The 72089-nt window shown below is 36.9% G+C and overlaps 2 protein-coding genes and 1 non-coding gene across 3 annotated transcripts; all 3 read right to left on the reverse strand.

Moving 5' to 3' along the window:
* Positions 1-13490: 13490 nt before the first annotated feature.
* Positions 13491-15599, reverse strand: LOC129903709 (basic leucine zipper 61-like). Its single transcript, XM_055979254.1, has 4 exons — positions 15433-15599; positions 15089-15179; positions 14135-14261; positions 13491-13696 (listed from the first exon to the last, which is right to left on the reverse strand). The coding sequence occupies exons 1-4, from the start codon at positions 15597-15599 to the stop codon at positions 13491-13493; spliced, it is 591 nt and encodes a 196-aa protein (XP_055835229.1).
* Positions 15600-33388: 17789 nt separating this feature from the next.
* LOC129903710 (uncharacterized) lies at positions 33389-35149 on the reverse strand. Its single transcript, XM_055979255.1, has 3 exons — positions 34910-35149; positions 34360-34834; positions 33389-34266 (listed from the first exon to the last, which is right to left on the reverse strand). Exons 1-3 carry the CDS (start codon positions 35147-35149, stop codon positions 33389-33391), a joined length of 1593 nt encoding a protein of 530 aa, XP_055835230.1.
* An 8380-nt stretch (positions 35150-43529) lies between these two features.
* Positions 43530-43636, reverse strand: LOC129904831 (small nucleolar RNA R71). Its single transcript, XR_008770502.1, has one exon. It is a non-coding gene; the product is annotated as a small nucleolar RNA R71 (small nucleolar RNA).
* Positions 43637-72089: the final 28453 nt, after the last annotated feature.

Below are 72089 nucleotides of genomic sequence, written 5' to 3' on the forward strand. Positions count from 1 at the left end.
TATTCCCAACATAGCGTATAGCCATTATGAGTTCTTAGTTATGTTGTTTGATTTGACCAATGTCCTCGCGGTATTTATGGAATTGATGAATATGGTGTTCAAATAATATTTTGACACGTTTTTAATTGTGTTTATTGATGATATTTTAGTTTACTCTCAAAATAAGGAGGTACATGCTAATTACTTGATATCTGTGTTGCAAACTCTAAGGGACAAGCAATTATTTGCCAAGTTTGATAAATGTGAGTTTTGGCTAAGGGAAGTGGCTTTTCTTGGTCACATTGTTTCTAGTGAAGGGATTATGGTTGATCCAAAGAAATTCAAAGCGATTAATAATTGCCCTACACCATTGTCCCCTTAGGATATTAGAAGTTTTTTGGGCCTACCCAAATACGATAGGAGATTTGTGAAAGGGTTTTCATCAATTCATCACCTTTGACTAACTTGACTCAAAAGAAGGTAAAGTTTTAATGGTTGCAAGTTTGTGAGAAGAGTTTCCAAGAGTTCAAATATCATCTCACTACCGCTTCTATTCTGACATTACTGGAAAGGTCCAATGGTTTGGTTGTATATTGTGATGCTTCAAGTGTTCGTCTTGGTTGCGTATTGATACAACATGGTAAAATGATATCCAATACCTCTAGGAAACTTAAGGTGCATAAACAAAATTATCCAACCTATGATTTGATTTAGAGATACTATCTTTACGGTGTCCATGTGGATGTATTCACTGACCGTAAGAGTTTACAATATGTGTTTAAGCAAAAATACTTGGACCTTCGTCAAAGGAGATGGCTTGAATTATTAAAGGACTATGATATGAGTGTGTTGTACCATCCGGGTAAAGCTTATATAGTTATCGATGCACTAAGTAGATTTTACATGAGTAGCATTGTACATGTCGAGGAAGGTAAGAAAGAATTGATTAAAGATATTTATAGATTAGCACATTTAGGTGTGCAGTTGGTCGACTCCAATAATGGATCTATTCATGTTCATAATGGTTCGTCATCGTCTCTTGTGGCAGATGTTAAGGCCAAAGAAGACTATGACCCTATTTTTGCTGAGTTAAAGAAGTCGGTTGCCGAAAAATCCATTGAATATTTCTCCCAAGATGTAGATGATGTGCTTCGTTATCAAGGTTGGTTCTGTGTTCCCAATGTTGATGGTTTAAGATAGTTGATATTTAATGAGGCCCATAGTTTCCAATATTCGATTTATCTGGGTTCCTCCCAGATGTGTCATGATTTGAGAGAAGCGTATTGGTGGAATGGTATGAATAAGCACATAGCGGAGTTTGTAGATACATGTCCAAATTGCCAACAAGTTAAAATTGAGCATCAAAGACCGGGAGGTCTAGCCCAAGACATTGAAATTCCTACTTGGAAGTGGGAAAATGTGAATATGGACTTTGTAATGGGTTTTTCTCATACTAAGAAACATTATGATTCCATTTGGGGTGTTGTAGATCGGATGACTAAGTCGGCTCATTTTCTGTCAGTTAAGACTTCTTATGGTGCCAAAGATTATGCTAAGTTGTATGGTCGTGAGTTTGTAAGACTTCATGGTGTGCCCTTGTCCATTATATCGGCTCGAGGTACTCAATTCACTTCACACATTTGGAAGTCGTTTCAAAATAGTCTTGGTAAAGAGGTAAAGATAAGCAAACTTTCCATCCTCAAACCAATAGTCAAGCTGAAAGAATGATCCAAACTTTAGAGGATATGTTGAGGGCGTGTGTCATTGATTTTAAAAGGAGTTGGGATGAATATTTTCCATTGATCGAGTTTGCCTATAATAATAGTTATCACTCTAGCATCCAAATGGCTCATTTCAAATCATTGTATGAAAAAAGATTTAGGTCCCTGGTGGGATGGTTTGAAGTAGGTGAGATGGCCTTGATTAGTCCAGATTTGATAATAGATACCACGAAAAAGGTGTGACTTATAAGAGAGAGATTGAAGATGTCTCAAAGTTGTAAAAAATCATATTCGGATGTTAGATAGAGAGACCTTGAATTTAAGGTGGATGATTGAGTCTATTTGAAAGTTTCACCTAATACGTTTTGGCAGGAAAGGGAAATTGAGTCCTAGATACGCTGGACCTTATAAGATATTGAGATGTGTTGGTAAAGTAGCTTATGAGTTAGATTTACCATTTGAATTAGATATGGTTCATCTAGTGTTTCATGTATCTATGTTGAGAAAGTTCGTGGGTGATACAAATCCCATTGTAACCTTAGAAGATGTGAGTGTTGAAGAGAATTTGTCTTATGAGGTGGTTCTGGTGAAATTCTTAGACTGGAAAGTTAAGAAGCTAAGAAATAAAGAAGTTGAATCCGTCAAAGTGTTATGGAGAAACCTCTTTCTCTCTACACAAGCCTAATGTAGTAAGTTGTTCTCATTCAAGCTAATTGAACTCTTACGTATTTAATTCCTCCTATGTCATTCATATGCATAAATGTTCATGAAGTTGATTTTTAAATCATGATTTATGATAAGTTTGAAGTCTTCATGTTCTATGTATTTTAAAGGTGTTATTATTATCATGTTGGGTTTCTAGTCCTCTTCCCGTGTCATTCTTATGATAATTTAATCTCATTCGAGGAAGAATATTTCCAAGGGGGAGATATCGTAAGACCTCAAAAGTTGGAGAGTGGGAACCCAAAAGAAATCTACAAAAGTTTAAATTAACTTCAGATTTACAAGTCACTCTAAGAATCATAGACAATCATACGACTCATAGGGATGAGTGGTGGATTAAACCCTGGTAGTTGATCATGACCAACCTCAAAGAAAGGTCCTATGAATTTAGTTTATGACTGGTAATCCTCTAGATCAATTGTAGACACGACTCGTAGGTAGAGTTTAGAGACCCTCAAATAGTGTTTCCTCATCGTGAAGATGAGTCGTAGAAACGATTCATATGCAAACTTCATAGACCTGATTTTAGGGTCTTTTCCAAAGCCTGCAGACGAGTCATCTTGACGACTCATCATCCAACCTACATTCGTAGGAACCAATACGTAGGACCAAATCTGAGTTTTAAATGAAGGTTAGTTATGTCATTTCCCAAGTTTGGTTAAATGAACCTAAACACAATTATGGCTAAGTTCAATCCTATATTTACCCAATCTTTTGAAATTCCCTCATTCTAAAATCATTCTTCTAAATTTCCTAAGGCAAGAACTAAAAACTCTCTCAAGGATTCTTCTCCAAGTCTCAAGTTAGGGTTTATACTTCAATAATGTTTCTTCTTCAATTTTGATTAATCTCAATCATGGTATGTAGGGATTGATCCATGGGTTCCTTTCACCCATGGAGTCCCAAAGTTTTCTCAAAATTTTCTTTAATTTTCAATTAATTATGATCCCTAGTTTTTGATTAATTTTATTTAGCTGTTTCAATTTTATTTTGAATTGTTATCAATGATTATTCTAATAATGTTTCTACATGAATTTTATGATTTTAAGTTGAATTATGGATGTCCATGCATAAATATATCTCAATTATGATTTTAAGGTTCAAAGATGATTTTTATGAGTTGATTATGAGATCAGTGATTTCAAGGAAAGTTTTCATGGTTTAAAGTTGAGATTATGATTTTCATGATGAAGTTATGATGATGATCAAATTATGATCAAGTAAAGTTACTATGATGTGATAAGGCCAATTCTCACACAATCATGTCAAAGATGGTGATAAGTACGATTCTCACCGAAGTTATGAATTCCTATAAATCACTAAAGTTAATGAGCTACTTTTAATGTGTTTTATAAAGATGGATTGATAGGTAGTTACTATCTTTATCTAGTATGTTATGAACATATTTTTATGAGTTTTAATTGGGATACTGACTAAGCACAGAGAAAATGTCTAGGTTGGGTTCGGTCCAGTAATGCAGTTAGTTACCCAAGGAAATCCTAGTAGCAACCTAAAGTCCTAAACTATGTTAACTAAGTAATATTGCCTTCATGTCCTAGCTAATGGATCCACATATACCACAATTGAGTTGAGATGACTACCATGACAGAGTATACCCTGGAAACATAGCCTCCTCTTTCTCGATGAGGATTCATCTTTATGGCATGCATGGTCTATGATGTCGGTTAAAGGTCTTATCCCACACAAGTTGAAAGTTAAACTATGAATTTTTATGATTAAGTTTTATGATATGCATTGACCATGCCTTACTCATGTTGATTAGGATTGGTCATGCATCTTATGGAATATTGTTCACGTTTCATTACTTATTCATGTATATCTCAAATACTTAGTACCTTCTATTTACTAACTCTTATTTTGCCTACATTATCTCATAATGTAGGGGCGGACGTCAATAATCCTATTCGTGGCTAGAGTGCTTAGTTTTCTCTAAGAAGTTGGTAAGTCCTCATATCATCGAGGACTTGACTTTGTTTTCACATTATTTCAATGACTTTCTTCTATTGTTTCAGGTGAGATAGGAGCTTTTCCTAACCCCTATCAAAGACTAAATTAGAGGCATGTTTAGACACGATATAATGTAGTCTGGTTGGATATCTATTGAGATTCCCTTTGACCCATTCCCTTGAACTATTACTTTCGCTTATATTATTATCTTTCTTTACCGTATGTATGTGATGTATGCTAAGATGGCTTGGTTGGGGTCCCTCACATTCTGATCGCTATGTTGCAGTTAGGCCCTAGTTCGGGTCATGACATGACTTGACTTCCCTTTTAGAAGTCTCTTATGATTTTTACTTTTTAGGCTTACACATCAGGTTGGGTTCAGGGATGTGTGTCATCATAACCTCAATTTTTGGGTCGGGATATATTAGAATCAAAGTGCTAGGTTACCGATCTCATAAGTTAAAGAGCAGGGTATCTTAAGAGTCTTGTAAATAGGTACATAGAAGTCCACACTTATCTTTGGATAGCGGCTATAAGATAATTAATTGAAGAAATTCCTTTTATTGATTCCTATCATGCGAGTTGTTCATATCAAGTATTGTAAACCTCAAGTCTATTCTTTCTGCATTATAGGTAATGGTCAGGTTGGAGAGGGCAGCTCCTATTTGAGAATGATCTAGTAAGGCCCTACCCGAGACCAATTATAAGTATGGCGATGTGGAGCATCAGACTAAAGAAGTGGTAAAGCAATTATTTAGACCTTGAATATCAGGATTTTAGATTTTGGGTAACCATTTAGCCCTGCTTGTCATTCCTTCAAGATTTGTGGCTTCACCTATTCCTTGCTAGTATTTCTATGTACGCATTAGAACAGAAAGGTTTTGAAAGTTTTTTCAGATGATTGACGGTTGAGTTTGATGATATGAATAGTAAGGAGACTTTTGACTATTTAATCAAGTGCCAAGACAGGTGGTTCAACCTAGATATTTTGGTGGCAAAGAAGTGTCTTACACCTCTTATTAGTTCATAGAAGTTTCCAAGCAGTGCTGGAGATCAATTCATGCTCATAGGCCTGTTGGTTCTCCTATGATGAGTTGGTAGTAGCTTGGTAAGTGTATTCGAGAGGTTTTTCCATATAGTCTTCATGATCAATGCAGAGATGAGTTCAATAGGTTAGAGCAAGGTTCCTAATCAATGTCTGAGTACGAGACTCATTTTCATGAGTTGTCTTGATATACTATGTTGAGTATTTCCATAAAGTTTGAGTGGATTCACAAGTTGGTAAAGAGATTCGCTGGATATCTTTAGGAGGCCATAACCTCTCTTGTGTTATCGGGGGGATCATTTCAGACTAACATTGACCATGCCAGGATGATCAAGATTATCTGACATACTAGATAGGGCAGAGCCAAGAGGTTCTGTCACTAGGCTTAGTTCGATAGTCATTCATCTAGAGGTAGAGATTATTTGGGCTAGGGCACCCAAGGATGTTAAGCTAGGCCAGTGCATGCAGCGATTTGGGATACAGATAATGTTAGTGGACCTTCTAATTATCCATAAAGAGATTTTTATCCTCAAGTTTGTTTTGTTGTGATAGGTTTGAGCATGAGGGAAAGAATTTCCCCTGGTGTGAATCTTTTTTTATTCAGCTAGAGCCACAGGTATCCATGATACACCCTAATATTTGAGGTACTTCATAAGGTACCAAAGGTGGAGATCAAGGTGATTGAGGTAGTTTCATATTGGTTCTCAGACTAGTGGTGGTTGGAGGCTATGCTATCTTATACTGGGTAGATCTAGGCAGAGGCCTTCGATTCAGTGATTGCAAATATCGACCCAGTTTTCCATCCTTCTGATTGAGTGTTGTTAGATATTGGGTCTACCTATTCTTAAATGTCGACTTATTTTGCAATAAATATTAATTATGTGTGTTAACTCATTGCAGTACCTATTGTATCTTTACAATGGTAGGTGAGTCTTTAGTGGTAGATCGGGTATAATAGAGATGTATAGTGATATTTACGGATAGAGAAACTTGGGCAGACGTGATCTTATTAGATATGCTTGATTTTGATGTGATATTGAGTATGGATTGGTTATGTACCTATCATGCGATTTTAGATTTTTATGTCAAGACCATGACCTTAGCCTGTCCTAATTTTCCTTGCATATTATGGATGGGATCTGAGTTTTTATCCAAAAGGAGTGATGTCTTACTTTTGTGCTCGTCGTATGCTGGAGAATGGTTGCTTGTAATATTTAGCCCATGTTCGTTATACTACTAAGAGGTATCTCCTTTAGAGACTACGCGAGTGGTGAGAGAGTTCATGGATGTATTTTACAAACTTTTCGGGTATTCCTTTAGACCGTGATATTGACTTTGAGATTGATTTGGAGCTAGGCACCAAGCCCATCTCCATTTCTCGTTATCGAATGGCTCTTGCGGAATTGAAGGAGTTGAAAGGACAATTAAAAGATTTGTTGAAGAATGGGTTTGTTCAACCTAGTATATACTTGTGGGGTATGCTAGTCTTATTTGTGATGGAAAAGGATGATACTTTGAGGATGTGTATTGACCATCGACAGTTGAACAAAGTCACCATCAAGAACAAAGACACTTTTTCTCGCATTAATTATTTATTTGGTCAGCTTCAGGATGCTTAGGTGTTCTCTAAGATTGATTTGAGGTCAGGTTACCATCAGTTGAGAGTTCAGGAATCTGATATCTTAAAGACTATATTTAGGACTCGTTATGGGCATTATGAGTTTGTGGTTATGTCTTTTGGGTTGACTAATGCCCTAGCTACTTTTATGGGGTTGATGAACCAGGTATTTCGACCTCATTTGGAGTAATTTATGATTATATTTATTAATGATATCTTGGTTTATTCCAAGAATGATTCCAATCATATTAGTCTTCGAAGGGTTGTACATCAGAAATTGAGAAAGGAGAAGCTGTATGCAAAAATCTCCAAAGGTGAGTTTTGGCTCGAGTTCGTGATATTCTTCGATCATATGGTGACCAATGATGGTATTATGGTCAATCCTTCCAAGGTTGCAGCAGTTAGTGGTTGGGTTAGGCCTACTTCAGTTATTCAGATTTTGAGTTTTATTAGGTTGGCAGGCTATTATCGTTGGTTTGTTCAGAGTTTCTCTTCTATTGAAGCCCAATTTACTAGGCTAACTCAAAAGATTGTGTCTTTTTAATGGATTGATGAGTGTGAAGCGAGCTTTCAAAAGCTTAAGTAGTTATTGACTTCAGCACCTATTCTATCCTTATTGGAGGAGGGTGTGGCCTTTGTTATATTTTGTGATGCTTCGGGAGTCAGTTTGGATTGTGTATTAATGCAAAAAGGTAGAATTATAGCTTATACTTCTCAACAGTAAGATACATGAGAAGAACTACCTTACTCAATATTTGGATTTGGCGGCGGTGGTGTTTGTTCTGAAGTTATGGAGGCACTATCTCTATGGTCTGCATTGTGAGTTCTTTACCGATCACTATATCCTTAAGTATATCTTTTCTCAGCCAAATCTGGATATGAGGCAATGTAGGTGGTTAGAATTATTGAAAGACTATGATATCACCATTATTTATCATCCGGACAAAGATAATATGATAGCTGATGCCTTGAGTTGCAAAGCACCTAGCATGGGTAGGTTAGCCTTCCTTAAGGCAGATGAGTGGCCTTTGGCTTTAGAGGTTCAGTTATTGGCTAGAAAGTGGGTCTGACTTGATATTTCTACATATCATAGCATTTTGGCCTTTGTGGAGGGTAGGTCTACTTTGATGGATCATATTCATGCATACCAGTTTGATGATGACAATTTGGGGACCATTTGAGACAAAGTGTTGGGAGGTGAATTTAAATCAACTCTCTTAATTTGGAGGAGGGTTTTGAGGTTTAATGGTCGCATTTGTGTGCCCAAAGTAGTGATTCAGTACGTATAATAATAGAGGAAGATCAATGTTCTAAGTATTCTATTCATCCAGGAGATACAAAGATGTTTCATTACTTGAAGCAACACATTATTGGCGGTGCTTCTTTTGTGGCTAAGTGTCTAAACTACCAATAAGTGAAGTATGAGCATCAGAAACCGGATGATCCTATGCAAAGGAAGCCCATTCCCTAGTGGAAGTGGGAGCATATTTCCATGGATTGGGTAAGTATGGCTCTGTTTGGGTGATTGTGGACCGATTAACCAAATCAGCCCATTTTGTTCTGGTGAATACTAGCTATAATGTGGAGCAATTAGCAAGGATCTACATTTGTGAGATTGTCAAGTTGTATGGAATGCCATCTCTATTGTGTAAGATTGGGGTTCAGAGCTCACCTCTCATTTTTGGGAGGCATTATAGCGTGGTTTGGATACTTGGTTAGACATGAGTTCAGCGTTTCATCCCCAAATTGATGGCCAGCCCGAGCGGACTATTCAAGTATTGGAGGATATGCTTAGGGCCTGTGTGATTGATTTTGGTGTCGTATAGGACCAAAAATTGCCTTGGCAGAGTATGCGTATAATAACAATTATCATTCCAGCATTTAGATGGCACCGTTTGAGGAATTGTATGGTTTTACATGTCAATCGCCCATTGGGTGGTTTGGTTCAGTTGTTATGAATGTATTAGATACTAATTTACTCAGAGATGCCATGGAGCAGGTACTCTTGATTCAGAGTAGACTATTGATAGGCTCAAGTTATTAGAAGAGCTATGCTGACAAGAGAGTCTTTCCCTTAGAGTTCAGGGTAGGCAGCAATGTATGGCTGAACATATCGCCTATGAAAGGTGTGATAAGATTTGGGAAGAAGGGAAATCTTAGCCTAAGGTTTTTTGGCTTGTTTGAGATTGTGAGGAGACTGGATAGGGTGGTTATGAGTTAGCCTTTCCCCCTAGATTGTCAGCTACCCATTTGGTGTTTCATGTCACCATACTTCACAAGTATATATCGGATGAGTCCCATGTGATTTCTAATGATGCGGTGGATTTGGGTCCAGATTTGTCTTATGAAGAGGAGCCGATAGCTATTCTAGATAGGCGAATTTGTAGGCTCAAGACCAAAGAGATCGCTTCAGTTATGGTGCAATGGAGATATCGACTTGTTGAAGAGGCAACTTGGAAGTTATAGTCTGACATATGGGCTTGGTACCCTTAGCTTTTTGAGACTCCAGGTACTTTTCTTTATCTTATGTTCAAGAACGAACATCATTTTTAGTAATAGATGTTGTAATAACCTTGAGGGTCATTTTTGAAACTTCTTGAGAAATTACCATTTTACCTCTCTTGTTAGTATCCCTAGGTGTTATTTGACTAGTTTGAGTAGTTGGTTTTGATAAATTCTTAATAGGTTGTGAATTGTGCAAGTTTGAGTTTTGAAGGTTTAATCTGTTCAAAAATGGATTTCGGTATCAACCAGAGCTAAAGGTTGCGTAACGAAATTTTATCAGTTCCATCAGCTCCGAAATGTGGAAATTACCCTAAGATTTCCTTCGTTTTTGAATTCGGAGTTGTTTCATGAATTTGAGGTCTTAAGTTGAAATGTTTGATTTTAAATAAGTTATATTTAAAAGAGTTAAGTTTGACTTTGGTCAACAATTTGAGTTTGAAAACTCGGATTGGATTTATACTGATTCCATTGGTTTCAGTGAGTGATTTTAGGCGTAGGAGCGACTTCATTATATTGTTTGGAGGTACGGAGCTCATTTTGGTCATTTTGAAGTTTAAAGTTAGTTTAGTTGTGACTTATTGAGTTTTGGGTAAAGGAGACCTCAAATTCAACTTCTGATTATTTCATTGAGTCAGATCATTGAATTTAGTAGGAATGCATATATGGTTGTGTGTATGGGACTCTGAACGAATCCTGAGGGGCATTTCAAAGACTTTGAGACCTGGTGAAAAAATGTTGTGTGCTGTGTTCTGGTGCACTAGTGATCGCAAGTAGCCATCGCTTTCACGAACCTTTGCTTTAGTGAAGGACTTCGCTCTTATAAAGGGGAGGAATTATGTAGGGGTCGCTTTTGCAATCATCGCAATAGCGACTTGGGGTTCGCGATCACGACACCTGAGAGTCCAAAATCGGGATTCTGGGTCATTTCTTCAATTTTTGACTTGTGAGAGCTCAGGTAAGACGATTAGAATGAGATTTTTTTTGGAAAATGTTGGATAAGTGATTTTCTAACTAAAATTCTCATTTCCATTTAATATATCATGATTTTAACTTCCAAGTTCTCGATTTTGAACCTCCAATCCCTTTGTTTTTCATGAATTCGAAATGTGGGTTTTGAACTCCATTCTTACTCAAATTTTATGGGTTTTTCAGCCATGAGCTCCATTTTTCATGTAGAACCTGATTTTAGAGTCATTTTTCAATTTTACCCTTTTTGAAATTAATCAATTTTTGGACCATGTTACCTCGGATTTCGAATCCTTGCAATATGAATGTCATTGAACTCCTTGTGATGTGTATGTTTTATTTTTGATAGTGGGTTATCATTTTGGGTATTGAATTCGAGGTTTGTTCATCTGATAGAAGTGTTCGAGTTTGGTTTCGACAATTGAGGTATGTTTTGCTATCCTTCTTGAGATTGGGATGGGGTAATTAGTCAATCATATGTTATAGAATTTGGGATTGGGTTTTAGTGTATATTGGGACTGTTAAATTAATTATGATGCCCATGTGGGAGCTTATCTGTGTTGTGTATCCCGAGTGAGGGTCTTATTTGTTATCTTATCGTCTTTGAGAATATGTAATTCGTAATTTGCCCGTGAGAGAGGTGTGAGGATACTATTTGATTTGTAATGCCTGCCTGAGGGGTTGAGTTGGGGGTTTTGAGCATACTTGAGCACTAAAATATTTTTGAAAGAAGGTGAACACTTATTTTAATATATTTCCTTCCCATTATGATCTGTTGAGGGTGAAGATCAAATTTAGGTTGAGTTTTGACAACTTTGAGCCTTGTATTACGTGTTGAGTCTAACATTACCTCCATGTTTTATGTGTTATAATGCATTCATCCTTATTCATCATAGCATTGATGTAGGGAAGTTAAAAATTGTGAAATCCTTTTTAAAAATGAAAATGTGGCACCTTTTTGTATCCTTGATCACGAGCTAGGTGGCAAGTTGATGAGATATCGAGATTGTGATTTTGTATATAGACTGCGAGTCCCCCATGAGTCCTTTTTCTAGAAGTCTTAGCTTGACTAGTGTATACGACAACCTTGATTCTATCGTACCACCACATCATTGCCTCATCATGTTGCATTGTATTGCATCAGATTAATATACGTGCAACTTGACTTATCTGGGTAAATGTTATAATAAACTGTCCTTATTCTTTTATTTGAATCACGCCATTTTGTATAAATTGGCATCACCGATGACAGAATGAGACTTTTCTGTATGCAAGTGGAAGTATTTCTTAGTCTATTCCATAAGTTTGATTAATTTCCTATACTCAGTTAGTTTGCATATCCAGTCGGTCAAACCTAATGAGTACATGTGCATTGTACTTATAGCTTCAGAATAGTGGTGACATCTCGAGATTCGGATCGCCACTATTTCTATGTTTTATTTCTTAGTCTTTAATACTATTCGGAGACTTATGTTGTATATTCATATTCAGGTTTTTTATTTGATGCTGTTTATACTTATGACACTAGGTTTTGGGGTATTTTCGTCATTGTCTTTCTTTTTATTTAAATTGTAGCTTGACTTCTCCTTTGGGAGTCTCGTATGAGTTTTTACTTTTTAGGCGTACGCATCAGGTTGAGCTTCGGGATGTGTGTTATTATGACCTCAGTTTTTGGATCATGACAATAACATCAATTGAATCAAAATAAAAAAGGACCCATTGAGAATTGATATAACCTTCACTGAATTGGGTGAAATAGAACTTGAAGATTTGAGATTCTTTTGGGACCCAATGGATGAAAGGAACCCATTGGTGAATTTCCACCTACCTTAATAATCAAATCTCTAAAAGCAAGCTCTAGTAATTGAACTTGACCTTGAAACTCTAGCTTTTCTTCCTTAAGCTTGAGAGAGAATTAGAGAAAATGAGTTGAGAGACTTTGAGAATTTGAGTTAATGAGAGGAAATATATTAGTCTTTAAAGTTAAAAACAGTTATATGGCTAGTTATAGGTCAAAAACGACATAGTTTAGGAATTAAAAAAATGGAAAAAGTCCAAAATATCCTTCACTTAAAACTTACGAAGGTGACCTATGGATGGGACCTATGGTCAGTTGGTCATTTATGACTCATCACCCTCCCTCGTAGAATTTGTGCTTAAATTCCAGAGCCACTAGAATTGTATCTCAGTCTACGACCCTTTTCCTACTAGTCATAGGTAGTTCTATGAGTCGTAGAACACTTGCGTAGAAGTCGTGTCCAAAATTAGAGGCTACTAAAATTTGACTATCATTCCTATGACTCGTGTCTATGGTTCATAGAAGTCCTTATAGGTCTTCAAAAGGGTTTGTCTTTCCAACTTTCAAATTTTCTAAAAACCAAGTCTCCGAATCTCACTCTACGGGTCATCCTACAGTCCATAGATATTACTACGGTCCGTAGGACCCCTCGTAAAATTCAACCTGAACTATTGAATTTTTTTCTAAGTGTCAGAGCTTCATACGACCGCCTTCCTATGGATCATAGGTCTTCTTACAGGCCGTAGATTGGATCGTGGAAACCTGCACCAGTTCACTTTTCTACAACATTTTCATTTGTTCGACTTTTCAACTTCCGAGGTCTTACACCTTCTCAGGTTCGCTATGAAGAATTGCATGTCGTTGTAAGTCAACTTAATCAGATGAAATAAAAAATTCTAGGTATTAACAATACATATAACTTAAACTCATTTTCAAATACTAGAAATTAAAATATCCATAAAGACCAAGTATATAACTTTTTTTTCGCTAATTCAAAAATGAACATTTGACTAAATTGCATAATATAAATTCATAACTTCAACACCCTTCAACCCCCTTCCTCCCCCCCCCCCCCCCCCCAAACCCAACCAAACACCCCCTCAAATAAAAGAATAAGAATAGAAATAATCCAACAAAGATTAGTTCTAACAATATTTCTTGACTTGTTCACGTGTCGTCATTCTTTGATGGAAAAAAGTTGATGGTGTCTAGGTTGAGATACTGATCCACGTCTATATCTGCAGCTGATTCTGAGTCATCATGATCATAAGTGTTGGAGCTTTGTCCCTCAATCTCCATATGCTCGTCAGCTTCCTGATTCATTGCAAGTTCTTTAAACCTCTTCAACTCAACTTTCAACTGTTCAGTCTGTACTGAAATCGAGATAATCGAAGTTAATATTTCAAGCTTATGTATTCTAGAATATATATATATATATATAATAAAGTTTTAAGACAAATGTATAAGATTGAATCGAATGTAGTGAGTTTGACTCAACATGCAACAAATATGTAGACATGCTTGATCTGTCGTAAAGAAAATTTTGGTACGTAAGTCATAGAGAAGAAAAATATTGCAACAACTAATGCATGTAACATCTTTTTTATGATACAATGTAATTTCTGCATTACATTATGAGAAAATTTGTATAGTAATATTTTACGTAATAATTAATCTCATCATTAATAATCAAAATATAATAATTTTTTTATTATTTTATTATGATGTGAATAATTTCTATATTATTACTCATGCATAAATATAGAGTAAACAAAAAAACTTCTTTTTTGTGGAAAAGGAAATACATATACCGGTGAGAAAATTAGATTTGACAGTGATGCTATCCAATTTTTCTTTCAATAATTCATTCTCCAGCTGCAACTTCTTTTTATTGTCTTTGGCATTTTCTAGTTTTGGTCTCATCAAAGCAATCATATCCTGCAGCAGTACATATAGGAAATAAATTATTAGCGCTAATTATATTAGCCTATTGATATTGAAGGACCAAACAAACTTTTATGCATCTCGAGTGAATCATGCCATTCGACAAAACATCATCAGTTTTAATTATTTATGTGTGAAACAAATGAAACGAAGAATAACTATATATATTTGGGTATGCATAATCTAGAATATCAGAAACAACGTTCCTACCTTACACAATTAGAATTAAGACTTGCATATATTTTATATCCTTTTTAGATTCTATTGTGTGATTATATTGGATTTTTTATTGTAGTATGTACGCTTAGTCTAGTCATTAATTTAATTTATTTCAAAACATGGTCACATGTCGGAAAATGAGAAAGCGTGCATTTAATTGCTCATTTAACAAATGAGTTTTTAAAGGATATTTTAAAATTAAGATTCATCTTTTGATTTTTACTTTTGTTTCTTTCGAAATCCAATAATTTTGAATCTAAACCGTGACCTAAAATTAGGCATTAAACATGCAAGTGTATGTAATTAATTAACATGCGCCATCATAAATAATTTATGCACAAAGTACTAATAGAAATGATTCAAAAAAATTGATTCATGAAACTCATCAAGAAAATTATATATTAATAAATTTGAGTAGCAATTGATAGGATTTGATCTGTTATTCTGATTTATTTAATTGCTTACTTTTTTAAAAGCTAGAATTATCTAAGACTATGTTTGTACATGTCACTGTATTTTAACAAAAGAAACCAAGAAAAAAAAAATCAAATAATGGACTAAGAAAACATTTGAATAAAAACTCTTGATCTAAAATTTATTACCTGAAGATATTTGACCTCTTTTTCCAATTCAGTTTTGTATTCAACCCTCTTCATTCTGCTCCTTTGTGCAGAGAATCGATTTGACATCCTTCTATAATAAATGTTACGATTCCATAAGAAATAAAATTTATCAAGTCTTAACAAATACAAACCTTTTAAAAATAATAATAATTATTTATCACATAGCTAGAGAAGAAAAATAAATTTCTGATGAAATGCATTGAAAATGGTCTTGTTGAAATTGTTTTCAACGAACTTTTCATAAAAAATTCCAAACATCCATCAAGATTCACATTTTTTAAAGTAGTCTCACTTAAAAAAAGTACACACATAGACATATATACCTTCTCAACTTCCTCAAGTCCACATTGGGGTCTATTTGATCATGCTTCAGTTCAAAATTCATAGCTTCTTCTAAGGTTGGAATCCTATTAACTGATTCATATTCATTTGGAGTTTCAAGAGACAAATCCAATTTAGGCTCATCAGATCTTTTTTGTTTCTTATTCATTTTTCCTTCAACAAATTTTGTTGAATCACCTATGGAGCAATGAATTGAAAATTCCCCAAAAAATAAATTAGCAGAAAAAGAAAGAAAATTTATAAAGTAAGTAAATAATGAAGTGCATGAACTAATATATGTATACCTTTAATTGAAGAATGCTTCTTTAGATTTTATGTGAGGTTGCAAAGTAATAACTAGATGGACATATATAGAGACTAAAAAACGATTTTTTTTCACTTGAACAGCCTGTCATGTAATATTTTCAATAAGAAGGTAAGAAAATTAATAGTTTTCTATATATATTACCCTTCAATTAGTTGTATAAAAAATAAAATAAGTAAGGGAAATGAGTTCAAAATAATCATATCATGGGGGTTATACAAGTGTTTCTTTATTCTATATAGCTCATGAAATTATAGAAGATAAAAGTATTTAAATAAATTTCAAAATAAAACAAGGTGAATAGTATATTCACTGTAAAGTTTTGAAAAGTTTCAAAAAATTTAAAAACTGGATGAAGTATACCTATTAAGAAAATCAAATTAACATTATTGTGTCGAGACATTGTCTAAATGTCACATAAAGTTGCATAAGTAACACAGAAATTATATTATGTTCAATTTTGCATTGCCGCCTTTGTTTCCTCCTGATAACTTTATCTTATGCTACTTAAACAAAGTTGAGTGACTTTTAAAATTAAAAAGAATAGTCTTTCATGACATTAAGATAATGATTTTTATACTATAAAATAAAATGTGAGCTTTTATCTACAATAACACGTTTCTCATAGTGAATGTGTTTTATTTTTACTCTTTTTTTTGGTTATTTTAATCACACCTTAATATCACTAAAAAATCAGCATTGACTCAATACTCGGCAGCCAATTCATGTGTTTTCTTATTCTTAATTGTGTTCATGCCTTTTTATGACATGAACCTTACTTAGAAAGTATTGATTAATGATTTTTGCATTGATATTCATTATGAATGATTTCCATAATTTAAGTTCAAGTATTTTGAATTTTCACTGAGAATGAGCCTTAAGGGAACTTGAATGGTTCCTAATGCATTATTTGTATTGAGAAAGTATGTATATTTTAAACAAAGCATAAATAGTTTCAAATGCAGTTTCAGTATGTTAAAGAAAACCTTAGTTTATGCTTGAAGAAGTATTATGAGTATTACCTCAACATAAATCTTACTATTATGAGCATTAATGCATGTATTGAGAGTAGTATAAATCACCGATTTGGGTAAAATCTAAGATAACTCAAATCCCATAACCTATGCCGCCAGCGTAGATATGATCGTACTGTTGGTTCGAGCGACTCCTCACCCAACCTTGATAAAGATTTTTAGATAGATCCATAAGTACAGTTTGTTGTCCTATGCTCTGGTAAGGTTTAAGATGGCCCTAGCAATGTGTGTAGAACGTTGTATCATCACGAGGATAATAGTGTTTGTTGTTGGTTAGACAAACTCTCTAAGAAAAGTAAGGTTATTATCTTAAGATTTCATTATTGTCTTCTTTCAGTTGTAAAGCTTTACATGTATCCTTTACACTTGTATTGTTTTACTCTTAGTGAAGTTATTTTAAGCATGAGTATTCAGTCCAATATTGTTTTATTTAGGTTTATTACATATTGTACATTCCATGTATCGATGTCTTTCGATGTTGCATCATTTAATGATGCAAATACAGGTGCTCAGGCTCATCAACAGACGCTCAGTTGAGATCATTTATTTCTAAACCTTTTTGTGAGACCTTCTTGCCTTTAGGGGACTCCATTTTAGTTATGTTATTCAGTGCTATTAATTATTTTTGAGGTAGTCATGGGTCCTGTTTTGTACCTATCTTTAGTTAGTAGAGGCTTCATGGACAAAGTTAGTTAGTCATTCAGTTCCTTTAGTTTGATGTTATAAACATTATTTCTACTTACATTCAGAGTTATTTGATAGCCGTTTGTTTTGGTATAAATAGTCATTATCTTCTGTTCTACCAAAGTATTTCACAAGGGAATCCATCATCTTGTAGGATTCTTTCATAGAAATCGCAAAGACAAAATCGGCTGGCTTCTAGTTGCATCAGATCTAGAGATTTGTTGCTAGTGCATGAAACTTACTTGCTTGTTTTAAATGCTCATCTTTTAAAGATTATGTATTCATATTTAGTCCTTCTCTGAGTAATCATCTAGGACAAGAGTTCTCTTGGGACCAACAATGATTTCTGAGTGCTTTCCATAACTAGAGTGTAGACCCAGGGCGTGACAAACTTTGTATCAGTGAATATGATTCAAGAGTTCTAGGATGTCTATGAAGCTGTGTCTAGTAGAGTCCTCATTGATATGAACACACCTCATCTATAATAGGAAGGCTACATGACATTAGAAAATATCACACTTTTTTCAAACTCTAAATTCATGTGGTGGAGTTTAACTCTATAAAAGCTCTTTCTAACTCATGCGTTTACTCATTTACAAATTTCCTTCAAAGTATACCATCAGCCAAAGCAACATCGCCAACACTGAGGTTGGCGCTGGAACCAATACGAGAAATATGCCTCTACCCTTGAGGATGTAGGCGAGGAATGGAGCTTTCCTAATAGATTAAGGCAATGATATTGGGACTTAAAAGATGCCTGCTAACATTACAAGGGTTCCATAGACAACTGCTCTACAGTCGCCCTTCACTACAAAGGCAGAGTTTAGGGGTGCTATTTAGATGCTTAGTTTATGGCTGCTCAGTCAGGCCATTAAGACACTCTATTCATTAGCCCCAATTCCCAAGAGTCATCAGTTGTGCCTAGGATCAGGAATTTCTTGAGGATAAATCCACCTGTGCTCATAGGGTCGAAGTAGAAGAGGATCTGTAGAACGTTATTGATGAGATATGGAATATTTAAAAGGTGATGCATTCTACATATATAGAGGGAGTTTAACTTGTTGTGGATCAACTCAAGGATGTCTCCAAAATATGGTACAATCAGTGGAAATGGGAGAAGAGTCGTGGTGAGGATGTTGAGCTAGCAGTATTAGAGGATTTTATGCAACCATTGTTGGATCACTTCTTTCCCTAAGAGATAAGGGAGGTGAATGTAGAAGAGTTAGTGAACTTAAAGTAGGAAGAGGTGAAAGGGAAAGAGTATAGCCTTAAGTTCATCTAGTAGTTGCGTTATGATCCAAAGATGGTTACGTATATGAGGTCTATGAGGAAGTTTGTCTTTGGTTTTGGGAAAACATGTAAAGAAGGAATACAAGGCAACAATTTTGATGTTTGATATGGATATTTCTAGGCTCATGGTATATGCCCAACCGGTTGAGAAAGATAATAAGTAGGATAGAGAAGAGGATGAGAAAGAGAGGGCAAAGTCGATTGGGCATGAGCCCACACAGTAGAGGAGTGGTAATGGCAGCAAGTCTTTCTCCCAAAAGAGGTGATCTGTATGTGCACCATGATAATCAAGTGCACCTGCAACGAGTAATAAAAATGATCAGAAGTTTTAAAGTAATCAAAATTTGAAAGCTCAGTGTTCTCAGTCACAAGGTATGTGGAAAAAGGATTTTCTTGGAAACCATCTTGTAGTAAGTATGATAGGACCCATCTAGGGGAGTGGCACAAGTGGTTATTACAAGTGTGGATAGATGAGTCATTTTATGAGAGTCCACCTGATGTAGAAGTAGAGTAATAGGGGCAATAATGCCTAGTCTTCTTCGTCGACACCATCAGGTAGAGTTTCCCAAAGGGTTACTACTTCAGGGAAAGGCAAAGGTTCAAACCATTTGTAAGCTATATCTAGTATCCAAGATCAGGATAACTCGGTAGATGTTGTCAATGGTATGCTTAAAGTCTTCTCTTTTGATGTTTATACCTTACTTGATCCAAGTGCTAGTTTGCCTTTTGTGACTCCATAGTTACCCATGAAGTTTACTATCTATCCCAAACAACTACATAATCCTTTCAGTGTTTCTACTCTTGTTGGTGAGTCTATTCTTGCTAAGAAGGTTTATAGAGATTGCACCATCTCAATCTATCATAAATACATCACATTCGACTTAGATTAAACTAGATATGGTGGATTTTGATATCATTCTAGGCATGTATTGGATTTATGCTTGTTATGCCTTAGTCGATACTAGAACTCGAGTTGGTAAGTTTAAATTTTCTAATGAACTAGTAATAGAGAGGAGGGGTAGTCAAGCAGTGCCTAAGGGTCATTTCATCTCATACCTTAAGTCCAAAAAGTTATATTCCAAAGGATGTATCTATCATATTTTCCAAATGAGAGACTCTAGTGTTGAGGCACCATCCCTTCAGTTTGTCAAGCTGTGAATGAGATCCCATGAGTCTTCCCCAATGATCTACCTAGAGTACCTCCTGATCAAGAGATTGACTTGTAGATAGATTATTTTTTCCTGATATGCCACCTAACTCAATTCTTCCATATAGAATGGCTCCATCTGAGTTGAAAGAGTTAAAATAGCAGTTGTAAAATTTCATAGATAAGGGTTTTATCAAGACGAGTGTCTCACCTTAGGGCACTCATGTCGTATTCATGCAAAAAAAAGATGGTTTCCATAGAATATGCATCAAGTATCGCCAATTGAATAAGGTCACCAAAAAAAATAAGTATCATCATCCCTAAATTGATAACCTATTCTACCAACTTCAGTGTGCCACTTATTTTCTATAAGATAGACCTCAGATCCAACTATGAACCATTGAAAGTGAGACAAAGTGAAATCCCGAAGACAACTTTCATAACCCGTTATGGTCAGTACGAGTCCCTTATTATGTCTTTTGGTTTAACTAACATTCCTGCAATATTCATGGGTCTCATGAACAAAGTTTTTAAGTAGTACATGGACATATTTATTATTGCTTTCATCGATGACATCCTGATCTACTCAAGAAATAAGAAGGAGCGTGCCAACTATCTCAGAATTTTTCTCCAAACTCTCAAGGACTGGGAGTTATATACTAAGTTTTCAAAGTGAAAGTTTTATCTAGCATCTGTTTCGTTCCTAGGCCACATAGTATCTGGTGAAGGTTTCCTAGTAGATTCACAGTAGATAGGGGCAGTAAGGAATTGGCCCAGACCCACATCCCCAACTGACATATGGAGTTTTTGGGTTTGGTGGGTTACTACAAAAGGTTTGTAGAGTGCTTTTTGTCTATTCCATCCCCATTAACTAAGTTGACCTAGAATAAGGCTAAGTTTCAATGGTCTGAGGCTTGTGACAAAAGCTTCTAGGAATTGAAAATTAGATTGACTACTGCTCTAGTGTTGTCCCTACCAGAGGGTGCGGAGTATTTTGCAGTATATTGCGATTCATCCAGAGTTGGACTTGGTTGTGTTCTAGTGAAGAAGGTAAAGTTATAGCTTATTCCTCTAGAAAACTTAAAATCTACAAGAGGAATTATATGACACATGATCTCGACCTGGCAGTTGTGGTATTTGATTTAAAGATATGGTGTCATTATCTCTATGGTATGTATGTGGATGTGTTCACTGGCCACAAGAGTCTTCCATATATCTTCACTTAGACAAAGCTAAACCTGAGGTAGAGGATATGGCTAGAGTTGCTCAAGGACTATGATATGAGTATTTTCTACCACCTAGGTAAGGCTAATGGTGTTTCTGATGCTCTTAGCAGGTTCGTATACTTACTCTTTCTACCACCTTGGTTTATTTGTGGATATGCAGGTACCCCCGGATCAGTAGACAATACTGGAACCATCCAACCAGCTGTTCAAGTCAGGGCTGCACCACATATAAAATGTATATTACACCTATTCTGTCCCTCAGCTTCCTTAACTACAATCCCAAGCAAGCTGGCTGCTATGGCTACATTTACTTCCTATCATTTCATCCCCCTTAGCTATGATTGTTGTTGCTGCAACTTTCCTTGGACCTATTTGGTACGACATGTCTAAAAGAGCAAAGATGAAAAGAATTTCCCCAACCCATGCGAGATAGAAGGTTCGTATACTTGTTCTTTCTCAATGTAGCTATGCCTGAGTCGTAGCATAATTGAATAGGACTAGTGTAGGCTATTTTCTTGTATTCTCATGGAAGAGGAGAGTCTCCCTCATTTATGCTTTCTTAGTTGATTTGTACTGAGAGGAGTCCTCTCACAGGTTTAATGCTTTCTAGTTATAGTTATTCTCTTTTTTGTATCGGGGATGAGTTAGCCGACCTTAATAGGTTAGCCGACTTATGAACCACCATAGGATCGGAGGTAAGGTTTATGTCCCCCTCCTTGTATTTTATTTTGATTATTTATGTTAAGGCTTGGGGGTGTTGCTCAACCCCTGACTGTGCACGAGAGGTGGGAGCTTCGTGTAGGGTCTGTTCCCATAAAAAAAAAATATCCATGGGGAGTACCGTATAGGTTGAGGAATACAAGAAAGAGTTGGCTAAGGGAGTGCATAGACTTGCACGTTTGGAAGTTTGCCTTGTCAACCCTGATGAAACTGGAGTTATTTTTCAGAATAGGGTAGAATTATCTTTAGTGGTGGATGTGAAGGAAAAGAAATACAAGGACCCCATCCTACTTCAGTTGAAGTAAGATATTGATAAGTAGAAGGTGATGAATTTTGAACAAGGTAGAGATGGTGTGTTGATGTACCAAAGTAGATTATGTGTTCGAATGTTGACGTTCTTCGAGTTAGGGTTGTGGTAGAGGCCCATATCTCTAGGTATTCGATTCACCCAAGTTCCATCAAAATGTACCATGACTTGAGAAAAATCTACCTATAAAGTGGTTTGTAGAGAGATATTGCAGACTTCATTTCTAAATGTCTAAATTGTCAGCAAATCAAAGTTGAGCACGAAAAGTCATGTGGTATTGCTCAGAATATAAAATTTTCATAGTGGATATGGGAGATGATCAACATAGATCAACATAGTCAGACTTCATAGAGTCTTGTTGTCTATTATTTCAGATAAGGTTGGTTAGTTTATCGCCCATTTTTGGAAATTATATTAGAAAAGTCTGGGTTCAACGGTGAACCTTAGTATCACATTTAACCCTCAAATAGATAGTCAGGCAGAGCCTACAATTTAAACTCTATAGGACATCTTGAGAGCTTCTGTTATTAAATTCGAAGTAAATTAGGATGAGCACTTGCCTCTCATAAAAGTTATGAACAATAATGTTTATTAATCGAGATTTCAAATGACTCCTTATAAGGATTTTTATCAACAAAGATATAGATTTTCGATCAAGTGATGCAAAGTTGTTGAATAAGAGTTCACAAGGCCATAATTGGTTCATTGGACTACGAAGAAGGTGGAGATTATTCAAGAGAAGTTGAAAACCATGCAAAGTCATCCAAAGTCCTACACTGATATTAAGTGGAGAGATTTTGAGTTTTAAAAATTTAATGATTGGGAATGTTTGAAGGTTTCTCCCCTGAAGGATGTCAATAGATTTTGGAAAAAGGGGAAGCTTAGTCCCTGTTACATTGTTCCCTATAATATTTTGAAGAGAGGTTGAAGTGTAGCTTAAGAGTTAGAGCAACCATCAGAGTTAGTAGTAGTCCATCCGGTCTTCCACATATATATGCTCAAGAAGTGCAACTACAGTCCATCTGGTGTTCCACGTATCTATGCTTAAGAAGTGTTGGTGATGTTTCATTTATTGTGACAATAGAGAGTATTATTGTGAAAGAGATATTGTCCTATGAGGAGATTCCATTTTTGATTCTTAATCGTCAGGTTCTCAAGTTGATCAAGAAAATGGACATCTCAAGTCTCATAACCCATGCCAAACAAATTGAGGAGGAGAAGTTGAAAAAGAGAGGTAGGCAGTCCAAGAGGGCTCAGACCGATAATGGTGAGTTTTCTCATGAAAAGTCAGGTAATGGAGGTCGTTCGCAATTTTGCCTAAATTTTTTTGAGTTAGGCAACCTATCTTTGTTGAACTTTGGAGATCGAGTGTTATAAGAATATTGACCAGAGAACTTTGGGAGAAATTGCGAATGTCCACCATTACCCGACTTACCATGAGAATACTCACCACCATAGACCTGAGTCCTCTTGGACTCCCTAATTCTCTTTTTTAATATTTTCTCCTCAATTTGTTCGTCATGTTCCATTAAGGCTTGGAGGGGGATAAGACATGTCCCTAGCTCACCCTCAATATTTAGTCAAAAATATCAAACTTAATTTAAATGTCTAAACATAACATAAGCTAGATAAAATAGGAGTGTCGTTCCCGGAACATGGGAAGTCACCAAAGTGGTAGCCTTCAATGCTCAACTTAGCCATGGGTAGGAGAGTATGGAGCGACGCTGGTCCCTACATGGTGATATCGTGTAGGCAAAAGTATGTGTTAATACTTTAAATGTACTAAGTATGTGAGTATGCTATGAAATGAAGAACAGAAGAGAGAGACATGTATAGGCAATATGCATAAGTGAATGCATGCATGAGAAATCATCATTGTGAATCCTTAAAACATTTATTTTATGGGGAAGAGACCACAACCGACATTGAAGACCATACGAGCTATTATATGGAATCTAACATATCCTCTTACATTGGCACGAGGAGACTACTTTTCAGGTATAACTCTGATCAAATTTTAAAAAAATTTAACTTTAACTTTAATGGCTAATCGTGGATACACTAGCTTAAAATAGCCTACAAGGGCCCTTATGGTGGAAAATAGTTAATGCAACATAAGACTTTACTTAAGGACCCCTTCGGTTGAGCCCCTATCTACATGCTACATTTGGTGCTAGGTCAAGTCTCACAGAATAATATTTAAACATTAATATAACATAAGCATTATATAACTTTAATATCAAAACATCAATCGGTGGAAGATCTCATTAAAACCTTTCATTTGATTCAATGCGATAATTGTTCTTTCACATTGAAACCTTACTTTGTCTAAGAAGTCCTTCATTAGTCAATCATTTAATAAAAACTCCCTTTCAAAAGCATTTAATTCATAACATTCATTTGGAGTCAAACTTCTCTCAACTCTTCTTTATCATAAGAAACTAGGTGGGTTCATTTCGTAAAAACCTTTCAATGCCTTTAAAGAATCTTGCATGCATGAGAGTAATAAAAATGCATACAATACACATTCTTAAAATAAACCACCACATGTCTAAAAACTTTTTTTTTTCTAGGAACAAACCCTACACGAGGCTCCCACCTCTCGTGGACAGTCAGGGGTTGAGCTACACCCCCAAGCCTTAATATAAATAAAATTATAAAAATACACGAAGGGGGACATAAAACTTACCTCCGACCTTAAGTTGGTTCATAAGTCGGCTAACCTACTAAAGTCGGCCACCTCATCCCCGATACTACATTGAAAGTGATAAACCTATGAGAGGACTCCTCTCGATACAACGTGACTAAGAAAAAACATAAATGAGGGAGACTCTCCCCTTCCATGTAAATACAACAAAGAAACCTACACTAGTCCTATTCAAATAAGCTATATTAGAAAACATAGCTAAATCAAAGTAGGTCAAGTATATGAACCTTCCAATTTCCATGGAGTGAGATTGATCTAGTCATCGTTATCCTTCTTAGGCTTGTCGTTATGAATTTTTCCATATGATACAAGTGCGATAATCAAAAGGGTTGCATTGTGCTGCTGCTAGTTTGGGAATGTAGAAGAGTACCTCATTGAAAAGATTGGCTTTTTCAAGGTAGCTCGACTAAGGTCTCCGATCATTCGTTCACACTGTAACTTTTTGAGCTCTATTATTTTTGGAGTTACTGTAATCCTGCAACCCCAAGAGGCATTTTAGTATGGTATGGTTCATGTTGTTGAATGTTGTTGAAAGATGCTGAGGTTGTGAACTGCTCCTGGATGTGCTGTTGCAGCCCCTGTATGTTCTCCCTTGAAGCTATTGCAAATTGTTGTTGCATCTGCTTAGTATTTGTGGCTCTCCACAGATGCTGTATATGTCTTTGTAGCTCCCTGAAATCTGTAGGACTAAGGTAACAAGAAATAACAAAACAAATATCCAAACAAGCCTCCTGAATTTCAGAAATTTCTAGAGTTGTTGGAGTTGCATCTTTTTGTCTTCTTTATGTGTGCCAAGGTGTTATGAATTCAGCTGTTGTTTGATGGGCCATCAACCTGCAGCTGCACATGTAAAGAAGAACAAGCACAGATGATAGTAGTGGAGTTGTTGCAAGCCTATTTGTCAAGCAAGCAAACAAACAAACAAGGCTCCTGCCACATCCTGTATGTGCACAACTAAAGAACCAAACAAACAAGCAAAAACTTGTAGTTTTGTGTGTGTTGCAGGTTGCTGAGGTTGTTTTTAGAGGATGATATTGTTGGAAATTATAGCTTGTAGGCTGTTGTGGCTTTGAGTTTGTACTCTTGCCCTCCCTAGTAAATGGTTTGGTTGCCTGGAAGAATTCCACTATTTGGCGGGGGGTAGTTCCACATTTGCTGCATAAACCAAGGAATCTGGAGCTGTTGCTTGTTGATGGCTTCCAAAACATCTGGAGTTGTTATTGTTGGTTGTTACTTATTATTGGCTTCCAAACAGCCTGCCTTCTCTAAGCTTCAATTCTATTTTGTTTGATGTAGTTGCTGGTAGTTTTTGTTATAGTTGTGTGTTATTTCTTGTGAGGGTTATAGCTCCACTTGTTGCTTTGTTGAGGGCTACATCTCTAGAAACCTGCACAAACAAACAAGGAAACACACAAGAAAAGCAATGGTGTAGTTCTTAATGTTGTTCCTAGTTCCTGATTCATGAGTTTCCATATCCAATTGCTGTTGAAGTTGTTGATGTATAACTAGAAAGCTACAAGTTCAGCTGCTGTACTTCCACTAGAAAAGGTTAAAGTTATACAGAGATGTGTGTTATTGGTTGTGTTTATTTGGAAATTCAACTAAAGCAGCTGTGGTGTTGGCTGCTGCTGATTTTTCCCAAGGTCACAAATGGTGTATGCTATATTGTAACTCCCAGTACCTGCAAATTCATAAGGACAATCCAATAAAACCAAACACAAACAAATACAAATAGAAAAGGACTTCTCCAGGTTGATGTAGCTTATATAGATTTGCTGTGTATTGGACGAATTGTTGTGACTGTAATTCCTCTTGTTTGTATTAATGATGAAGCATTCTAGGTTCTCCAAGAGTGTGTTGGAAAATATTGGTGGGGTGATTTGTATCTTGCAAGCTAAAAAAAGTCTTTGTAATAGTCTTGCATCTCCAACCAGACTCCTAGGTGTGAATTGTTGCATATTGCATTTGTTGTACCAAACACAAGCAAGGTTGTGTATGTTCTTCTTTCCATATTGCAGGTCATGTTGCAATTATGAAGGTCTCTTGGTGGTCCAATCTGTAAGGTGGAACTTGTCATTGCTAAATTGAATCAGCTTCTGTGTATGCTCCTTCTCAGTCTGCATATCAGTAGGTTGGTTCCATTGTTTTAGCTCAGCATCATACTTGTCTATTCTAAGCTTAGTCCAAGTTATCAACTGTTGCATCTTGCCATTGCTGAACCAGGAATTAAACTTGACTGGCCCTCCACTAGTTGGATGACATGGTGCATGCCTATAGGTGCCTACACAATCAAAAAAGAACAAGAAAAGTAAGAAAAGTTCTAATCTACTCCAAACCTGTAGAGTTAGTATGGTTATTCTATGAATGCAAGGATCAAGGGAGATGTTCCCTTTTATAGTGGTCCTAATGTAGAACCTTCAAAATAACTATATCTATGCATAGTAAAAGCCAAATTAAAGATTAAGATGGACTAACAAGGCTGGAAACATGGAGGTTTCTTGATCCTCTTAAGCCTTGTTCTTCTGAAGTTGGCCATTTCCAGCTTGTCAAGTTTAAGGTATGCTCTTGCCTCTTTAGTAAGCTTATGCTTAGTGAGATATAGTTGTGGGGCAGTGTATTTGTGACTATGTTTGGACAATACATCAACTACAAAATTGGTTTCTCAATAGTTATGGCTGCATTTGAAAACCAGGAACTGATGGCTGGTTTCCTACAGTTGTTGAAGTTGTGCCTTGACATTCTATGGTGGTTGGGATAAGTGTTTTATCCATTTGATTAGGAGCTCAGAGTCTACTTCTAGGATCACTTTTGTGTATCCTAATTGGAGACACCAAGTCAAACCAAAGATGGCTGCCAGCATCTCAGATTGATTGTTTGTGACTTCTCCAAAAGGGGCTAAAAAGGCAAAGATAAGATCACCTTAAGGGTTTCTTAGCAGTCCTCCCCCTCCTATTTTTCCAGGGTTGTGAAGTGCACTACCATCAGTGTTCAGCTTCACCATGTGAGCTGAAGGTTTTTTCCAATAGACAGTACTAACAGTGACTTCATTAGTATATTTTTCCACAAGAGGGACCAGTTCCCTCCAGTTATTTGGCCAGCTGATATAAGGGTATGTAGTGCTCAGTAGATTGAAGTTGTCTTTGAACATTGAGTACATCACTCTTGTAATGTTGGACTGCTTCCCCTCATATCTGATAGAACACCTATTTTTCCATAGGTTCCAACATATAAATATTGTAGTAGCTTGTAGGATTAACTTATGGACATCATTGTTGTATTTTATGGACCACCACTTTATCATCAGACTTCTAAGGGGTGTGTAATCCTTGTTAATCCCTAAAGAATAAGCAAATACACTCCAAACTTTCCTGGCAAAGTTTCCAGAAACAAATACATGGTCAATAGTATCTAATCCAAGTCTATAGCAGCAGTAACACTGGGCTGGGGCTTCTCCAAAGCTGATGAGTTTTTCATTAGTAGGGAGTTTCCCTCTAAGTGCTCTCTAGAGAAGAAAAGAACATTTAAAAGGTATGTGCTTATGCCATGTTTGAGAATTGATCTTTGTCCTGCTCCTTTGTCCCTGATAAGTTCCCATGCATAAGAGCAACTAAATTCCCCACTGCTATTAGGCTTCCATGAGGCCTGATAAAGATTGTGAGGTTGATAGTTGATTTTAGCAGCTAGAATACTAGGTATAAACTGTGGAAGGGCTTCATGAGTGACCATTTTTGCATTTCATTGACCATTGATTATGAAAGAGGACACCTTAGTATTATTCAGTCTACAACTGACAGACCTAAAATTTGCTAAGTGGCCAACTCCTAACCAGTTATCCCACCAAAAAAGGCAAGAACCTGATTGTAACTGCCATTGGATATGAGGCTCAACATTGTGTTTGTTCTTCATCAGCTGTTTCCATATCAGAGATTGTCCTGTATGCCACTTTTTGGTTATAAGATTTGATCTCTGACAGTACTTAGCTTTGAGGAACTCACCAATAGAGAGTTCTTGGTTCTGATAATCCACCATTGTTTGTATTGGAAATACTTGGCTACATCTCATATTAATATCACTTCAATACCACCTTCCTCATAGAGATAGCTTAGATTCTTCCAACAGGACCAATGATATTTCCTCTTTTCATTCTTCCATCCCCAGAAGAAGTTGGCTGTGATGCTCTGCATTTTATTAATGGTGGTTGCAGGTGGGGAACTAGCAGACATCAAGTGAATGTGAGGTGCCTCGATGACATGTTTAATCAAAGTAACTCTTCCTCCATAGCTGAGTAGCTTGGATTGCCATCCATTTATCCTAGCCACAACCTTAGCAATAAGATCACAGTAGTAGATGATCCTTTGCCTACCAATGTAGAGAGGACACCCTAAGTATGTGATAGGGCTATTCTTCTGCTTGAAGCCTATAACATTCTTGATTCTTCTCACAGTAGAGTTGAAGGTATTAATAAGCAGCATGTAGTAACTCTTGTCTCTGTTTATCAGTTGACCTGAGACATTCTCATAGGTATGTAAGGTCTCCATAATAAGTTGCAAAGTCTGAGAACTCCCAGATAAGAAAATGATTATATTATCTACAAAGCTGAGATGATTAATCTGAGGTCCTCTCTTTGCCATAAAGAAGCCATGATATTGTGGATGCTGGTGGAGAATGCCTTAGGCCATTAATGATGATAAAGTACCAGTTATATGACATAAGTCTACATACCATGTCAATGAACTCTTCCCCAAAGCCCATTATCCTCAAGACCAAGCATATATAGGACCAAGATTCTCTATCATATGCCTTGGCCATGTCTAGTTTGATAACAACATTACCTCCCACATTAGGCTTCTTGATTTGGTGGATGATCTCTTGGGCAAGCATTATATTCTCTGAGCTGCTCCTGTTCTTAACAAAACTATATTGGTTAAGAGATATGAGACTGAGCAGAATGGGAGCTAATCTGTGTATGAGAAGTTTGGAGATAATTTTGTTTGTGAAGTTGCTAAGACTTATAGGCCTAAATTCTGATAATTTGTTAGGATTGTTTACTTTTCGGAGTAAAACCAAACAGGTATGGGTATAATATTTAGGTAAGGTTTGTCCACAGAAGAAGGCATGGACCACTTTGAGTAGATCCTCTTTTATAATATCCCAGCACACTTGGAAGAACTTCCCATTCATCCCATCAGGGCCTGCATCTGAATTGGGACTCATAGAGAAGACAACAGTCCTTAGCTCTTCCATAGTAGGGATAACTTGAAGATCTCTATTATGTTCAGCACTGACCATCCTTAGGATACATTGCAGTGCATCCTCCAAAATATGTTCATCTTTACCCGTGAAAATGTGTTGGATATGGTCAAATGAAGCCCTGGCTATCTCATCATCTCCCTGCAGCCAGGTACCCTCCTCATTTTGAATGCTATGGAATGAAGTTTGGTTCTGCACTCCTCATTGTTGATAGAGATCAGTTCCTCTTCAGCTTGTCTAGACTTTTCCTTATATTCTTTCACTTTGGCATAGATATCCCCAAACTGTAACTTGGACCAGCTACTAAGAGTGGTAGATATCCTCTTCATTTTCTGATAAAAGAACCATATTGGATTACCCTTTGTATCCCTTCTCCAGCACCTGCTAACCATCTCCATAAAAGATGGGTAGTCTGTCCAACAGTTTAGGAATTTGAAGAATTTGATGTGATGATAATTGTGTTCAGTCATTTTCAAGAGTAGAGGACAATGATCTGACCCCATTGTAGGTAGGTGAGTAATGAGTATGAGGAATAACCTTTATCTATTTGTCATTGCACATACCTCTATCTAATCTCTTCCATATTCTGAACATTATACCTCTTAGATTAGACCAGGTATATTTTTATCCTGAGAACCCCAAATCCTACAAACCATAAGCTTCAATGGTGCTAATAAATTCCAAACTCTTTCTCATATTATAGGTTACACCCCCTAGTTTCTCTTCAGGATCTATAATAACATTGAAGTCTCCTAGAGTGCACCATGGAAGGGATATATTTGACTGCTGTAGCATGCTATTCCACAGGGGTCTTCTAAGATGGTCCTTGCATTTTGTATATAAAAAAGTAGCAATATACTGATTGGGGGACATTACATAGTTCAATTCATAAGTAATCAATTGCTCCTCATTTTCCAATATCCCGTAGTCAACATCCTTAGTCCAAAAAATCCAAATCTTACCATTTGGATTGCTGATAGCATAGTCCATGTTGAGTTCATTTATGAATTGCTGAATTTGAGAACTATCTGAGAATGGCTCCAAAATGGCAATAATAGATATTTGGAGGGTACTCTTAAGGGACTTAAGTCTTTCTATGGCTGCTTGGGTATTGATACCTTTTACATTCCAACTGAGTATATTAATCATTGGGATATTTTAGAGGTAAATAGTCTAGTATGTGGTCTTCCTGTTATGACAAAGTTAGTGGGGCTATTTGGCTTGACATTATACATAGTTTTGTGCACTCCTCTAGGGGATAATCCTTGAGATTTGGTAAGCTGCTGAATTTTATCTTCTAAGTCCCTATCATTCTCAGTGGTGGGAATGAAAGCTGTGAGCAGGTGTTCATTGGCATTTTCATCTTCATCCTGACCCTGCATAGATTGGATATCATTGTCATCCTCAGCTTTAGACTCATCTATAGCATATTCATCTATGTCTCGAGGGACTTTTATGTTAGTGTTCAATATACTTTCCAACTAAGACTTTGTGCTCTGATCAGGAGTTTTCTCAGCTTTTTGTTGAGTTGGTGTATGATTATAATGAGCTTGTAGGGGAGAAATATCGATGCCTATTTAATCATTATCCAACACAAACTGCTGACATCCTGAAGGAACCTCAGCCTCTTTTTCTGCTACGTCAAATACCTTAGTAAGAGGACTTTTTTCAACATAGTTTTTCTCCTGAATCTTCTTTTTAGTGCCTCTCTTCTTTTCTTGCTCAACTTATTTCTTTTATCAGTAGAGGCTTTACCACTAGTACTTGCAAATGATCCCATGTCTTTGGCGATAGAACCTTCGTTTGCTTGCAAGATAGAAACATCTATAGGGTCCTCTGCTTGCCTGAGTTCTGGAGTTGCTATGACAATTTGATCATTGAGTTTAGTGGTAGGAGTGGCTCTAAAGTCATACCTAGGGTCAGTGTTTTGGTTCTCATGCAAAATATGAGATAGTCTCCCACCCCCTATGGATTCCCCATCCTACAGGTTAATGGATATCTCTTGTACTTTTCTATCCATACCTCCAGCAACTTCTAAATCAGTAGCAATAGAAATATACAATAGGGATTTCAGGGATCTGGGGAGAGCTGAGTCAATACCTAGGCCTTTGGCATTGTTGTACTCCACAGCTTTAATATCATTATTAAGTTCAAACCTGTCAGCCATATGGTTATCTGTAGGTTTGCTAGTGGCCTTTCTTTTAAAAACCTGTTGAATGGGTCTATGGGGAAGGGGTTGCTGACTCTGGACTCCAAAGACAGCATTTCATTTTTGGATATTATCATTATTAATATTAAAGAAGGTACCTATTGGCTACATGTTCTTTGGTTGCTGATTATCACTGGTGCGTGGTTGAGGCATTTTTGAGATTTTTCCTTGATGCATTCTCCTCTGTCTAGTGTGTTGCAGAGTTCCTTGTTGGTGGGATTGGCCATTCTTCTTGGTTTTCTTCTTTTGAGTTTGCCATTCCTCTTTTTCTTGCTTACCTTTAGATTCTTCATTAGTCTTATTTGCCTGCTGTTCCTTGGTGTTGTTTTTCTCTTAGATTTGTTCTTCATTAGCCTTACCAGAGCTAGTTTTTTTGCTTGGCTGCTGCAGTTTCTTCTTGAGAGTTCTTTTGCCTATTTTCCTCTTCTCTTCTCTTCACAGTACAAGCAGTATGGTTGTGGCCCTGGTGCTTACAATGCTGCAATATTCAGGCACTCCTTCATATTGAATTGGTTGCCATCTACCTTTGCCATTCACATATTTTTCAAATCCCATCAAGACATGTTCAGGTCTTTGCTTGGTAATATTAACTTGGACCTTTACTTTAGCAACACTACCTCTAGTTTTCTTATATGTTGCTAAGTCCAGGAGCAACACTTTCCCAATTGGAGGCAGTAGAGGTGTGACCACTACCATACAATAACAATGCCAAGGAAGTTCTGGTAGGATTACCCATATAGGGACCAAAGGACTTTCCTCCTTTGGTTTAAATGTGGGAGTCTAGAGCTGTAATCTCATGAGCTGTCCTTGGATGAACATTTTTCCTTTTGTCCACACTGTTGTGTGATCAAACTTATTATCTAAATCAATGTATAAGTGTCTAGAGTTGAAGTGAATCAGTTTAACCCCCCCTTTAAGTTCTGTTTGGAGAATGAACTCCTTTCTAATAACCTCCATTCTTGGCATAGTATGTGTAAACTTCCCAATAAGTGTGTATTTATACCTAACTGCTAAATTAACCATGAAATCTTCCTTAAAAAACAAAACTGCAGGGTATCCTTACTTTGTGGTGATTGCAGGAGCAGAGATACCTATAAGAGTATTTTGTACAGCCTCTTGGGCTCTAAGTCTGGTTGCAAGTGTATGAGTCACAATAGGATTTGGAGGATTAGGAGTATTTGGATTAGGAGCTCTAATTTGGTTATTATTTTTGGCGACAAGATTTTTCCTACTTGGTGGATGGCTGTTTTGATCTCTTTTATGATTGTTAGGATTAAAAACCTCAAAGTTGTTAGAAACTCTCAATGAGGCAGAGTTGGTAATTAAGTTGTGTTCATTTGGTTGGGATTTATTAGGTACTAACTTAGTTTCTTGGTGGTTTTGATTTGGCTTATCAAAGTTACTAGAGATTTTAGGAAAATTGTGCTGGTTTGGAGTGTTCTTCTTATGAGCTGCTATAAGGTTGGGAGTGTTAGTGCCTTGGTTCTGAATAGTAGTAGGTACAACATTACTGGACTTAAACTTATTGCCAGCATCTTTTTGAATATAATCTTCCCTCCCTTGAGTAGCGGTAGGTACATCATTACTATACTTAAACATATTGCTAGCATCATTTTGAATATAACCTTCCTTCCCCTGTATTGAACAATCTATCACAACACCATGGTGCTCATTTTCATTAGATTGCAATTGAGTTCCAATGGATTTTAGCATACTACTTGTGGAAGGGACAATATCATTTTGCATAGAAGTATTACCAGCAGTACCAGGGTATTCATTTGCATGATCACCACTAGATTTCAACATATTATAATCTTTAGTAATCAAATTAGAGGGAGTAAAAATACCTGCAGCTGCATGTGCACCACTTATGTGATGATTTTGTTTCTTCACATTGTGATCTATATTATTATCATTAAGAGGATCATGAACTAAGCCTTGCAGGGATTCACTAATAGCAGTACCAGGAAGACCATTTGCAAGAAGTTACAAAGGACCTTCACTAGATTTGAATATATTGATAGTAGTACCAGGAGCTCCGGCACCACCACAGTCCTCTTGACGAATTTTTGAATGTGAGCTTGTTTGTGAAGATTTGAAGTACCTTAGGTGGCTGGGAAGGTGCACACCACCATTGTGGTCCTTTTGACATTGGTCTCGCACCCTATAATTGGCCGGAGCTCCAGCGTCACCACTGTTGACAGTGTTGCAGGCGATATTCAAGTGTTTTGGTGAGGATTCGAGGTCGCGCTTGGTGTTCTGAAGCTGCTCCATATCATGAGAAATAATTTGGCATTGACTTTGATCCATTATACTCGCTGGACCTCCAGCACCGCCACCCTTTTCTTCACCGGAGTTTGTTCTTCTAGTGAAAACTATACCATCAGTGGCGCCATGACCTGGGGGATAAACCCCAGTATGTATATTGGCTCGAATAACACCTGAGCCCCTTTGATTTTGAGATCGCGATTCCGATGGTACTGTGGCTTTGTGCGTAGAAATCGCCTAAACAGTGTGTTCAATTTGGCTGGTGAATATTTGTGATTTTTGGCTTGAATGTAGTTCATAGGATGTAGATACAATTCCTGTATTTAGTTTAACTCGTAGCAATCCATTCTTCTGCAAATCAATAATTCGTTGAACATTCATCAGCTCTTTCTCAGATATATGAACAGTGCTCATTTCTGATTTTTGATGATTGGAGGAGCTATAGTTGGAGTTTGGAGATGATACAATTTGCATTACGTTCGTATAGATGAAATCTTCGATTCCATCTTTTGAACGAAATTTTTTGATGTCCGGAGGTGGGTCCCACCCCATATACAAAATTATGACTGAAGTGCCCTTCGTAAGAGCTTCTTCCTTAGAGAGATATTAGAGAGAGAGAAGTGAGAATCATCCTTCATATAGGCTCTTTAATAATATCATAACTTCATGAAATCAAGAGTCAATATCCATCAATATATATAAAGAAACTTTATATATATCATAATCTATGTATTTAAATTCATCATGTAAAAAACCCATAAGATTTTATCATTTTGAATTGAAATACTTGGTGGAGAAAACAGATGGGCTCCATGGGTGAAACGACTCATGGATAAAAACCCACATACCTTGAGAGAAACAAAATCCCTAAGAACACTTGAGGAAGAAAGGAGACTTCAATGCCTTGAATTTTGAAACCTTAGCCTTGCCTTGAAGCCCTTGGAAGAACTTGAGAGGAGAGGATTAACAGGGCTTTAAAGGGTCTGGGGTCTTTAGATAGGTGAATTTTGCCCTCAAAATGACACCACCTTGGGTTAAAACAGCCTGTGATGGTTGTTCGTGGACCCTGCCTTTCGAAACATTCTTGAGGACTTTGGGGAGGTCTCACCACAGAGGGATTCATGTCCCGTGGTTCTCACCACAGTCCATGATGCTGACCATGGTCTGTGAAGGCTTCCTTGGTCAGCTTCTGGTGCCAGTGTTCTACAACTTCTGAGAATTCCTCCTTTGATCCTTTGTTTAGGACTTTCCAAGTTTCCGGGGTCTTACACTAAAGTGACCTAATGCAAATTGATCAAAAATCCTAGAACCATTAAATTGAAATAAATTGAAAAGGAGAGAATTTTTTGGGACTCCATAAATAAAAATGATCCATGGATGAATTCTCAACATACCTTGATTAAAATCAATCTTGAAATCTTGAGAATGAGATTTGTACCTTGGAGCCTTAGCTTTGACTTAACAGAGAAGATTGATTTTTGAGGGAGAGTTCTAGAGAGATGGATTATTTTGATTAAAAAGTTTGAGAGAGAATTAGAGCAAACCATACCAAAGGCACTATTATTCAAAGCTTACTATAATTAGGTGAGTATCAAAACTGTCAAACGATTTGTATATCAAGCTATTGTATTAGACCATAATCAAGCTAAATATATAGACTGTCAAACCAATTCAAAGAACATAACACGTTAGGATCAAGAAGTAATCAACTAATATCAAAACTAACTAAAAATATAACCAAGAGCTAGTAGTACTCTCTTAGTTTTAAACAAATCAAAACAAATTGAGCATGTAATGATGTCATATAACTTAAAATCCAAAGGAATAACTCACTATTATTACTTATCATATTCAAACAGATTTATTAAATTCTAATTGAGCATTAAGTCTATTATAACAAAGCCAAAAATGATAATGGTGTACCAATAAATGAATTACACAGAAGATTGTTGGTAATAACATATGGTAGCAAATCCTTAGTTCGTTTAAAGAAAAAAAAAAGAGATGTAGTAAGTATCATAATTAAACTTAAAGAAATCTTACTACGGATGGATCTTTACAGATCCATCTCTAAAATAATAAAGCCTTGAAATTCTGTTGATAAGGTTGTCTTCATCATTATTGTTAGTGGAATGGTGGAGAAATAATACTTTGTTGCTGATACTCATCGAATTCAATGGGAAAAGGGTCGTCCAGTGATTGTTGATCTAGGATGAAAAGAGAGGGAGAAGAAGAGAGAGGATGAGACATACAGTGATGGGAGAGAATAACAGCGGTGACGGCTTTGGTCTTCATTCGCAGAGCGATGAAGAGAGAGGGGAATTGGGTCTTTGTTCTGATTGAGAAGGGACGACGAAGTGGAATGGTGGTACGGTGGTATCTTGAGGTTGTCTCATCAGTCTCTTCTTCACTAGAGACGGCGATTGGAGAGAAGATGAAAAGATGGAGAGAAGAGGTTATGTGAGAGAAGAAGAGAGATGTGGTGCTCATGGTGGTTTCACCGGAGAGGAGATTGTAGTGGACCTCTATTTTGGAGGAGAAAAGGAGGAGAGAATAGATAGAGATAGAAAGAGGCCGTTTTCTCTTCATTTTGAGAGAAAAGGCAAAGTGATTAGGATTTTAGGAATTTGGGGGTGGGTAATTGAAATAATATGAAAGAATAGATTTAATCGCAGCCATTGATCAATACAGGGTGAACGAATGAGATTAAAATTGAGATTTATAATTAGACCATATTGGATTCATATGGGCTAGAATTGATAAAATTTGCACAAAAATTAGATAGAATTGACATGAATTGAATGGAAAAGGCTATGATTTAAATAATTTGAAGGAAAAATTAAATGGATTGCTATTAAATTAATAAAAATAGTACACATATTAAAATAAGTAAACAATATAAAAGAAATACACTTCACTATGTAGAATATAACGTATACATATTTCAAGGATCTCAAGTCACTCTTTCATTAAACTTACTTGAAACATCATAAAAACATTGATCATAACCTTTCATAAAATATTCATAAACTTTCTTACATAAAGCATCTTTAACCTCATTCATAAAGCTTGTATTTAAATAATATTAAAAATCATGATCATATCGCATAAATCATACTTGAAACTAGCATATTGCATGAGTCATTAAAATTAACTTGAAATCATGCAATGTGATGTGAATTATGCATAATTAGGCTAATAACATTAAAATATATCAGAATTGAGAAGACCCAATGCAAGTCATGACATTAGAGCTTTAAATTGAAGAAGTCATAAGAGGACTGAGAAGAAATCTTTCGAATTCCATGGGTGGAAGGAACCCATAGATTAAGTCCCACATACCTTGATCTTGATGAGCTATAAATTGAAGAGAATGAAATCTTGACCTTGAAGAACCCTTTTTTGGATTTCTTTGGGAGAGGAGGACCTTGAACAAAAACATAGGACAAAAGGGTTTATGATTTGAGGGAATTATGGAGAGAATGAGAGGGTTAGAAGACTTTAGGGTAGTTAATAGGTAGGAATCTAGTCTCAAAAATTGTTCACATAAATTAATGAAATAAGGGGAAAAGACCAAAATAACCCCAACTTAAAACTGATTCTGGAACCAAAATGGACCATTACCACAGACTGTGATAGAAAATATGATCCATGGTCCCCTCTGTAGTGAGGGACATAGGATTTTCTGAAAGGGGTTTTTGGGAGGTTTCCCACCACGATACCCACCACAGCCTGTTAAGAGCACCACGATTTGTGGGGGTCTTCTGTGGTGGTAGACTTGGAATTAAAATTTTGGGGGTTTGCAAGAAATTTTTAGGATTTTCTCCACGAAGACCTTCATGGTATGTGGAGTTCACTACAGACTCTGAATAACAGCCTGATGCAGGGCTTATTAGAGGCCAACAGGAAAGGCTCACCATGGAGCTCATAACGGATCATGGTCCGCACTACAGCCCATGGTGGCCCCTCATGGTCACCACTTCAGAACTCAAAGCACAGGATTAGGACCACAGTGGTTCTTTAGAACTCTTGTTTCTTTATACGTCCCACAGTGGGTCCCGTGAAGACCACCTTGTGCCAAAAGATGCATTTTTATGGAATTTCATCTTTTGTTCCTCATTTTTCATATTTCAAACATTTGGGGTTTTACATTAAGAGACTTAGGTGTCGCTTTTACGACCCCTGGGGGTTCTTGTAAAACCAGAATTTCAGTTGTGTCGCCAAGTATAAAAATGCAATATGTTGAGCTTGAGAGATCTAATTGAAGTGATGTGAAGTCCTATGTGTTTGTATTGTGGCTATGCTGGGAGCTTCGAAAGGTGTCATTTTGAGGTAAATTTTGTCCCAAAGGGCCTCCCTCTCTCTTTTTAAATCTTTAATGGTGGAAATTATGCATGAACTGATTCCTTCATTTTTAGCATTGAATTTTGCTATATTTTTTTACCTCAAGCTCATTAATCTCAAATGAAACTTTTCATAGAGTCGAATTTGGAATTCTTGGTGCTGGTCCCACAATTCCATTTTAGATTCAATTTTGGGTTTGGTTTTGAAAAATGCAAATTTGATGTCAAAACATTTTTATTGACGTCGTGATAAATATTTGTTAGCCTGATAGTAATTGGAGGTAATTCGGAGGTGGAGAGCATAATTTTGTGGATTGGAGTGCGCATGATCGGCTTTGAGATAGGCTACATTCTCCCACTTTGATTGATCTTTAGTAGATATTGTTTAGTATATATTTCATGTGATTTAGGTTTTTATTGATTGAGTTTATGGCTTTCCTCCTTCTATTCCATTTTTGTCACCCCAAATTAGTCTTAGACTAGCGTAGTCTCTATAAATCCTTATCTTAGGCCTGTGTCTTTACCTGCATATTGGATTGGTGAGATTATACTTTGTAGGATTGGTATTGATGGACTTAAGCTAGGTTTGATACTTAGATTCTTCAACGTATGTTTCATTGCCCTTAGAGCTAGGTGTAGCTTTCGATAGGGCTTGTTATGGTTGATGTGCTTTTGTGCTAGTTCCTAAGATCTCTTTGGCTCATCGTGGCAATAGGTTTGTCTTAGTTGTGCTCGATGGGAATTGAGATGGCATATTTTTGGGTAATCTATCGATCCTAGAGATATTTTATCCCCTAATCTGATATTGAGCTAGTTTTTAATTACTTAGTTTCTATTTTATATTTTAGCGGTAAGCTTGTGATGCTATAATATCTATTATCTGTTGTTGGGCCCGAGGCCTTATCTGAGGAGAGATTGGACCCTAGGTTAGTCTCTTTGCCTTGTTAGTATTGTATGACTTGATGTATTATTCAGACTGTGTAAGTGTCTTGTTTTTATGCTGGTGATGGCATGCTTGCATTAATTCAGCATTTTTACATTTTTTGTGGTGCGATCCAAAATTCTTTATGGATTTTTCAGTACTGATTTTTAGAAGTTGTTTTCAGACTTTTACTATTTTAAACTGGTTTTAACGGGAGTCCTACCACAAGAATCATTTGGACACTAGTTTTTACATTATGAGGTGTCGAGGACGTATTGCTTTTTTACTGACAGTTTCATTGATATTTGGTGCAACATTACCCTTTTCTACATCGTTTTGGTTGCTCACTCTCCTGTACCACTACGGGGATGTTATATGTTTACATAAGACCTAGTTTGGGCATAGGCATTATATACAGACTTTCCGCATCCACTATGGGCCCTTCTGGCTAGTATACCACTAAACTAGATGAGGGAGCTGCATAAGTTCTACTTGGAAGGCCAAGAAATGAGGTGGTTATAAACACTTGTTGATGATATTTAAGAGCCACCAATAATGTTAATATTTTTACTATAAACTTGCATTAATTAGCATCACCTATCACCATTTTCTTATTGTTTGGTCCCTCAATTTTATGGGGTCGGGGGTATGTTTGTCATTTTTTTTACCATCTAGGGTTATGGCATCTTTACTTATCTCTTGTTGAATTTGAAATTGGTCTGTAGGGTGTCTTAGTCTAGAGTTGTGGTTGATATTTTCTACTAGTTTCTATTGGATTAGTCCTTAATTCACTATGTGATTTGCGGTGATAGTTAGTAATCTATTGTTGATTAGTTGATTCCTACGGTACCTTCTAATTGTAAATCGATTATTGACTTGCGCGTTCAAGTACATTTCTTGACTCTGCTTTTCTATCTATGTATCTTATATCTTTGCCTTATTGTCTATACTATCTATATTATTTATACTTTAGTTGTAGAGCTCAGTCAACCTATGTCTACTGAGTACCATTCGTTTGGTACTCATATTATACTTCTGCCCCTGCAGATCATAGTATTTGTTATAGCCATTGATTTGGATAGGTGCGGAGTAGTTGTTGATTCAAAAATTAGGTGAGCTCCTAGCATTCACAGTTGTCAATTTCTATCTATTTTAGGCTGGGACTAGTCTTTACTTACTTTTGAAGACTGTCTATACTTATATTTATGTTTTAAAAGCCTTGTACTCCTATTTTGATTTAGGTGCTTGACTACTGATTGATGCTCGGTCTTAGGGTGGTTCCTTGTATTTTATTTTAGTTGTTCTCGTTCTTTTCATTGCTATTTATTTATTCATCTTCTGCTTGATAACTCATTGCTTTTGGTTTTGAGCTAAGGGTTAACGATTTGGCTTATATACTAGTGGGTGTTAATAGATACCATAATGACATGAGAAATGGGATGTGAAAGGTTGGTATCAAAGCTCTAGGTTGACCGACATCATTGGCATGAGGGCAATGCCTAGTATAGTCCTGCAAATCGAGGAGAAAACGTTCGTATCCTATCTTCAGAAGGCTATATGACATTTCTTGTAAATTCTGTTTTTGACCTCTTATCATGTTTCCTTTCATTGAAAAATCTCTAAAACTAATACTTTGGAATCCATTCTTTCTTATATGGATAGCTTGAGGTTTCCAATGGACCTAGTCGAAGCATCAGAAAGTTCTACCAGAGTTTTGGTATATGGTTTTTTTGCCAGAGATAGGTTGATGGTTCCCCAAAAGGGGTTTTCATCAGTATTAGAGAATGTGTTGGGATATCTTGAGTGGGAATAACCCTATATCCCTTATGGATAGGGGTATAAGTCGAAGTTCATTAGGGGATTGTCTTTGCCACTCGTATGGCGTCAGAGCACATTAAAGAGGTGGGATCTACCTTTCCCCAAGTTTTTACTCATGCGAGGGCTGTGGAGAAGGCATTCCCTAAGGCTTATATGGATAGTGGTAAGAGGCCTTATCATCAACACAGTGGTAATAGCATCCTATTTTGGGGTGAGAACATTGGCCTTCAAGTGGCGAAGACTATCCTATTCTAACTGGACCCTTTTGGTGGATTGATAGTGGTGATGGTTTCTATGAGTATCCAGAGGTAAGAAACTTTATTAGAGAGAGTCGATGGACCCGGTGCATTCATCTAGGTGTAGGGAATATTATGATAGACCCCACCAGATATTCTTGTAGGGGGAGTCTAGCTAGCATGTTAAGAAGGCATTGCATGCTTCTAGTGGTATCCAGCACAATCAGGATAATCCTAGTATAAGTCAGGGTTCGAGAGGTTCAACTTATGGTTGCTAGGCTGTGGTGGTTGTCTTCTTATGGGCCATTCTTCTCGGGGCTTTTATTATTGCAGAGATGATCCTAGTATAAGTCAGGGAGTGCTCCAGGAAGAAAATGATCTTTCAGATATTGCATACTTATCCTATGATCTTGGACATGAATCCAAAGAGTGTCCTCGATATCGGACCAGTGCATAATTTGTTCAGCTAGGTCAGTTTTGTGGGTTTAAAGTGCATCCAATCAGAGGTGGTACTTCAGGTGCTCAGTGCAAGGTCGGTCAGGATCTGTTCCATGCTCTTATAGTCCAGCTAGAGGCCGAGGGTCCAGATATTGATTATATTTGGATGAAATCATTATATTTTTATTCATTACCTATATTGTGTGGTTTTGGGATTTTTATACCCATACATGCCTATTTGAATTTTTATTTGTCCCATGACTATCATAGTAACCTAACTTAGACTTATTTGTTTATGATTTAGTGTGTAGTTGATTTCTATAGTAGTCAATCGAGTAGGTCGAGCTTTTATGTTGAGTAGTAGTAGTTGAGCAACTCCCCATTACCTTACCTTGGTGGCTGTGTTATGAGTTTGCAGCCTGGCTTGTTAGCTTTTACTTTTTGTCTCCCTTACTGTCAATTTTTTTGTGGTACCGACCCTTGTTAGATAGGTGGCTAGAACAACTTTGTTAGTTCTGAGAATTATAGTTCTTGTGGATTTAGTTTCATTACAAGGTCAACATAGTCGAATGTCATCCCATTGGACTAGTAGTATAATTGTTCTTCATACCCTTGTGCACAACTAGTGTTTCCTTGATTTGTAGTTTCTCCGGCCATTCTATTTTTCTTCACTTAGCCAACAATCTTTGTTGTTTAGAATCTTTTAGTTTGTATTTGAGAGGTTGGTTATGGAGGATCTATATCCCGTAGAATAGGTTAATTTGGGTGATACTAACGAAGTACCTGTAGAAGTCCCTAAGGAAATAGTAGCCAAGACAGTACGTGATGTGGCAGTCCCACTCACAGCTAATGTCACCTCTAGAATTCAGAAACTACCAGTTAGAGGAAGATTTGAATTGAAACAGAACATGGTGCTCCTGTTGCATTCTAATGAGCAGTTTATAGGTTTGCCTCATGAAGATCCCCAAGTACACTTCTAGAACTTCTTGGAGATCAGCAATACTTATACGCCTAATGTGGTTTCTCCTGATTATGTGAGGCTAACATTGTTTTCCTTTTCTTTGTTGCGGGAAGCTAAGAGGCGGTTGAAGTCGGAACCACAAAACTCAATTACTATATGGAATGATTTGGCTCGCAAGTTTCTTATCAGTTTCTTTCCCTCGGGGAAGAAAACTAAGTTGAGGGCTAAAATTTTAAGCTTTAACCAAAAATCTGGAGAAAAATTGTATCAATATTGGGACAGGTTTAAATATTTACTCATTAGTTGTCCTCACCATCATCTAGTTAATGAGGTGTTGGTCCACCCTTCATTGAAGGGTTGGAATCCAATACCAAAATACTTCTTGATTCTCTAGTAGGTGGACAAGCATTAGAGAAAACAAATGATGAGCTCTATACACTGCTTAATAGCATATCTCAGGGAAATCCTAAGTGGAAAAGAGGAATCTGTAGATGTGGTTCAAAAACAAGAAGACATGTTGGAAGTTATTGCAATGACAACATTGACATCACAGATTACAGCAATGTAGTATATGATGACAATGCATTTTAATAAATTGGCAATAGGATAGCAGCAAGCTTCATTGGATATGGTTCAGCAATAACACATGTGGTGCGAGGGGTGTGGAAAAATACTGTGGAGCTAATATTGAGTTGGTAAATTTTGTGGGTAATGCACCTAGGAGTGGAGGTAATCAGAACTATGAAAATACTTACAACCCAAATTGGCAAAACCATCCGAACTTCTTATAGGGTGAAAATCAGCAAAACCAACATCAAGGGAAGACCCAATACAAACCACAAGATGGTGGGCAACAGTACAACAATCAAGGCCAAGGTCAATATAGATCACAAAGAGGAGGCCAACACTACAAATAAAAAGACCTAAGTAACGAACAATCAAATAGTGTAGGAAACATGAGTGTAGAAAACATGCTTAAAAAACTCATGAATGACCAAGCTAAGCTAGTTGCAGATGTTCTTTAGTATCCAATTACTACTCAAAATTTAGAGAAGTAGGTGGGACAGCTAGAAAGTGCTAAGAATTCTTGCCCGCAAGGTGATTTATCAGGTGAGACTAATCCATACCCCAAGCAGGTAAATGCTGGGAGCACACAAAGTAGATAAGGACTAGCTGCACTAGAGCCATGGATAAAAGGTAGTGAAGTTAACAGTAAAGCCCCTAAGGTTGAATCCAGTGAACCTAGCCGACCACAGATGGAGCAAGAGCTAAAAACAAAACCACGTCCCCCATTCCCATAAAAATTTAAAAAGAAGAAGGAAGAGTAGTATTTTGTAAAATTCATAGATATGCTTAAAAAGGTACAAATTAACTTACCTTTGATTAATGTGTTGTAGGGCATTCCTAAATATGCCTAGTTTGTCAAAGATATTGTGGCCAACAAGAGAAATTTAGTTGAATTTGCAACAGTGGCACTCACTAGAGAGTGTAGTTCAAAAATATTGAACAAAGTTAAGCTTCCAACTAAACAAAAAGATCTAGGTAGTTTCATGGTACATGTAATTAATGGTAAGTGCAGTAATGGAAGAGGTCTCTGTGATTTAGGTGCTAGTATAAACTTGATGCCTAGATCTATGCTTTAGAAATTAGGTCTGGGAGAACTTAAATCAACCACCATTTTGTTACAATTAGCTGATTGTTTTATAGCTAGACGTGATGGTATTATTGAGGATGTGTTAGTTCAAGTGGGATCCCTCATGTTTTTACTGTTGATTTTGTTGGATTAGATTTTGAGCCTGATCCAAATGTTCCTTTTATCTTAGGGCATCCATTCTTAGCAACATGCGGTACAATTATTGATGTGGCCAAAGGTAGATTGACTATAAGAGCATATGAAAAAGTGGAGGGCTTGATGTATATCAGGCATTGAAATTACCTGTAGTCTATGAAGAGTTGTCTTCTATAACTGTCATCGATAAAGAAGTAGCAGCTCAATGCATTTTAGCAAAAGATCCTTTAGAAAGAGTGTTTATGGGTCAAGATATTGAAGAGGACATAGAAGCTCAAGAGCTAGCTAGTGTGCTTGACATTCCAAATGTTTGCATGTGGAAAGAGAATGTGGAACCTTTGAATAGAAAATTGGGTCCTTCACCCAAGCTATTTATTGAAGATGCTCCTAACTTGGAGTCGAAGCAATTGTCAGCACACCTTAGGTTTTTTTTTCTTGGAGTGAATAATACCTTATTGGTAATTCTTTAATCGGCTTTTTTTGAGATATAGGTCACAACAACATTTGAGGTATTAAAAAGGCACAAGAAGAAAATTGAATGGCAAATGTCTGACCACCATGGTATAAGCCCCGCTTTGTGAATGCATTGGATTTTCATGGAAGAAGGACATAAGGCTAGTGAATAACCACAACATCGGTTGAACCCTATCATGAAAGAGGTGGTGAAGAAAGAGATAATCAAGTGGCTAGATACAGGCATAATATACCTAATCTTTGATAGTAAGTGGGTAAGCCTAGTTCAGTGTGTGCCAAAGAAAGGGGGAATGACTGTGGTGACTAATATGAAGAATGAGTTAATCCCCACAAGTGCAGTGATTGGTTGGCATATATGTATGGACTACAGAAAGTTAAATGATTCTATAAGGAAAGATCACAACCTAGTGCCATTAATTGACCAAATGCTCGACAGGTTAGCAAGACAAGAGTACTATTGCTTATTGGATGGATATTCAGGCTACAACTAAATTACCATTGCACCGAAGGACTAGAAAAAGATAACATTTACATTCCCGTATAATATATATGCATTTAAGCGTATCCCATTTGGCCTTTGTAATGATCATGCCTTTTTTAGAGGTGCATGATAGCTATATTTCATGATATGGTTGAAGATTTCATAGAGATCTTCATGGATGACTTTTCAGTATTTGGAGTGTCTTTTGATCTTTGTTTGTATAATCTAGAGAAAGTATTAGCATGATGTGAGAAAACCAATCTCGTCATAAATTGGGAAAAGTGTCACTTCTTTGTAAATGAGGGTATTATGCCTTCAAAAGATAGTTTTGAGGTAGACAAAGCTAAAATCGAAGTAATCAAGAAGCTTCAACCATCGGTTTCAGTACAAGGTTCCACAGTTTACTAGGTCATGTCAGATTCTATCGGCTATTCATCAATGATTTTTCAAAGGTCACCAGACAAATGTGCATCTTGCTAGAAAAGGAGGTAAAATTTCTTTTTGATGATAAATATTTGCAACCCTTTGAACTCTTAAAGAAGAAGTTGATTGAAGCGTCAATCTTGATAACTCTTGACTGGGAGCTACCTTTTGTGCTGATGTGCGATGCAAGTGATATAGCAGTAGGAGCAGTGTTGGGACAAAGGAAGGAGAATTTTTTTAACTCCATCTATTATGCCAGCAAGACTCTTGACTCAGCTCAGGCCAACTACACTATAACAGTAAATGAGATGCTAGCATTGGCTTATGCATTTGATAAATTTTTCTCTTACCTAGCAGGTACAAAAGTAATTGTTTATACTAACCATGCAGACCTCAGGTATATGTTCAACAAGAAGCATGCAAAACTGAGATTAATGAGATGGATTTTACAGCTCCAAGAATTCGATATTGAAATCAAAGATATGAGGGGATGCAAAAATCAAATAGAAGACCACTTATAAAGATCGGAGGAATAATCCTATGTAGGTGCGCAAAAGTCTATAAAGAAAGTTTTTGGATAAGAAGCTATTGGCAGTAGAGATACAAGAACTCCCATGGTATGCATATATTGTGAACTACATAGTGAGTGGAGTATTTTGCCCCGAAGCAAAATCCCAAAAAAGATGAGGCTAATGTATGAAGATAAGTTATATATGGGATGAAACCTACTTATTCAAAAAAGGTGTTGACTAGATGATAAGGAGATGTGTGCCTGAATTTGAGGTTCAACAAGTTCTACGCAGTTGCCATTCATCTACATACGGTGGACATCATGGAGGCGAACGAAGAACTCATAAGATACTGCAGTCAGGTTTTTTTGGCCTAATTTATTTAAAGATGTTGTAGGTTTTGTGAAGAGTTGTGATCAATGCCAAAGGAAAGGCACCATATCAAGAAGGCATAAGATGCCGTTGAATAACATTCTAGAGGTATATATCTTTGATGTGTGGGGAATAGACTTCATGTATCCCTTCACATCATTATATGGGAATCAGTATATATTGGTAGAAGTTGATTATGTTTCTAAATGTGTCGAGTCCATCGATTTACCAACCAATGACTCTAAAGTGGTAATTTGCTTCATAAAAAAGAACATTTTCACAAGTTTTGACACTCTAAGGGCCACATTAGCGATGGAGGTAACTATTTCATAAATCAAACATTAAAGAATCTATTAGCTAAGTTTGATGTCAGGCAAAAGGTTGCCAAAGGATATCACCCCAGACTAGCGGACAGGTTGAAGTATCAAATCGTGAAGTGAAGAAAATCCTTCAGAAAATAGTAAATTCTATAAGAAAGGACTGGGCTACCAACCTAGATGAATTGCTCTAGGCTTACTAGACTGCTACAAAATCCCAATTGCCACTTCACCGTACCGTATGGTATTTGGAAAAGCATGTAACTTTTCGGTGGAGCTAGAGCACCAGGCATATTGGGCTATCAAAAAGTTGAACCTAGACTCGAAGCTGCTAGGTAGAAAGCATAAGTATCAACTCCATGAATTGAAAGAATTTAGGCTCCACGGTTATGGGAATGCGAAGTTTTATAAAGAGAAGATGAAGAAATGGCATTACAATAATAGAGTCGCTAGAACATTCGATCCAAGCCAAAAGGTTTTGCTCTTTAACTTGTGTTTGTATCTTTTTCCAGGAAAGCTTCAATCAAAATTGAGTGGATAATTTAAGGTGGTATGAATATCGACACATGGAGCCGTGAAACTATATAATAACACCAAATCAACCTCATTCGTAGTGAATGGCCAATGTGTTACTAACTATTTTAGGCAAGACATCGATCATGAGGAAGAAAGAATTGATCTCGAGAATGAATGAAGCTAGAGATGATTCGTGCTGCAACTTTAAATTTGGAACTATGCGGGAGGCTACCCGTGAGGTAGTGTAAAATATTTTTAATTATAAGTTATCATGGATTTTTTTAGTTTGCTAAAATTATATTTTGCTTTAGTGTATAATTAGGATAGTATAAGTTGAACACGAAAATAAAAAAAAGGGAGTTTGGATGATTCCTAAATAGTGTAGTCCGCGAAGTCTCCACGCCGTAGACCTACTCCATCACTATTCAATTTTTGGCCAGGTATATCTCGCACATATTTTGTTTTTAAAAAAAATTCAGTAGAAGGAAAGTGTGTGCCAGGTCCGCGGACCTGGTTTATTTGTGTACAAATTTTTATTTTGAAAGTTTGGCACACTAATTGGTGTGGTCCATGACAAGTCCGGTCGTAGACCTGGAAGTTTTTGTGGGAATTTTCATTTAAAAAGATGGGCTTAACCTATTTTATTTTTTTAACCCGACATAATCAATTTTTAACACTACAAATTCCCTTTTTAATCCAAATTTTCAACACAGTATCCGCACTATACTTTTCAATTCCTCTAAATTCTCTCTTATCAAGCAAATCCGTGATGCACTTGTGAAAATTCAAGAAAGAACTCTCATGTTTTTTTTCTCACCCATAAAAGCTATGTACTCTTGAACTAGTTTTATGATATGGGCATATGAAATTTAAATTGGTAAGTTCTTGGGCTTTAGTTTTTGACTCAATATAATTGATTCTCATTTTTCTTTGATTGAAATTGTTGTGGGTGTGTAATTTGCTGAGAAATTGATTGTTGTGGTTAATTGATCATGGGTTGAAGTTCTTGAACCCTAACCCTAGTTTTGATATAAAGGGGGAATGAATGTTTGTAGTTGTGGTGATCATATATATTGAAGTACTAACTAAACTTGAATGTTATGTTATGTTAATAATGAGTTTACCTTGTAAGTTAAGTTTGGGGTGAGTTGTTATTTTTCTAAATATTTGTGTTGAAATTGTGCGTGAATCTAGGGAGTTAAAGTAGAAAGATGTGTTATTGTTGAGTCTTGTATGTTTTTTTAGGAATATACTTGAATATGGGAGGCTTTTGTGAATTTATATAGTGTTATATTCACCATGTTGATTTATTGAAGAATGGGTTGGTTTATTAACATGGATGTACTTATTGTTGGAATAAATGGAAGTCTAAGTACCTTCATATCACTTGCATGCTAATGTAGGGTTTAAGTATAGGGTTGTTGACCTAAGGTTGCAAATGTACATATGGGTTCTTATATATTGTCTAGTTTGTGGAGGGCTGACAGGCAAAATAATGTCGTCTAGCTGAAGACCCGGTAAGGAACTAGCACGACCTAGTAATAGAAAGAGAGAAAGTGGGGAGCCCTCTATACCACCTGCTCCAGCTATGCCGAGAGGTTAATTTCACCATTTTTGTTTGAAAGCGGTAAATCAGGCAAGAAAGAGCTAGTACAAAGACACAAAGAAAACCTCTATCTATCTGATATGTCGATTGATGAAGAAAATTTAACCCATGACTACCCACATATCATGAGGAGCTTAATATTAGCTTCTTATTTCCTGACCCAAAACCGTGCAACTTGCACGTAGTGAGAGAATTTTATGCAAATTATCAACCGGATCAGCGCACTCATTATATTACAGTGTGAGGGATTGTTGTTCCTCTTTTTCTAATGACCATCAATGATATATTAAGAACTCCGGAGTTCCCCACTACTACCCTGACAGAGCTGAATATTCCACCACCTTATCGAGATGTCCGCAATACTTTGTGTGGTCTTAGGTCAACAATAAATTGGGTTTGTTACTGGTTACAAGGCTACCACAATATATTTCCATATGTCCATCTTAACAAAAAAGCCCGAGTATGGGTTAAAATCGTTATGCACAGCCTTATCCTAAGATTCCACTACACTGAAATAACAAGGGACATGGTGTGTTTGGCATATGCCCTCATGAAGGGTATAGAGGTAAATGTTGGTTCTATGATCAAATCAACCATTCGTAAGTGTAGATTCCATTGCGGTAGAAGGTATGTATTTGAGGCCTTATCACAGAGATATACCGAAGGGTCGGGTCCTTGAGGACCAATACAGTTATATGTCTCCCCTTACCTCAGAGCCCTATAATGTCACAAACATTAAGGGTACATACACCACTTACGCCCCACTCTTCACTACATAGGAGCACATGAAGCGCGATGATATGATAACAACTCATATGTTTGGCTTGGAGATGACCTGACACTGCACTAAATGATCCACCTCGACTGAAAATGAACTCCTTGAGGTAAAAAGAAAATATCCACTAAACGAGCATACTATGGTTGTATTAGGACTTGGTCCAGACTATTATGAGATAACTGAAGATGACATCCCTACGAAAGAGGAGAGAAGGAGGAAAAGCTCAGATGTGGAGTTCGATTTTGAGGCTATGGAGTTTGACCCATTGCCGGTTGAGTATCCTACTATTAGAGGACTTGTGGACGAGTAGATAGTGAAGTCTACTACTTTGTTTCCCTAAGGACAGTTCCCAACATTAAGTGTGGGGTGGAATGTTTGTTTTATTTAACTATTTCTGTTTATTTTTATCAGTATTTATGTTTTGGTTTAGCTGGATTGGTTTATCGTGACTACTTGATGCTATTTAAATTTTTTATTATTATTAATTAATTTTGGGTTTCATGGCATTTGTTTTCGATTCTTTGACCATGGATAGTCCCTTTCAACCATATAAAAAAGAGTTTTTGCTATATATTTATAATGTATATAAAGTGTTTTACTAAACAACATAATTGCAAAAGTAGCGAATGAAATGTTTTAAAAGCATGGAATCAATAGAACTGACTAAATTAAGACACCTAAAACTCTGTTGTTAGATCTGTAATAGTGTTGAATTTATGTGATTGTGGTTGAAATTTTTGAAGAATTGCCATTCTTAAATCAAACATGTATAGTATGGTAAAGCTTAATTGTGTAATCCTTATTGCTCTTGATTTCTAGAACTTGCCCTATTTGTATGAGTAGTGAAAATAAAGAACGTTTTGAACTTAGGGAAATCATCTAGGCAAGTCTTTGGTAACCTTAGTTTAAAACAACTTGGTATACCTACCTTAATGTAAATCCATAGTTAGCCCTTTTGAGACTTTGACTTGATTCTTTGGTAGCCTAATTTAAAGCCTATACCTATTTTTCTTTTCTGTGACCATAATTTTGATCCAAAAAAATAAAAGCCAAGAGCTTTGGGAAAGAATAAACGGAGAAATGGGGGGTTACAACCTTGTGTTACTCAAAATAAAACAATTGGTGAAAATAATTAAAACAAAATCTTGTGTTAGGGAAGAGAAGCAAGGTGAAAGTGAAAAATAAATCCAACCACATTATGTTTGTAAAGAGTAAGGATAAGAAGACATCCCCTACACTAATAAATGAATTGAAAAGGTAAGCTATAGAAACAACAAAGTGGTAAGAATAAGGTTATGAAGTACTTGCATGGAATTATTGAATGTAGTGTATTGAAAACGCTTGGGAACCGAGTCACTATACATGTCCATATTAATACCTACCCATACCCTAGCCTACATTACAACCCAAAAAAGTCCTAAGTGATTGTTAAGTCTTACCTACCTTAATAGAATTGCATAATACAGTAAGGGGAAGCCTATGGTTCCTCTTGAGCAACTTGTGAGATCATTTGAGAGAGTTAGAGTGAGTGAATTTTGTTTAAATACCCATTATTGTTGACAAGGAATGTAACTGCGAGAGTATGGGCAATTCTTTCTTGGTAAGGGGACATGTTTAATGAAGAAGTGATAATTCTGCATGAGTTTTAATTTAACAAGCTATATGAGTTTTCTTTATTACAGAGTCAACTCTCGAGTTTATGTGGTCTTCAGTTCATTAGTCATGTGAACAAAGTTACACATGTGTGTGTAAAGTAAGCTACTTGTGCAATCACTATGGTTTGGTAGAACTGCTTTATATATCTTGTGTTTGTTATTTTAGTAATAAGACTAGAGTTTGTTCGAGGACAAACAAAGCTATAAGTGTGGGGTAGTGATCTTGGGTGCATTAATGTACCCAATAGGAAATAAAACCCATAATTTATAGTCAAGTGGAGAGAAAATTTCTAGAGTTTAGTTCATATTTTAGCATATTCTTGTATTGTCGTAACCAACCAACATTATTAGACACTTTCAAGGAAAATTGAGAAAGAATCGACATTCAAAACATGATCGGATTTAAAGTGGACCTCAAAGGAGAACAAATGTGGAGAAAATGCATAATTTTGGAGTGTGTCCGCGTCGCAGACTAAGCTTCAGTGACTTAGTTCCAACACTTGGAATTTATTTGACATAATAGACTTGGTTAGGTATAGAACAAATTTCACCGACAAAGCTAATGCAAAATTACACCAAACTAAAATAAGTCCGCATCGCGGACTTCAGTGTGGTTACTTTAACTCCGCATTTTTAGTGGCTATAAACAACACGTTTACATATTTTATTATAGATCTAGATAAGATTATCAGATTTGGACTGAAGGAGACGAAGGAAGAACTACTTTTTTATGATATTTCTTCTTTTCTATCAATTGAATTAAAGTTTTTATGTCATTAATGGTTTATGTAATTATGTTACAAACTATGAGTGGCAAAATCCCCTTGTTTTGATTTGTAGCCACAAGATAAAGGTTTAAATCTTGTATTCTTTGTTTGAAAATGGTTTTTTGTATTTGATTACTCCTATATTCTTGTTTTTATTGTTTTAATGCTTGATCACCTTTAGAACAAATTTGTTATCTACCCGTAACTCGGAAAACGGAAATGAGATAGAACACTAGAATATAGGGAGCATGTTTGTTCTAGAATTGTCTAGGATAATTCTTGTATAGGATGCCCATGACACATACTTATACACCATGTTTGGTTACTAAATAGGATGATAAATTTAATACATTTTTGTTGGTTCATGTTATCCCCGCTCAACAATTTAGTTAGGTTGTCAACAAAAGTAGGCAATTAGAGATCGAAAGATCATAATTATAAAATCAACCCTGTAAATCAATAATCAAAATACTCATTAGATACCAAAGTGAAGAATGTTAGACCTGAAATCTAGAAGTGCTACAACCCCAAAACTTTCCCTTAAATTGATCAAATCTCTCTAATATCATTAAATAATTTCCTTATATTATGTTTGATATAATTGTTTTAGATATAAACAAACTCAACTCTCTGCAGCACGCATAAATAATTTAATTCATTGAAAAGCAAGCCAAAACCTAATTAAGCCTTCTTATGGGTTCTATATTCGGCTCTTAAAAAGGTCACTATATTATTTTTGAGACCGCTTACACGAGCATGTACATTTGGACGCAATAAGTTTTTGGCGTCGTTGCAGGGGAGAATTTTTAATTTGGCAATAGTTTTCTTTTCGAAGTTCCTTTATTATTTGTGTTCATGCTAAAAACTTGATCTTAAAAGTTATTTCTTTTTCGAGAATTCACAAATGCACACTGGACAGAAGCGAGAATGTTGTAGAACCACTAGCTGAGCCTGAAAGATTTTTACATCAGTAAAGAAGGAGAGCAACTGTTCTATATCCTCTACCAAAGGTAAATCTAGGTCATACTAATGAAATACCTGTAGAAGTCCCTGTGGAAATGATAGCTATGATAGTATGTGATGTGGCAGTCCTACTCATAGCTATTATTACCTCCAATATTCAAAAACTGCCAGCTGGAGGAATATTTTAACTAAAATAGAACATTGTGCAGCTGTTGCACTCTAATGAGCAGTTCATAGGTTTTCCTCATGAAGATCCCAAGTCCACATCAAGAACTTCTTGGAGATTAGTGACACTTATACGCCTAATGGGGTATTTCCTGATGATGTGAGGCTAACATTGTTTCCCTTTTCTTTGGTGGGAGAAGCGAAGAGGTGGTTGAAGTCGGAATGATTTGCCTCACAATTTTCTTATCAGATTCTTTCACTCGAGAAAGACAACTAAGTTGAGGGCTGAAATTTTAAGCTTTAAACAAAAATCTAGAGAAAATTAATGTTATACCCTGTACTTTTGTACTTTTGAAGTTTCTTAAGCTTCTTAAGTTTCTTGATAGGCTCTTAAGTTTCTTGAAAGGTTCTTAAGATTATTAGAAGTCACAATGTGAGACGGATAATCTATAACCCTACCAAACAACTCTAAGGAAGGGAGAATGTGACACCCCATAGTAGGGAAGATTGGAAATATGGTTATAATAGTCCGGAAGAAGTTGGAGGCCAAGTAATGAGTAGTAGGACTCGACTTATGTACGTAAGCTACCAAATTGAAAATCTTACAGTCTTAAGATACTTGAGTTCATACCAAGCTTACGTAGCAAGGATTGACATATTCGTAAAGTAAGACGAGATTACGAACCCACAAAGAGGAAAAGAGAGTGACATATGGAAGCATAAGAGAGTGCCATATGGCAGTAGCTAGAAGTTCCATGTGGAAACAGCTAGAGTAGGGGGTGGACCCCACCTTCCATATGGCATCCCCTTATTAGAGAAGGGGATGTGGTGGCCCAATAAAGGCTTGACATATGTCACCACTTAGGGATTATCACGTGTCACCTCTTAGGGGTTGACATGTGTCACACCCCCTAAGGTAGACTATATATATATATATATATATATTTTATGAGTCATTATTATCTACAAACTTCCAGAGAAAAAAAGAGAAGAGAAGAGAAACCTTGAGCTAGAGAAGAGAGAGCCACGGGTTGGAGAAAAAAAAGGGTAAGTCCTCCGATTTCGCTCCGTGAATTAATTATCTAGGTATACCAAGAGGATATGAAGGTGTTATTAATGTAAATTTATGATTTGGGGCAGTACCAAAAAGACAAAAAGCAGCCACAAAGGTTTAGTCATGCTAAAGGAACTTCTGAGGCGAGTTTTGGCGAGTTTGGGCAAGGTAAGGTTTTACCTTTTAAATTGGAGTTTATGATGATGTTATGAGGCATATTTCTTATCTTAGATAAGGTTGGAAGTGGAAAAATTGCATAAGGATGCCTGATGTTAGAAATGAACTAAATTGAAGTCGTTATAGTAAATCAAAGTTGGGTAGTGTGTTGTGATTGTGGTGTTGTGGTTGCAGCTGGTTTGATTGCGTGGTGTAGGGATGGAAGATGTTTTAAAAAGGGTGTGGATGCTTCTGGTTTCAGCTACACGACCCTCTATTTCATATTGTTAAAGGTTTTACAAAATAAAGATTAAAACTCTATTTTGGTATCGTGGATAAGCGAGTTGTTTGGAGTTTGTAATGTATAAAGTTGAAGTGATTTACTTGTAAATATGCTGCTGGTTGTTGTTGGTATTGTTGTTGATATTTTGGCTGAGTTGAAATCTCGGGTATGTTGAAGTTATAGGGAGATGCTGCCCAATTTTCGGTAACTTCCGAGCTAGTAATAACCTAGTTAAGGGAAATGGATAAGAAAATAATTCCTATGGATACGTGGTTGTAGAGTTGGAAATTGGAAAGTGAAAGGTTATTAATCTTAGTATTACTCTCATGTTAAATAGGTTCAAAAGACGAAGAGGCAAATGTGGTTAAGAGTAATCTATAAGAAGTGTTACATCCCACACTCTTGAGCTGAGAATGTCGTTTAAGCTTCTTAGAAGTTATGAAGTGGGTCGGATAATTTACTACACTACCATACAACTCTAAGAAAAGAAAAATGCGATAACCCGTGAGAGGAAAGGTTGGAAATAGGGTCATGGGAAGTCGAAAGAAGTTGGAGGCCAAGTAACATGTCGTAGGACTCTATTTACCTACATAAGCTACTAACATAGAAGTTTTACATACTTAAGCCACTTGAGTACATACCAAGCTTACGTAGAGAGGATTACACGGGTTCTTAAAATAAGATGAGATTAAGAACCCACGAGAAATAGAAGAGAAGGACACGTGGAAGTCAATGATGGAGTGACATGTGGAAGCACCTCAAGCAAGTAGGCGACCCACCAGCTCGGGGTCAAGTAGGTGACCCACCTGCTTGGGGGGAGGTGGGCCCCACTGCCACGTGGCAGGCCCTAATTGGCAGCATGTATGTGTTGGCCTAATGGAGGCTAGACACATGTCACCCTTAGGAGATGACACATGTCACCACCCCTAAGGAAACATATATCTACATTTTAGATGACTCTTAGCCTCATTTGTTATCCAAAACATCAGCCAAAGAGAGAAAAAAAAATGTGAAGGAGAAAAAAGAGGCAACTTGGAGATTTCAAGGTAAGTTCTAATTTTTCTCCGTAAATTAATTATCTATGGTGTTCCTAAAGCACATGGGGATGTATATATGTATCTTACGATGTCTACGGAACCATATCTTCAGCTTTACACTTGGAACAAATAAGAGAAAGTTGAAACAAAAACATAGAGGATCAAAGGAGGGAGCTACGGGTTTTGTTCCAAGGTAAGGCCCGATTCCTTTCTGTAAATTAATTATTTTTGGTATCCCATGGATATATAAATATGTTTAATAACCTAAAATCATAATTTGGGGCAGCGGAGAAGGGACATAAACAGTCCACTCTATTGCAGCACATCAAGAAGTTTTTTGAGGCTAGCTTGGTAAGTTTTGGCCAATTTGGGAAAAGGTAAGGTTTCTCCTTTAAATTTGGAGTTTATAGGTCTGTTATTAAGTATATTATACGTTTTTTAAGTGGATGTAAATGGTAAAACATCATAAATATTCTTGGCGTTTGAAGCAAGTTAGATTGTAGTCGCTAGAATTGAATTGTCGTCGAAGTAAAGTGTTGTGCTTGTGGTGTGCTGCTGAAGGAGTGTGGGGGTGTGTTGCAGGGACTAAAAGTGTTATAAATTATGTGTGGGTGCTTCTGGTTTCATCCACCCGACCCCTCGTTTCGTATAATTAAAGGCATTGAGAAATAAAGTCCAGAAACCCTATTTTGGTATCGTAGTTTCGAGCGAGTTGTTTGGAGTTTATGTTGTATATTGTTGGTGTGAATTGCTTAAACATATGCTTCAGGTTAATATTGTTGGTTTTTTGTAGGTATTAGGTGTGTAATTGGAAATTCGGATAGGGCACATTATAGGGGAGATGCTGCCCAATTATCATTAACGCCTTAACTAATTAAAGAACTAGTCGAGGAGACGAACCAAAAAATAGGTTCCATGAATACTAAGGCGCAACTTAAGGTGCTGGAAGGTAAAGAGTGTTTGATATTCTTATTACTTCCGTGTTGAATAAGTTCAAAGGACGACGAGGCGAACAGGATAAAGAGTAACTCATAAGAGGTATGTGAAGCTTCCTCTTGGCATATTTTGGAATAAGTATGTAAAGCTATTTTTTATTCCTTTTGGCATTTCTTAGACTTAATTAAATTATACATGAAATGAGGGGATAATTTTATTCCCAGAACTCCAAGTATGCCTCATAATCCCTGTCCACTGCTTAGTATTGGAACTCCTGCAAGAATAGTGTAATGCCTGTTGAGGCTTCTACGTGTCAAAAAGTGTTGTGTGGAAAGCTACCTCTCCTTTCTATTGATATGTACTTGGTATGAAAATGAGTTTATGATGCGATAATTGTTCACCGAGCTCCAGGATGTGCCGGATACGAAATATGTACAGGATGACCACATGAAGGAAAGTATAGACTATATAGAGCTTGTTCTCTTTTTTTCTTTCAGCATGTCTTAGTTGTAAGTGAAGTATGATCTGAGCTCCAGAGTAACTCCACTCTTAGCATCTCCTATTTACTTTTGAATATCGAACTCTTGTAATAATTGCACTAGTTCCATGGAAACATCTATGTATTAAGGAGATAATAAATGTACGGGCTCCAAGCCTTAAAGACTATATGATACTAAGTATTTCTGATTCCATAAATGATTTGGCCTAATATTAATACATGTCTAGGGTCCCCGAGACTATATTTGAGACATCCCATAGTGGCATTTAGAGGACACTCGAGATGACTACACAACTACTCAGGTCCTCAAGCAAAAGCTTAACTTTCTTATTCTGTTGGGTCCTGATAATGTTTTAAATTACATACGGTTACTCACTACTCTACTCGTGCATACTGTAACCCCTCTATCACTAAGTCTCGGGCCAGGAAAGATTCTTGTACACAGTTCACTGCATTATCCACTGAGTCCCTCACTAAAGTGCCTGGGCAGATATGTACATATATGATGATGTATTGTAATAAGGTGGTGATGGCACTGGGTTGTTGATGGTTTTACAGATGTATCCACCGGATCCTTGATAGGGCCGACTATATTGTCTAATTTGAGCATGCATGCTTTTACAAATTACAGAGTACAAGTACAAGTTTCTTATGTGACAAATTATCCCCTGCTCCTCTATTTCAGATATGCTTTCAGTTGTATTATATTATGTTTTACATACTCAGTACATATGTCGTACTAACCCCTTTCTTCGGGGGGGGGGGGCTGTGTATAATATCCGCTGGTGCAGATACAGGTTTTGGGAATCCATCAGCTAGGGATTCAATTAGCTCAACTAGAAGAGGCTCTATTATATCGGAACTTAGTTTTTCGTAATGACCACTGATGTATAAAACTATTTTATCTATTCAAGGGTACGACGGGGGCCCTGTGCCGCGATATATCGTCATTAATATTTTTAGAGGTCTGTAGACATATATATGTGGGTTATGTATGTCATTGTGGAAATATTATCACCCAATAGGGTTATGTTGCATGGTATTATGTTATTTTCAGTTCGACTTGACCACAACTGATAGACAGGTATACGGGGGTCCAGATCAGACCCAGTCGCGACCCACGGGGTTGGGTCGTAGCAGAATTGGTATCAGAGCAGTTCGTCCTTAGATTGTCTGTAGACCGTGTCTACTAGAGTCTTGATTATTGATATGTTACACGCCACATCCATAACCAGGGGACTACAGGACATTTAGGATGTTATCTTTCTTTCATATCTAAGATCGTGCGATAGAGCTGTGTTATTAGGATAATCCCCCCCTAATGGACTGTTACACGTACGGTGATGGCTCTATAGAGGGGATTAGTTCTAACCTCCTTTCATGTAGGTAGGTACAGATCGGGGTGAAAGATGAAAAAGTCAACTCTAGACAGTAGAGGGGGTGCAGAGAAAGACCCTAGGGTGCATTCGGGACTGGTATCCTAGGCTCTAGGACCAAGCAGGAGGAGTCCAAGTTATTCGATTGAGGCTGATCCCTCAGAGGATCCTAGTTATTCGATTGAGACCAATCCTTCAGAGGAACGTAATTATGATAATAAGGCTGATTCCTTGTAAGGCCCAGCGGCAATAGCCCCTGAACGTCCGATGACCTGAGAAGCGGTTCTGAAAGCCACGTAGTTTCTTTGATGATGGAGCACTATGTCAGACCGGCACCTACGATAAGTGTTACCATATACTCGAGTCCCCTATCCTGTACGTCATTAAACTAGGGGACACCTAGTAATTCATGACTTCTGGATTCAAGCGAAGAAGAGGAAGAGGAACAGACAAGTAGATGGCACACATATAAAGAGGAAGAGTATACTTCATCTCCTAGGTCACCGGGTCGAACCAGGGACTAATTGGATTCAATTACAGGGGGACGATAAGTATTTTTGGTTGGCCATCTGAAGTAATTTTGTTAGTTTTATTTTGGTAAAATGTGGGAAGCCTAGTGTGGCTGTAATATGAAGCATGATAAACGTATGTATTTATTGGCCCTGTGAGGCATTTTAAGCAGTGATATGATCTGATATGTATATATATATGTGTTGGCCTTGTGAGGCATTGTTGGTATTTTCTGCGTATAGGTTTGGGATAAGTAAGAAATACTGAGGAAACTCTGCCGAAATTTTCCAGGATAAGAAAAAAGAATGAAACATAGATTCTTAAGATGTCTTGGAAATTGATACCAAGTACCCCTATTATGTTTAACTAAATATGTAAGAGGTACCTTTCATGTCGTTGATAAGGGGCACCATTTCTACTTGGAGAATTTTATTTCAGAGAAACAAAAGACTATCTGAGCAGTACAATTCAGACCACAGTATCTCCAGCCGTAATTATGCTATAAGGAAAAAAAACCAGGCAGAAGGGTAAATTGTCCTGCGATTAAGTTTCACTTTTCTTGAAAAGTACCAAGCCCTAACTTTCAGTTGTGAATTAGACAGGTTGTTCATGAATCGAGGATAAATGCAGAGGGAGACCATGTGGGTCAAGTGTTAAGAAGTACTTTGATATTTCAGGGATTCTAGTTTTCCTCTAACGGTGGTTGGAAAGTGCTTTATGATAAAAGTTTATTAGTTCTTCACCGACTAATTGGAGAAAGAACTTCTAATAGAAGCACCACAGAGAGATGCCGCGAACTGAATATGAGTACGAATGTAAAGGTGTGGTATAACAATATGGGGATAAAGTAAGACCGCTAGTAAGGTGCACTTGGTATGTGTTGACTAAATTAAAAGCCATTGTTGGGTACACAGTAAGGGCAAGGGGCATCAGGTACAATGGAATGACGCGTATACACAACATCGCCCTGAAAATAATGGAGCTCTTAAGAGCCAAAGACGACAAACTTACGGAGTAAATGGCGCAGCTTCCATTCATCCCAAGAAACAAAGGAGATAAGCCACTACTCCAAGAGAACCTTGGACAATGAATGTCGAAATGCAAATATTGCCTAGTTAAAAGAAACTTTAGAGTGGCTACAAGTGTATATTATTTTTTATAAAGATAAGTTAAATGTGACCTAGGATGAGTTGTTCCATGGGTCCCATTACTCAAGTACAGATTAATAAATAAGGTGTTGCACTATATATGGAAAGGTTCTCGTTGCTTCATAATTTAGCGAAGGTTCCGTACACGTATAACCATGTTATAAAATATACAGAAAGACGGGGACATGATACGGTACCAAGTAAATTAAGGAAGGAGATTGGACGAAATTAAGAGTGGACATAGAGACATAGAACAAGGTATAAGTGGATAAAGGTATAAGTACTGTCTCAAGAAGGAAAGCAAGTGAGAAAACTGCAAAGGTAAAGTTGAAGCAATTTATATGGAAACATATTTGAGAGGTATGCTTAAACTTCAATAAGATCTGTACAGTAGAATAGACCTAGAGATGGAAGGACTATGTCTACCTCCTACAAGCTGCAGCAAAATGGTTGTAAAACCTACGAGTATGTATATATAAGCGTCAGGATAAGTGAGTAAGTATATGACAAAAGGAATAGGGGCTTAATAATGACAAGGCAATTATGATGTTTTGGATACCCCACCCAAAAGCTATGAAGATAGGTAAGCCAAACTGTCGGGATGAAATTAGTACCACGGGCAAGGTAAGTCATGGTCATAATTGGACCAAAGGTCTTTCCCGATACTGATTGTAGGATGAGGGGGAAACGATAAGGTAACACATGAGACCTAGCGAGACAATGCTAAGGTATTTCTCAGATTAAGGTGAGCACCCTATCGTATTATCGTAAAGGTAAAGGATGACACAAGATAACGTATCTAAAGTGTTATAAGCTGAGGTAAGGAAATTGTGAAAAAGTTTAAACCAAGATGAGTAGAACTAACGGGTTACCAGAAGATAGCAGACTTATATGCAAAATTTCATCATAATTATATCAAGTAATGATAGATCTAGAACAGAATGACTATGAAAGCCAATTCTGAGGATGGAAAAAACAAAACCTAAAAGGTAGAGTGCCAGTTAATGTTTTGAGAGGAATCGAGAAGGACTATACAAGACTAAAGAGTCCCAAATTATCAACGACATTACGAACCTATTTTATACTTTGTGAGAGTAGGGTACTACACGGATTATTATGAGTAGGCTAATGAATCAGCCCATTTACTTTCAATCAAACCTACCTATGCAGTTAAAACTATGTGAAGTTATAGGTCAGGAAGGTAGTAAGACTCTATGAGGTTTCTCTAGCTACTATCACAGATAGAGAGACTTCAATTATAGTTAACATCTGGAGATCAGACCACGAAGAGATCGGGAACACAGGTAGGTCTTAGTACTGCATTTTTTCCTCGAGCTGCTGAACAGATTGAGTGTACTATCAAATGGTAGAAGATATATTGCGAGCCTATGTGGTTGGCTTTAAAAGTAACTAGGACGATCGTCTACCACTTATTGAGATCACCTACAATAATGGCTACCATTCCAGTATCCAGATGACCCCCTACAAGAGGTTGTATGGTAAAGTGTGTAAGTCCCCAACATGATTGAGCAAGCTATTGACTAGCAGCCTAAAGTCGGCAGAAGTGATATGCAGTTAATCAACATCGACATTCAGAGTTCAAACTAATGATCGGGTGTTCGTAACAAAGTCACCCAGAAAAGGAAACTTAGCCCAAAATACATTAGACCTTATCAAGTTTCTCCTAAGGTGAGGTGGATAACGGTGTCGATAAGTTAATCTTACAACCTAATTAAGAAACTATACGCCCATAGATAATGTTCAGGAAATGGAATCCTTCAAGGAACAACCTATCACCATCTTGGATCAGTAAATTAGGAGGTTACAAACGAGGATGTGACTTCCGTCAAGGTATTATGGTAAAACAAAAACCAGAAAAAGGATGTCCTAGGAAGTCAAAAAGAAGATAGAGAAAAGATATCCATACTTGTTCCCTATATATAAAGGTAATCTAAACACCTAAATGGATAGAGAGACGATGGTTATATAGAACCCCTGAAATCTTCGTGAAACCCTCTAAGTTAAGTTAACATTCGAGGACAAATGTTTTAAAGGGGGGAAGGATGTTACACCCCACACTCTTTAGCTTGGAATGTTGTTTAAGCTTCTTGGAAGTTATGAAGTGGGTCGGATAATTTGCTACACTATCATACAACTCTAAGGAAAGAAAAATGCGATAACCCATGAGAGGGAAGGTTGGAAATAGGGTCATGGGAAGTAGAAAGAAGTTGGAGGCCAAGTAACGAGTCGTATGACTCGATTTACCTACGTAATCTACTAACGTAGAAGTTTTACATACTTAAGCCACTTGAGTACATACCAAGCTTATGTATTAAGGATTACACGGGTTCTTAAAATAAGACGAGATTATGAACCCACAAGAAAGAGAAGAAAAGGACACGTGGAAGCCAATGAAAGAGTGACATGTGGCAGCACTTCAAGCAAGTAGGTAACCCACCTGCTTGGGGGAAGTGGGCCTCACTACCATGTGGCAGCCCCTAATTGGCAGCATGTATGTATTGGCCCAATGGTAGCTGGACACGTGTCTCCCTTAGGAGATGACACGTGTCACCCCCCTAAGGCAACATATATCTACATGTTAGATGACTCTTAGTCTCATTTTTTATCCAAAACATCAGCCAAAGAGAGAAAAAAAAGGAGAGGTCATAATGATTTTTAATAACCTAAAATCACAATTTGGGGTAGAGGAGAAGGGACATAAACAGTCCACTCTATTTCAGCAAATCAAGAAGTTTTCCGAGGGTAGTTTAACGAGTTTTGGCCAATTTGGGGAAAGGTAAGATTTCTCCTTTAAATTTGGAGTTTATAGGGTTTTTATGAAGTATATTATACGTTGTTTAAGTAGCTGCAAATGGGAAAAACCATAAATATGCTAGGAGTTTGAAGCAAGTTAGATTGCAGTCGCTAGAGTTGAATTATCGTTGAAGTAAAGTGTTGTGCTTGTGGTGTGCTGCTGCAGGTGTGTTAGGGTGTGTTGCAGGACTAAAAGTGTTCTAAATTAGGTGTGGATGCTTTTGGTTGCAGCCACCCGACCCCTCATTTCATATAATTAAAGGCATTGCAAAATAAAGTCCAGAAACCCTATTTTGGTATCGTAGTTTCGAGCGAGTCGTTTGGAGTTTATGTTGTATATTGTTGGTGTGAATTGCTTAAACATATGCTACAGGTTATTATTGTTGGTTTGCTGTAGGTATTAGGTGTGTAATTGGAAATTCAGATAGGGCACATTATAGGGGAGATGCTACCCAATTTTTGTTAACGCCTTAACTAATTAAAGAACTAGTTGAGGAGACGAACAAGGAAATAGGTTCCATGAATACTAAGGCGCAACTTAAGGTGCTAGAAAGTCAATAGTGGTTGATATTCATATTACTTCCATGTTGAATAGGTTCAAAGTACGACGAGGCAAACGGGATAAAGAGTAACTCATAAGAGGTATGTGAAGCTTCCTCTTGGCATGTTTTGGAATAAGTATGTAAAGCTATTTTTCATTCCTTTTGGCATGTCTTAGACTTAAGTAAATTGTATGTGAAATGAGGTGATAATTTCATTCCCATAACTCCAAGTACGCCTCATAATCCCTGTCTATTGCTTAGTATTAGAACTCCTGCAAGAACAGTGTATTGCCTGTTGAAGCTTCTACTTGTTAAAAAGTATTGTGTTGAAAACTACCTCTCCTTTATCTTGATATGTACTTGTTTTGAAAATGAGTTTATGATGCCATAATTGTTCACCGAGCTCCAGGATGGGCCGGATATAAAATATGTACAGGATGACCACATGAAGGGAAGTATAGACTATATAGAGCTTGTTCTCTTTTTTTCTTTCGGTATGTCTTAGTTGTAAGTGAAGTATGATATGCGCTCCGGATTAACTCAACTCTTAGCATCTCCTATTTACTTTTGAATATCAAACTCTTGTAATAATTTCACTAGTTCCTTGGAAACTTCTATGTATTAAGGAGATAATAAATGTACGGGCTCCAAGCCTTAAAGACTATATGATACTAAGTGTTTCTGATTCCATAAATGATTTGGCCATATGATAATACATGTCTAGGGTCCCTGAGACTATATTTGAGATAGCCCATAGTGGCATTTAGAAGACACTCGAGATGACTACACCACTACTCGGGTCCTCAGGCAAAAGCTTAACTTTCTTATTTTATTGGGTCCCTGATAATGTTTTAAATTGCATATGGTTACTCACTACTCTACTCGTGCATATTCTAACCCCTCTATTACTAAGTCCCGGGCCAGGGAAGATTCTCGTGCACAGTTCACTATATTATCCACTAAGTCCCTCACTAGAGGGCCAGGGCAGATATGTATATATATGATGATGTATTGTAATAAGGTGGTGATAGCACTGGGTTTATGATGGCTTTACAGATGTATCCACCGAATCCCTGATAGGGCTGGCTATATTGTATAATTTGAGTATGCATGCTTTTATAAATTATAGAAGAAAGGTACAGGTTCCTTATATGACAAGTTATCCCCTGCTCCTCTATTTAAGATATGCTTCCAGTTGTATTATGTTTTGTTTTACATACTCAGTACATATGTCGTACTGGCCCCCTTTCTTCTGGGCGGGGGGGCTGCATTTCATGCTCGCAAGTGTAGATACACGTTTTAGGAGTCCATTAGTTAGGGATTCTGTCAGCTCAGATGGAAGAGGATCTATTGTATCGGAGCCTAGTTTTTGGTATTGAACCCTGATGTATAAAACTGTTTTATCTATTCAGGGGTACGGCGAGGGCCCTGTCCCACTATATGACGTTATTAATATTTTTAGAGGTTTATAGACATATATATATGGGTTGTGTATGTCAGTTTTGTTCAGCTGGGTCTACATGATATATGATATATGTTATTATGTTATGACAGCCTCATCGACTTATGTTCTCTTATATGATGTGATAAAAATGAAAGAGGCTATCGGTTTATGGAAATGTTATTACCCAATAGGGTTATGTTCCATGGTATTATGTTATTTATAGTTCTACTTGACCATAACTGATAGACAGGTATGTTGGGGCCCAGATCAGACCCCAGTTGCGACCTATGGGGTTGCGTCATGACAAGAGGTATGTGAAGCTACCTTTTTTCTCTTGGCATGTTTTTGGCATAGGTATGTAAAGCTAGCCCTTCCTTCTCTTGGCATGTTTTGAGATAAGTATTACATGATGTAAGTTTTGGGGGTTATCCCATCCATAAAGTTCTGAGCATGATTTATGACTCTTATCTACTTCCTAATATTGGAACTTCCATAATAATAGAGCTATGGCTCTCAAGCCTTCTATATGATAGAGAGTAGAAAAAAAAATGTGAAGCTATCATCCTTTCTTTGGCATGGTCTTTATGAAACAAATGTATGATTTTTATATGCTTCCAAGTAAGTTCATATTCTTAGAGCCACTTGGATGGCCAATGTTTTAGATTTCCAGAGGTTCTATTTTGATGCAATCCATAGTAACATTCAAAAAGTACTTGATATAGCGTTTGTCTTGATTTTTGAATGATAGCTCATTTTGATCATTCCATCGAGTCTCAAATATGATTTAAATTGCATTTAGTTTATCACTACTCTACTCGTGGATGCCTCAATGCTTTTTTCACTAAGCCCGGGCCAGGAGATACATGTTCCTGCGTGCTTTTTTGCCTTGTTCTCCATGCCCCAATGTGAGGGAACAAGTACCCCATGTACATTAGTTGAGGAGTTATGCTATATCATGTACACATATGTTGATGTCTGATGATTTGATATGATATGATATGATATGGCCATCTGATATGATATGATCTGTTACAAAGATATTTCCTACTCTGGAGTTATGTTGTTTTATGGCACTAGTGATGGGATGGCGACCACGTTTTGTTCACCGCATCCCATAATGGGGCCGGATATGACATATGTTTTTCCGCATGCATTATCTGTGTTGTGATAAGTATTTTGACATTCTAGATATTTCGCTCATTTTTTGCATAATTTGTTCTTGTTATGACTTTATTTAATACAGTACATGCTTTACATACTCAGTACATTTTCCATACTGACCCCCTTTCCTCGGGGACTGCATTACATGACCTTAGGTACAGACGTTTGAGTTGCCGATTGGCTTGCTTAGGATATCCACTCAGCTGTTTGATAGTTTTTCTTTGTCCGAAGCCCATATTTTGGTACAGACCTTTCTGTAGCCTATATATATATATTGGTCAGGAGTACGATGGGGCCCTATCCCGTCATATGATTATGCTATTGTTTTGTAGAGGTCTGTAGATATATATTTATGGGTTCTGTATATGCTTTGGTCTTTTGTGTTAGGTGATGTCCTTGTCGTCTTTCCTGAGCTGCATTTGTTTCCATGCGCTATCTAGTGACCTTAATTAATTTTTATATTTATTTATTTTGCTAATATGCTAATTTGGGCTAAGGGTACGTATGGGTGTCTAACACAGGCACGAGTCACGGCCTACGAGATTAAGTTATTACAAAAGTGGTATTAAAATGGTGCTTCCTTTAAGTGTCTACAGATCATGCCTAGTAGAGTCTTCTTTATCGGTGTGTTGTATGCCACATCTATAAAAAGGAGGCTACAGGACATTGGAGATATTACCTTTCTTTCATATCTAAGATCGTGCGATAGATTCGAGTCATAGAAAAATTCCTTATATTAAACTTGGATGTTAGCAGAATGATGACAACAATGAAAGGAAGTGACTAGCGTATTAGAAGTCACAAGGCACGCAGGTAAGCAAAGGCACGAAAGATATCTGTTGGGAAAGGTATTGAAGTAGAACTAAAATGTAAAATTGTAAAGTGAAAGGAAGAGTAGACATGAAAGAATAACAGGGGAAGTTCCAGTAGACGTACGAGGTAAGTCCATTTTCATATTGTTGATTGTGGGTGCCTTATGTGGCTGTGATATGATGTGATATGATACATATACATGTAACTCTATATATGTTGGCCCTGTTAGGCACTATTGGTATTTTCTGTGTGCAGGTTTGAGATAGAAAGAAATACAAAGGAAACTCTGCCCAAATTTTCCTAGAAATAAAAAGAGAATGAGATACAGGGCTGTAGTATGTCTTGAAAGGTCATGACCATAATAATGATGAGATTTTGCTAAACCACGAGTATGGCTGACCTCGAGAAATAAGTTACGTACTGAATTAATGGTAATAGAAACTAGGAGGTTGATATTGATATGGTAAACCGAAGTTGGAAAAGACTTGTGACCCTAGGGAGATGATTTAGAGATGACTGGTAATTCTAGATAGAATGATATATTAAGGCATCGACGGAATTAATACACAGAGATAAACTGTGATGACCTATAATTAAAAGGAGTAACAGTATGATTAAGACAAGAGTGCAAAGGAAACAAAATTGTGACGGATATGAAATATTAATAAGATAGTTTGGGAGATATTAAGGATAAGACTAACTAAGAAGGATAAGTAATCCATAGTAAGAATCATGAAAAAGGTTAAGAAGTGTTATACTATGGGGTAGAATACGAATAGGATATGATGTGAATATAACGAGGATCATTATGAAAATAAGTAAAGCCTAGTGCGAAAGTGGCTAGTGATAGGACGTGGTTCATGTAATAAGAATATAAGGGTAAGTGTAATGGAAAAGCAGGCTAGGGAACATATAAGAAAGACTTATCAAGTTCCTTAGGGAAAGTTGCGAATAAAGATTATGCGATAATGGAAATGATAGCGAGCACAAGGAAAAAAAGAGTAACTGAAAGGAGTAAGCAAGAAGAAAGCAAGATGACAGTGTAAAAGTAGGTCATGACATGTGTAGCCGAAGATACTAATGCTAAAGGTGATGGGACTACGAAAGACCAAGCTGTAGAAGGATAAGCAACAAGATAGAATGGGTGTTATGAAATGATTGGTATGATACGAATAAAGATGAATGGACAGAATATATTTTGGAAATGAGAAAAAGGATTATGTAGAAGTAATGCATTCTGAATAATATAAGGTAGTATAAGATCGCACTTGTGCGGAATAAAAGATAGATATAGAGGGGATAAATGATAAGAGAAATCTACTGAAGCACCCAAGATAGATATGATTAAATGAATACAGATACGGAAAGAAAGGGGAACATACAATATGAACTTAAAAGTGAAATATGACTATATGGTTATAAGGTAAGGCCCTGATCGAGGCGAACTTGGTATGTTGTTGAGAAAATTAAAAGCCGGTGTTGGGTACATAGTAAGGGCAATGGGTATAAGGTACAAAGGGGTGGTGCATGAACACAACATCGCCCCGAAAATAGTGGAATCCTTAAGAGATAAAGACGGTAAACTTAAGGAATAAATGGTGCAATATATATTCATCCCAATAAACAAAGGATATAGGTTGGGATAAAGCTACTCCTGCATGAGAACCTTGGACAATTATGGTCGGAATACAAGTATTGCCTAATTGAAATTAGAACGACTACAAGTGCTAGTTAACTTTTAATAAAGATAAGTGGAGTGTGGCCTCGGATGAGTTGTTCCATGGGTCATATTACACAAGTACAGATTAATAAATGAGATGTCGTACTATGTATGGAAAGGTTTTCATCACTTCGTGACTTAGTCAAGGTTTTGTACAAACATAATCAAGTTATAAAGGATAAAGAAAGAGATGGACATGATACGGTACCAAGAGGATTGGGAAAAGAGATTGTATGAGCTTTGAGATTGGACAAAGGTATAAGTACCCCCCTCCCCCCTTAAGGGGGAAACGGGTGACAAGAATGCAAGGGCAAGATGGAAACAATGGATACTACACTATAGCAGACATGGATATTTAAATTTCAAGAAGATCCCGTGCTGAAGCAAGTTAGAAGGGCTAAAAGCCAACAATAATGGGATAGCAGTCAGAATGGAATTTAAGGTGGTGTAAAGAAGTTTTTGGAAAAACCATGCATGACATAATTTTAGAAGATATGTGTGTATCAAAAAAAGAAAGGGTATGACCAGAGAAGGGTATCGAATAACTCAAGAGATCATATGAAGGATAACGATACCATGCGGGGTCAAAAGCTAAGATGTTGGCTATAGCGTTGGTCGCAAATGATGCTACGATAGATAAATAACCAAGGAAAAGGGATAGCAAGCCTCCTATGATTGGAAGTGAGAAGAGAAAGGAGTGAATAAAGGAAAAGAAAGAAGTATGATAAGATGGGACAAGCGAGTTTTAATGTGAATGAGATAGATGAAGAAGAATGAACCCGGAGATGAAAAGACTATGTCTCCCTCATACAAGTTGTACCAACAGGATTATGCAACCTATGAATATGTATGTCTCACGTATAAGGCCAAGTGAGTATGTACGTGGTAAAAGGAATAGAGGTTCAATAAGGACAATACCGTTACAGAGAGGTAGAGAAGAGATACCCGTACTTGCTCCCTATATCCAAAGGTAGTCTAAACTCCTAAAAGTATTGGAAGACAACGGTTATAAATAACTCAAGAAAATCCTCATAAAACCCTATAAGACGAGTTAACATTCTAGGACGAATCTTCTAAAGGGGGAAAGAATGTTATACCCCGTACTTTTGTACCTTGGAAGGTTCTTAAGCTTGTTAAGTTTCTTGATAGGTTCTTAAGTTTCTTGAAAGGTTCTTAATCTTCTTAGAAGTCACCATGTGAGATGGATAATATATAACTCTACAAAACAAATCAAAGAAAGAAAGAATGTGACACCCCATAGTAGGGAAGATTGGAAATATGGTTATTAAAATCCCGAAGAAGTTGGAGGCCAAGTAATGAGTCGTAGGACTCGACTTACGTACGTAAGCTACCAACTTGAAAATATTAGATTCTTAAGTTACTTTAGTTTATACCAATCTTATGTAGCAAGGATTACATATGTTCATAAAGTAAGACGAGATTACGAACCCATGAGGAGGAAACAGAGTGACATGTGGCAGCATAAGAGAGTGCCATGTGGCAGCAGCTGGAGCAAGGGGTGGACCCCATCTTTCATGTGGAAGCCCCGTATTGTAGGAGGGTATGTGGTAGCCCAATGAGGGCTTGACACATATCACCACTTAGAGCTTGACAAGTGTCACCACTTAGGGGTTGACACGTGTCTCCACTTAGGGGTTGACATGTGTTACCCCCTTAAGGTAGCCTATATATATATATATAATATATATATATATATATATAATATATATATATATATATATATATATATATATATATATGTATATATATATATATTATGATTCATTCTTATCTACAAACTTCTCTAGGAAAAAAAGAAGAAAAGAGAAACCTTGAGCTAGAGAAGATAGAGCCACGGGTTAGAGAAAAAAAAGGTAAGTCCTCTGATTTCATTCCGTGAATTAATTATCTAGGGTATAACATGATGATATTAATATTTTAGTAATGTTAATTTATGATTTGGGGCAGCACCAAAATGACACCAAGCAGCCACAAAGTTTTAGTCGCGCTAAAGGAACTTCCGAGGTGAGTTTTGGCGAGTTTTGGGCAAGGTAAGGTTTTCCCTTTTTAATTGGAGTTTATGATGATTGTAAGAGGTATATTACATATCTTAAATAAGGTTGGAGGTGGGAAAATTGCATAAGGATGCTTGATGTTAGAAATGAACTAAATTAAAGTCGTTATAGTTAAATCGAAGTCGGGTAGTATATTGTGATTGTGGTGCTGCAGTTGCAGCTGGTTTGGTTGCGTGGTGCAGGGATGGAAGGTTTTTTAAAAATGGTGTGGGTGCTTCTGGTTGCAGGGTGCAGGTATTGTGTAAAGTTTAAGTTATTTACTTGTAAATATTCTTCTGGTTGTTTTTGTTGGTATGGTTGGTGATATTTTGGCCGAGTTGAAATCTCGGGGATGTTGAAGTTATAGGGGAGATGCATCCCAATTTTTGGTAACTTTGGAGCTAGTAATAAG

This window comes from Solanum dulcamara, chromosome 9 (assembly GCF_947179165.1).
Source record: "Solanum dulcamara chromosome 9, daSolDulc1.2, whole genome shotgun sequence".
Lineage (NCBI taxonomy): Eukaryota > Viridiplantae > Streptophyta > Magnoliopsida > Solanales > Solanaceae > Solanum > Solanum dulcamara.

What these genes read in the sequence shown, in the direction of transcription:
- LOC129903709 (XM_055979254.1), bottom strand. Translation starts at nt 15,599, where the DNA reads ATGAATAAGAAACAAAAAAGATCTGATGAGCCTAAATTGGATTTGTCT. An exon ending in AAGAGGTCAAATATCTTCAG is followed by an intron (nt 14,262 to 15,088) that starts GTAATAAATTTT and finishes GTACTGCTGCAG; the next exon opens with GATATGATTGCTTTGATGAG. An exon ending in CAAATCTAATTTTCTCACCG is followed by an intron (nt 13,697 to 14,134) that starts GTATATGTATTT and finishes TCTCGATTTCAG; the next exon opens with TACAGACTGAACAGTTGAAA.
- LOC129903710 (XM_055979255.1), bottom strand. Translation starts at nt 35,149, where the DNA reads ATGGGGTGGGACCCACCTCCGGACATCAAAAAATTTCGTTCAAAAGAT. An exon ending in TTAAACTAAATACAGGAATT is followed by an intron (nt 34,835 to 34,909) that starts GTATCTACATCC and finishes CACACTGTTTAG; the next exon opens with GCGATTTCTACGCACAAAGC. An exon ending in TGGTGGTGCCGGAGCTCCTG is followed by an intron (nt 34,267 to 34,359) that starts GTACTACTATCA and finishes AATCCCTGCAAG; the next exon opens with GCTTAGTTCATGATCCTCTT.